We start from the raw sequence: 72089 nt of genomic DNA, 5'->3' as shown, positions 1-72089 counted from the left end.
CTACAGGACTGGATGTAGTGCTCATCATTATTTCCTACACAATGATCCTTCTCACAGTGTTTCAGAGACCTTCTTGGGCAGCCAGAGGCAAGGCCCTTAGTACATGTGGTTCCCACATTTGTGTCATACTTATGTTCTATGCTCCAGCCTTCTTTTCTTTTTTCGTCCATCGCTTTGGGGGTAAAACCATCTCTCACCATATTCACATTCTAGTTGCCAATCTCTATGTGGTGGTGCCCCCTATGCTCAACCCCATTATTTATGGGGTGAAGACCAAACAGATTAAAGATCGAGTGATTTTGCTTTTCTCCTCCATCAGCACATGTTTTTAAAATAAAGAATACATCAAAAATTAAGAATTGAGTTATTACCATGTGACCCAGTAAACCTTATTCTGCATATATATCCCCCCAAATTGAAAATGTTTATTTCATTTATTCACAAAAATATATGCACTCCTATGTTCATCGCAACATTATTCACAGTGGACAAGACATGGAAACAACTGAAATGTCCTTCAATGTATGATTGGATAAAGAAGAGGTGGTACATATATACAATAAAATACTACTCAGTCATAAGAAAAGTTTAAATACTGCCATTTGAGACAACATGGATGGATCTTGAGAATATCATGTTAAGTGGAATAAGAAACAAAAAGTTAAGTACCACATAATTGTATTCATATGTGGGATATAAAGCTGAAAGCAACAAATGAACAAGGAATAAAACCCCAAAACTCATAGACACAGTATAGTTGTTACCAGAGGGAAGAAAGGTTGGGAGTGGTAAAAGGGCATAGGGGGTCAAATACATGGTGACAGAAGATGATTTGACTTTGTGTGGTGGGCGCACGATGCAACATACAGAAGATGTAACATAGAATTATACTATTGAAACCTATATAATCTTGTTAAGCAATGCCACCCTAAAATTAATTAAAAATACAATAAAAATAAATTAACGGTATCTCAGTTCTTCTAGAAATCCTATTATTATGTGTTTTAATTTATTCCTAAAAATACATGAAGATAACTGACAAAAGAAAAGTATTTCAAGGTTTAACCCAGATTAACTTTTCATGTATAAAGCTAGGAAGTGAGAGTGGTGAGTCACTCAGTTTTTTTTAGACAGTTGAAATTCTGCTGAAATAGAAACATTCTTATGCTCTCAGTTGATCATTGAGCCAATAGAATTAGTCCTCCATATTTTAGTTATTTTTTTCAGCATGTATTTCATAAGTTAAAAAGTGAGCTCTAAAATCAAATAATTTCTCCCCATTATGGGGGGCAAAGTGGGAAGGAATTTCAGGAACAACTATAAAGGACACATGGACAAAACCAAGGTAGGGTGGAATCAGGGGAGGGAGGGAGGGAGGGAGGGCTGGGTGGGGGGAGGAGTGATGGGAAAAAATGCAGATACTTGAACAACAATAAAATAAAAAAATTTTAAATCAAATAATTTCTGAATGACTGACATCTTATATACTATAGTGTATGGGATGGACACACAGGGCACCACAAAAGTAAGTTTACGGTTGTAAGTACATGAAACACAGTTCATGCTTATATTATCATTTGTTAATTTTTGTTATATTTTCCATACAAACAACTAAAAGCCTATTTGTCCCACCCTGTACAGTATATATTTATTGAGTAAATGAATAATACTGAATTAAAGTAATATCCAACATTAAATTAACCCACCTGAAACCACACAGATAACTTAAAAACTAATACTTTTGTTCTACATATTGGGGATGGAGGCACAAATCATCAAAGAGCATCCTGATATTAATAAAGACTTCACTAGGGGACTAAAGGATTGAACACTTTCATACCCAGGACACAAAAATAAAAGTCAATGGAACATTAAACAGGATGCTTACACAGAATACAAGAGTCTCTTGTATTAAAGAGACTCTAATCAGACCAAGTATAATTATCTATGAACTTGTCTGTAAACTGTGCCTTAATTCCTTCATATCTAGAAAATATTTTTATAACCTCTTCTCTTCAAGGCCTAGCACAATCCCATGAGAATGTGAAATCTGACCTTATTTACACTTAAAGAAAGGCATATAAAACCTTTGAGGTGTTCTTTTGAATATTTATAAGCTTTTGAGGGTTAGGTTTTTTAAAATCTTTTCTTTATAACACACACACACACACACACACATATGTGTGTGTGTGTGTGTGTGTGTGTGTGTGTATACGTGTGTGCACCAGAAAAGAAGAAAGTTATGAATGGGCTTTCCTATATCACTTTCATTTTTGGGAAGTGGGGGAGAAGACAGAAAATATAAGTAATTTGTGCATAGTGGTACTGGGCTAAATAAACACTATTTTGATTTATCTTCAAAATATTTGGATTTTACCCATATATTTTTAAAAATTCAAAGTACTGGTAGATATTTTTCCTATAATACTTTAGATATCTTTCTGTGAAATTTATACTCAGTGCTATATTTATTTATCATAATACTACTAATTAATGCAGCTAACAGTATCTGCATTTTATAGGTGAAGGACTGGTCTGTAGGACAGGGAGATAAAGTTGTTTTCTCAAGCTCTCAGGGAAAGGGGCAGGCTTGAACAGAAACCCAGGTTCATACAAATAATGGGGAACAATTAACAATTTTAAGGAAGAAAAATATGATTCAGATAACTTTTTAGAATAGCAAAATGAGTATTATGTAAAGGGTCATATATTTACAAAAAGGTAAGTTAAAAATCAATACCAACAGTCAGTGTTCAAAATGAAAATTTTATTCCCTTGAGCTTTGGAGATCTAGATAATTGCCTTGGCTTGAAAAATATGTTCAATTCACCTTAATTTCAGCAAAAAAGATTGTTTTAGGGGTTAAAAAACGTTGATGTTATGAATCCTGGTTTGCCTGTTGCACTCCAACTGTAAGAAATTGGCAGTCTACATTAACTATTGGTTATCAAGTGGTAAAATGAAATTATTTTAGTGTATATGTCATTGCTTTGATAATTAAATGAAATATGTCAGATAATATATTCAACATTTAATAAATATTCATTTTTTGGTTTTCATAATAATGATAATTTTTATAAATAAACACATTAAAGAACCCAGTCCACCAAATAACCTAGCCCTCCTTCAAATAACCCTCAGAAAATGTTTGGAATTGGGTTACTGTCATAGATAGTGAAGTCACATAAAATTTTGCCAAAAGTTGCTGCAAATAAATTTATGACTCAAAGGCAAATTCTTCAAGGAATAAAGGAGAGTAGGAGAGTAAGAGAGTAAATGTATTACAGCATGACAGAATATTTGATTCTGTGGCCTTAAGATATTTTTATGCTCACAATTGGCAATGGGAAACTAGGAAAATGCCAATTTTGTATCCAGAATGTATGAAATAGGAGAAGAACAAAATATGATTGAATCGACAGCCTTAATTTTAAGGACACTTTCAGGTTGAGGGCTCAGAAATGTGCACATGCTGAAAGGGATTAGGAGGTCACTGTCTGCACTTAACTGCCAAAAGCAATATGCTGAGCTGTGGTCCTGGAATTTTTGAAAGAGACTTTTCATGCCCTGGTGTGTCTCCTTGACCACTAAATCTTCAGCTACAGGACAATGACCGAGGGAGACATAACAGCACAAAAAAATGGAAATGTAGAGTTCTGAAGGGGTTTAAGAAAAACTGACATATTCTTTCAGATCACAGACACACACACACACACACTCATGCATGCCCGAGGTCTGTCCAGAAAGTATCCAGCAATGTCATATGAAAAATAGAGACGTTTATTGAAGATACAAGATACACTGTACATAGGAAAATGACACTTTAGTCCCCTTAAAGCAGGCACCTTGGGACCTCACACAGTTCTTCCGATCACCATCACTGCACCATCTTATTTTTCTGAATCTCATCAACAATCTGACATCTCTTCCCTTTCAAAGTTGATTTTAATTTTGGGAAAAGCCAGAAGTCTCAGGGTACGAAGTCTGGTCTGCAGGGGCGCTGAGTCACCTGGGTGAGGTGATATTTCACCAAAAATCCCTGTATGAATACTGTCTGATTCCAATTATATAAAATACCTAGAATAAAAATTTATAGAAACATCCAGTAGATTGAAGATTACCAGGGAAATGAGAATTACTGTTTAATAGGTATGTAATTTCTTTTTTTGGTGATGAAAGTTTTGCAGTTAGATAGTGATCATGGTTGTACAACATTGTGAATGTTATTAATGCTACTGCATTGTGCATTTAAAAATACGTAATGTGTGCCCTGGCTGGTGTAGCTCAGTGGATTGAGCGGGGGCTGCGAACCAAAGCATTGCAGGTTCGATTCCCAGTCAGGGCACATGCCTGGGTTGCAGGCCATGACCCCCAGCAACCGCACATTGATGTTTCTCTCTCTCTCTTTCTTTCTCCTTCCATTCCCTTTCTGAAAATAAATAAATAAAATCTTTAAAAAATACTTAATGTGTAAATATCAAATCACTATTTTGCACACCTGAAACTAATATTATAATACTACATATCATTTATACCTTAATTAAAAATAAGAAAAATGTTAGTTTTAAAGTAAAATTCTTTTAAAATGTTAATATAGCAAATTTAATGGTACATAGCTTTTACCACAATAAAAATTTGAAAAAAAAATTGAACAAAAATCACCAGTAAAACACAATACAATCATATTAATATTCTGAGTGGGATGATATTAAATTAATACATTGTTTTTAATAAAATTATTATTACTACTATGAACAATATTCAGTGAACATTTCTTACATTTATTTTCATCACACATAATTTTTTTACCATTTTGAATGAGGTCATTTTCTATTTCATTTTTTCTTTAATTATTGCTACTATAAAACATTATTGACTTTATTCAGGTATAAGTTCAAAATAAAAAATTGTATGTATTTAATATGTAAAACCTGATGACCCAATTTAGGTATACATTATGAAATATTCACCTAAACTAGGCCAATCAACATATCCACCAATTAATGCCTGTACAATTTTCCTTTTTTTTTCTTCTTTGTTGTAGCAAGAATACACAGGACTTGTCCTCTCAGCAAATTTCAAGTACATAGTACAGTATAAACATTATAGATTTGTACGTTATTCTTATAGAACTCTGTTGACTTTCTTATGCTTTGTAGATTAAAAAATCACATTATCTTAAAAATAAGTAAACAAATAAATAAATAAAAAATAATAAACAAAATTCAGATTTGTCTTTTTCTCTTATTTTCTACACTTCTTTGATTTATATTAAACCTCAATTATACCAGTATTCTGCATTAGTTTTGATACTGGGTATTCTGATCTGGTTTACTCTCATTACACTTTTGGATACTTTTTCTTAACATTTTTTGCTTTATGTCATAAAGTTTTATCATATATGAAGCCACTGAAGACATAGTAAAAACCACAAGGTGGGAGATTTATTCTTCTGACTATTCTGGTCTCTAAATCTGTCTCTGGGGAAAAACTACATACAGTTCATCTACTGAGATGATATAACTTTTGAATTTCCAAGCTTCAGAGTCTGATGAAAAATTATGCAGCCTCTCCCTCTATGAAGGCACTCTTCTCAGTTTATTTAGTGATCTCTTAGTACCTTAATTTAAAATAAAGGTGTCAGATCAGAGGCACAGAAGTGTGGACTAGGCTGACAGCTGTAAGAGAGGAGGGTGTCGCTAGGGATTAGTTGAAAAAAAATGAAGGGATTAGTCAAAGAACATGTATGAATGACCCATGGACATGGACAATGGTGTGAAGACAGACTGTGGGAATGGGGGGAAGGCTCTGGGGGACGGGCAAAGGGGAAAATTTGAGACAACTATATTAGTATAAAGAATTAAAAAGACTAAAAAGGAAAAATAGATCTTTGCAAAGAAATAAACATATTTCAAGTTATACATACATATATGTATGCATATATGTACACACACACGTGTGTGAGGGTGTCTGTCCAGAAAAAGTCCAACCATTGTTATTGTAATGAGAATGGTTTGTGCAACATCAATGTAACCTGGCAGCAAAGGAGAATGGACTGTAATGGGCATGTGTGAACAATAACAACTTCACTGTATTAGTCACTAGTAGACACCAATGAGTGAATATGTGTATTGTTTGGCCATAGCATTCAAAATGATTGAGCAAGTAGAGAAACAAATTTGCATCAAATTTTGTGTTAAGCTTGAATATTCCTCTGCAGAAATTATTCCAATGATTCAGAAGGCTGCAGCTATGGGCAACTGGTGACTGGCAGCTTCACCATGACAATGAGCCCACTCATGCATTGCATTGTATGCAGGGATGGTGGGGGAAATATTAAATCACCCAGATGACTCAACCTCCTTACAGCACAGATCTGGTGCCCTGTGACTTCTGACTTTTCCCAAAACTAAAATCACCTTTGAAAGAAAAGAAATGTCAAACTGTTGAAGAGATTCAGGAAAATACAACGGGGCAGCTGATGGCGATTGGGAGAACTGTGTGAGGTCCCAAGGTGCCTACTTTGAAGGGGACTAAGGTGTCATTGTCTTATGTCCAATGTTTCTTGTACTTGTATCTTCTTCAATAAATCTATTTTCATAAACAATTAAATTAAAATTGAAATAGAATATGTAGTTCCTCAAAATGATTGGGGGAAGGACAGACCAGCAATTAATACATAGTATTAAAAATTGTTTACATATTTGAGAATAATTAAATGAAACCTTTAATCACCCAAGTCCTCAGAATGAACTCCAAATGAAGTAAACATTTTCCTCTCTCTCTCTTTCTCACTCTCCTATTGCTGTCTCTTTTCACTATTACTGTCTAATCATTATCTATATCACTTTCTGTCTATTTCTACTGTTCTATCTCTATCTCCATTGCTGTGTTTTTTTACTTTGTGTATGGAATAGCATTTTATTTTATTTTATTTTATTGTTTTATTGTTCTTCAAGTACAGTTGTCCCCATTTTCCTGGCACCACTTTCCCCCACCCCCTCACCCCCACCTTCCATCCTCAATCCTTCCCCCTTTTGGCTTTGTCCATAGATCCTTTATACCTGTTCCTTGACAACCCTTTCTCTTCTTTCCCCTGTGGAAGAGCTTCTTAAGAATGCAAATAATGTCATAAATATATGTTAAATTGACTACATAAAATTATGTATGTCATGTATGTGACAAAATGAACAAAGTTAAAAAGCAAGAGATGTATTAAAAATATTTAAAGTATAAAAGTGTTCTACATCTAAATTATAATTAATGATTTTAAAAATTAAGTATTTATTTCCCTTATATTTGTATATGCATATGTTTATGTATATTTCCTGACATGCCTTTTAGTGAGAATAACTTCCTCATCTTCTCAAAAATCTAACTGAAGATTCTGAGAATAATTATTCATAGTTAATTGCTCCTTCAGGACCTGTCTCATCTTGCCTCCTCTTCTAGTCAGCTAAGCACATATAAGTAGAAGTAGAAACCATATCTACAGCCCAGTTGGAAGGGAACAGCAAGAAAGGGGATGCATGGATGCTTGTTCTCAGTTCCACCTGGACAAGTAAGTATCTTATACCTAGGATTAACTGGCTGTATTTGTGCTTAATGATATACTGATACTGACTTGTACCATTTTGGCAAAGCTGATTGTAAACATCTCAGTTCTACATTCAGTGGCATCATGGTGGTAGCATTAAATTTCAATAGAAGTATTTCAACAAAAAAATGGTAACTGGCACAGATCACAGCCTTGTCACTCAGAGAGCTGATTGTTAAACATTTATTAGCACTCCAAGGGTTATAATGAACCAAGGGCCTTATCCCAATATAGAGGGAGAACTCACTTTCACTTACCATTGCCATTCCCGAGCCCCATTCTGAATTCCATTTCTGGTCTTTAATCTTAATCCAAGACTGCTACAGATGAGTAGAATTTTAGTGTAATAAACTTGTTCCCAGATACCCTAGTCCTGACCCCTACAGCATGATCACACTTAGATTGTAAAACCCTGATGCTTTTGGTGTTGCTCTCAGCCCTGACCCCATGTTCTTGAAGGAGACATGGACTTTCCTGCAAAACACAGAGAAACTTTCCTCATTGCCCATGGATAGCAGGTAGTGAAAGTGTGAACTGGTAAGTTAAAAAAAATACATTGGAAAATATTAAAAACTAGGGAAAACTATGTTAATTTTCTAATTTGTTAATTTTTCTTTTTTATTTCATGCATTTATTGTGATCAAATATAATGATAAACAATTTACATATTTCATCTTGTATCACTATTATTGTATTTCTATTGAATACTTGAGTTAGAGATATGTGACACCCCCAAGATCATAGGTCTATTAAATATAAGAATGCTCTTTACTACTATCATGTAACTTTACTACTCATTCACTCCTGTATAAACTGCAGAAAGTTACCAGATCTTTCAATCCTTAATTTTCATATAAACTTGTCACCTCTGTGCTTATTATCACTGCCTTTTACAGCCCTAAATGACCCAGTTTAAGATTTCTATTACTGCCTTCTGCATTTTGTTTCAGGTCATATGGGAAAATTCTTCTACATACCTAATCATATTTCTCTTTGATACACTGTGGTTTTCATGTACCCTTGTTTCCGATGTAAGTTTTTCACTTATTCTCTAAGAAAATGTCTTATCTATGACTGTCAGGAGCTCAGAATTTAATGTATAACAACTAACAAGTGATATATATTTTTTAGTCTTCAAGTGCTTCCTAATATCTTCAAATGAAGTCTCACTATGATATTTCCAATGGTTCCATTGAATTCACACAACCATCATTTATTCTTATGGGTATCCCAGGACTAGAAGGAGAGCATATCTGGATATCCATCCCTTTCTGCCTAATGTACATCATTATCTTCATAGGAAATGGCCTCATTCTTCACGTAATCCGGATTGACACCATTTTGCACCAGCCTATGTACTTTTTTCTGGCTATGCTGGCCTTTGTTGAACTCGGGGTCTCCGCTTCCACCATGCCTACAGTGTTAGGCATTTTTCTCTTTGGCATTAATGATATCAGTTTTGGTGGTTGTCTGCTGCAGATGTTTTCCATGCATTCTTTTACCCTCATGGAGTCTGGTGTCCTTCTGGCTATGTCTATAGACCGCTTTGTGGCCATTTACAGCCCACTGAGGTATACAGCTCTCCTGACGATTCCCCGCATCACTGGGATGGGTGCTACCATTGCCTTGCGAAGTGTGATGCTCATGTTACCACTTCTCTTTCTCCTGGAGGGTCTGCCTTTCTGTGGCCACAATACCCTCACACACTCTTACTGCCTTCACTCGGATCTGATCAAATTGCCCTGTGCAGACACCCGCCCCAATAGCATCCTAGGTCTATTTGTCATTACCTCCACATTGGGGCTGGACTCATTGCTCATTGTGGTTTCTTATGGGCTGATCCTTCACACAGTAGTAGGAATAGCATCTGGTGCAGGGCGGTGGAGGGCACTCAACACATGTGTGTCACATATCTGTGCTGTGCTTGTGTACTATGTTCCAATGATCAGTCTCTCTTTGTTGCACCGCTTTGGGCATCATTTACCTTCACTCCTCCAGACTTCCATGGCCAATGTGTACCTCTTCTTCCCACCTGTGGTCAACCCCATTGTCTATAGCATCAAAACCAAGGAAATTCGCAACAGCATTGTTCGTACACTGTCTAGACAGAGGGGTGTAGTCTAATCAAACAGATGATACCCTGAATAGCCTGAGAACACAAGGACTTGGATTAGACCTATTGCCTGCATATTAGCCTTGCAAATGGAAGAATTCCATAGTTTAGTATTCCTCATGAATGAGCTACAAACTTTAGTATATGGCAACCCCCCACCCCAATAATCTGTCCCCACTTCTCCCTGAGAAAAGAGAATGTCATTACTTTGAAGTATATTGAAAGAGACAGAGGACCTGGTCTTTTTTTTTCTGGCAAAGACATCATTTGTTTATTGAACCCTTGAATATTCAATTCATTTTTCCCCTTGGGAATAGGTAGAATGTGCCCTGGGAAGTTTCTTTTTATAGGTATGTACAGTTTAGTGAAAAATATGTGTGAGTGAAAATAATAAGGACACAAAAGAGTATGTATTGTATTAAACCTTTATATAAAGTTGAAAAATGAGTACAACCACTTAGTGTAAAAAATAACAGAACAGCAGTTGCTTATGATGGATGTAGAGGTGAGAGAATGGGAAAATGCATGAGGAAGTTTTGGGGATGATAGAAATGCTCTATGATGTGTTAGGGATGTAAGTTACAGAACTGTATCTATTTGTCAGAATAGTACTGCTAAAATTTGTACATTTCAATATATATCGATTTTAGCTCTAAAACTCATAATAATATTTAAAAGACTACAATAACAATAACAATAATCATTGGGTTACATGGTGAATGGAGGTATAGAAGATACAAGAAAGGCATAATGTTGATAAATGTTAAAGCTGGACAATGGGTAGGTGAAGGTTCATTATAATAGTCTGTTTGCTTTGTACATGTTTGAATACTTTTAATAAAAAATTTAAAAGAAATACTAGTGGTAATCTTATTACATTGTTATTGAATGTAGGCCATGAGATAACTTTTAGTTGGTCAGAATGATTTGGTCAGGAAATGATTTGACTTTAGAAAAGTGTTTCATTTTTAATGAGTTAAGTTAGAAAAAACAGCAATGTAAAAATAATGGTTTTAAGAGGAAACAACTTAAAAAAATAAGCCCTTACTTTGCTAATATTCTTGGTTGACACAAATCATTCAGTAGCAGACACTTTCTGATCACAGGAAGGTAAGAAGGGAAGAAACAAAGTGGAGTAACATCGCCTACACAGGACCTGCTGTGCTCAATTATCTTTCCATATAATTTTGACTTTCCACAACTACAGTGAGTATCATCATACACCATAGAGTCTTGAATAACCTTTCACTTAACCAAGTAATTAAGAGAGGTCCCTCTCTTAAAATAAATGATTAGTATATAAGGTGATGGGTGGCATCATTCATATCTTTTTTCTGTTTTTATCTAATTCATTCAAATATTGGATTTTCTTCTATTTTTAATTCATTCAAATATTGGATTTTCTTCTATTTTTATATATCTATCTTTGAGAGTGCTCAGTGAGTGGAATTATGAACATGAGCTAAGGTATTTTAATAGTCTAATCTTTAATTTTTCAAGGTAGTGCAGAAACCATTGGATAACAATCATTATTGGTAATCTCCATGACAAATATGTAAATTAGATAGCATCATTAATCTCATATATAAATGAAGAAAATAAAAAGTTACATAAATTTATCCAAGTCATGCAAAAAATGGTCTAAAAATTAAATACAATGGGGTGGGAATAAAAGGCAGAAAACTGTACTCGAACAACAATTAAAAAATATATACAGATAGCAAATAAGCCATAAAAAATTAAGTAGAATGATGCATGTAAAACAATTAGCACAGTTCCTGGTAGAATTTCCTTAATAAGCTATGAGATTTTATTATAGTCACACTTTTCCAGCAATCTGATGACTGTGTGAATCCCACAGCCAAATTTCACCATGCCTGATAGTAACAGTTCTACATCCTAATTTAAAATTCAACAACATCATAATGAAAGTCATAAATTTATTTGATGAAAGCTTTATATAATATATCATATTAAGTGATTTATATATGAGATATTGAGATAATTTATTCAAAGAAATGACACATGAAGCAATTATCAGTAATCTCTACATGTTACAGTTATGGAAATGGAAACAGATGTGTCATGCCCCAAATCACAGAATTAGTAAGTTGTAGAATCCAGAATCAAAACTGGACAATCTAATTTAAAAGCTCATTCTCTAACCAGCCATAATCTGAGTTCTATAAGTAAAAATTCAAATCCATTCTTAAATTGGAATCTGAAGAATATCAGGCAATTAGAGAATAGTAACAAAAGGTAAATTTGACATAATGCTTAAATTTCATGGTTTTCTTGCCTCTGTAGCCTTATATATACATTGAAGAGAGAGAAGGGAGAAAGGAGAAAGGGAGATGAAAAAGAACTCATAGTGATAGTCATGAAATATGAGGTTGACAAAAAGAATAAAGCATTGAAATTGAACTGAAAGCAGCAGTCAGGAGAGTTATATTTGTTTTGTGTTATGTTTTAATTAAGAAGTCTGATTTTTGAGGAAGGATGAATGCATAGACAAGCAAATAAGGACACTCCAAACCAAGCAGACCATAAAGGAGATTTAAGAAAATGTGGTTTTAAGGTAACTGCAAAGTTATTGTTGTTGTTGTTTTTGTTGTTTTAAATGTAAGTACAAGGTGTCAGCAATAGATACCTAAACACAATTAATGGTTAAAAAAGATGTGGTACATTTATATAATGGAATATTACACAGCTGTAAAAAATAATGAAATCTCGCCACTTGTGACTACATGGATAGACCTAGATGGCATTATACTAAGTGAAATAAGTGAAAGAGAGAAAAACAAATACCATCTGGTTTCACTTACACATGGAATCTAAAAAAAAAAAAATCAAACAAGAAAAAAAGCAGATTCAAATAGAAACAAAGACCAAAGGATGGCTGTCAGAGAGGGGAAGGAGAAGGAGATAGGAGTGAAAGAAGAGAAGGGGAATATAGTCAATAGTATTGTGACAAGTTTTCCCAGTGACAAGTGGTTACTAGAATTAGTGGAGTGACTACATTGTAAGGTGTAAAAAATGTCAAATCATTATATTGAACACTTGAAACTAATGTAACTACTTGAAGACTGTATACCAACTACACTTAAAAAAGTTTAATATAGCAAAAATGAAGAATAGTCATGTACACTGTGCAAGTTTGTTAACTTTATTCTGAAAACTACAATGTGTCACTGGAACATTTTTGTCCATAAGAAAGACATGTGTGTGTTGTGTGTATCTAATGAAGGCAACATATCTTCTCAGTGGTAGTATAGGTTTTCTGTAATTCATTTATATTAATTAGAAGAATGGAATTCATTTTTTGTCCTTAGGAGAGCATTCTGCTTATGTGGACTTAAAGTTAAATTTTCTCTATCATCAAATTGATTGCTAAAGTTCCTCTGTAAAAGAATATGCTTAGCTAGTAGATTATACAGATACAGACAGCAGACAGCTTTGAGTGTTCCACTCTAATTCTAAGCTAATTTGGAGTTTGAAATATGCTTAACAACTCCTGGTTATGGCAGTAGTCCTGAAACTATGTAGGAATATAAAACTGAAACAGAAACAGAATGTGAAACTAGAAAGTATTAGTACCATATTAAATAGCAAATATCCCATAAAATACCTAGTGAAAATCCAGTTTAGTTAGTCATTATGATCTTCAAATTATGAGAAGTATTTCTAAACTGAGACCTGCAAATGGAGAAAAGAAAACATGGGAAATTTCAAGGACAAGAGGATGCCTAAGACTTTCTATCACCCCCACAAAATTGGACCAGGACAATTATAGTATAAATACTTAAACATAAAATGGCTTGAAAAATATATTTTGTAACTTCAATAAAAGTATAATTTTGAGAAAATTAATAAGCAATACATAAACCATGATATGGCATAATACATGTATATATATATGTATATTCTGACTAAAGATATGAATCTAAGTTAACATATAAAAACTGTGTAACTATCACTAATATCTAATTCCAGAACATTTCATCATCCCAATATAAATATTCCATCCCATTAGCAGTCACTCCCCACTCTGTTCTGTCCCCAGTCTGTGGTAACCACTAATCACCTCTGGCTCAATGGATCTGACTATTCTGGACATTTCATATAAGTGGAATCATATAATACATGGCCTGTTAAATCTAGTTTCTTTCAAAGAGCATCAAGTTTTTAAAGTTCATCTGTGTTGTAGCATAAATCAGAACCTTCTTTTTTAATGTTTGAATGAAATACCATTGCATGGAAATACTGGAGTCTCCTCTTCCATGTGGCAGGCAGGATTCTGACCAAACAAGGCTTTTCTTAATCCCTCTATATGGGAAATGTTCCCATCTTAATTAGGACAATTGCACGATTAATATAGGAATGGCCAGGCACTTCTCTTTCACATTTTACCTATTTCATTTAAACTTATTTCTACTCACTTAGTGAATTTTATCACCCATTCATAGTAAAAGCTATTAAACATCCATTTCTAACTTGGTTACTTTTTAAAAATGAAATGATTTGTTTCTCATTTTCTCTAAATAATGTGCAGAAATAAGAGTCTCTTCTAAAAATTTACTCTCTGTATTTCCTGCATTTTACAGATCAATACATTATTTCTATTTAATACTAGGAGTACTAAGGAACCATCAAGATAAGGAGTCACATCTTTTCTAAAATACCTTATTCTTCCATTGTTCTAATAGGTGAATGTTCTAATATCCAATAACATTTTGGTGCGTTGAGGTTCAAATATTTTTCACATATTTCAAAAGTATTCTGAGAATTGTTAAGCATGTCTAATAATTCAGTTATTAGACATAGTTAGTTGCACTCTATCTACATAAGCACAAATTTCAGAACCTCAGAAACTCACCACAGTCTACTTCATATTCATCCTGAAAAGTATCCATCCTATTTTTCCTGAAAAGATTTGATTTTATTTGGAGTCCATTTGGTGGGTGATATCAATTTGATGAATATTGTTTATTCATTTTCTTGGTGTAAGTACTATGGCTGATTTTAATCAACCAACATGAAATCACTGAATGCAGAACTGGGAAGAGATGAATACAGCCAGCTCTCCTTGCCTGGTTTGAGCTGGCTCCAGCATGTAACTGTCCTTAAGTTTATATCAATAGTTTCTCTAGAATGAATGTAATTTTACAACAGTTGAATGACAAGATGGAGTCAGATAGGTTTTTTTTTTTTCCAATGCCAAAAGAACAGGTCTACTAAGCAGAGCTAGACCCAATGACACAGGGCAAAAACAGTGTGACTACAGATAAGGTCACCATAACTCAAGAGGATGCAAGCAATCCTTCCTGTAAGACTTAATTTTATTCTGTGAAGAGAATGACTTTTCTTCACTCTTCTTGATACGAAAGCTTAAAATCCTGTTTCTAAGGCATAACACCCCCTTTTTCTCCAACTAAGTAAATGCCTGCCATGAATAATAGTTCCCATCTGAGAAGCTGACATAGATATTGTGACTGGTAGAAAAAATTCTGATCATTATTTCACCAAAAATATGAATTTGACCAGGAAATTTTGAGTACAGAAAAAATTATCATCAAATTTCATATAAGAGAAGCTTAGAAAGTGAATGGATTGATGCTCTGAGATGACTTTCCAGTCCACTTCCTTTAGGGACCTAAATAAGAAAGTGCTTTTTCAACTGGAATTAGAACACAGAAAGATTCCTTTTGTTGCCTTACCATAATGGCTCAAGATGTTTTTATTTTCTTGTATTGGCTCATTATTTTTGAAAATGTGTCATCGACCTGTTTTGTGTTGCCTTGGGGCACTTTCATCTCTAAGGAATATTTAAAAGTAAGTTTATATTGGTTCCCAGCCCCAAAGAGATAAGAGAGTTTGAGAATTTTTTAATATACAGAACCATTATTAGACAACAAATCTATGTTCTGAACTGTGTTGTGCCTTTTTTCACCTTTGTCCAAGATGAACCTAAAAGCTCACTAGGGATTGGTGAGAACTATGCCCCCAGGTGTATTTTATAATACAAAACAGTCATCCTTTACTATCTGAAACATCAAAATGATTTCCACTCTATGGCTTCTACATGTATTATCACAGATAACCCATGGTAAGTCTTTGGGGTTGCGATTCTACACCAGATTTGGGAAACTGGAGGACTGGTTTCAAAGAGAACATGTCCTATCTGATACAATATGATGCCGGGATGTTAAAAAAAAAGCAATAGAATCTCATGGTGGTTGAATGATTAAGCACCAGAAAGATTTGTTCCATGCTCTTCAGAATATTTCTAAGTCAGTTAATGACACACTAGGTGAAACATGTTCAAGTGCATTGACAAATAAGATGACTTCCAGATAATAATATCTGGGCTGATAAATGAATAAAAAGCTTATTTGTTAAAAGGTCAGAAAATTTTAACTGTTTAGGCTGGAAAACATTCGGGGGAAATAACGCTCTTCAAGTCATTCAGGTGGAATGCTCATCAAATATGTGAGATAATTTATGAAAAAGAGAAGATAAATGTCTGTGGACTAGTATCTGCATTAATTGTTATTTCAATACATTCTAAGTATCTTTCTAAATATTTTAGAGAAATTATGTATTTAATCCTCTCAGCCACCCAGTGTTATATTTCTATCCATTAACTCTATTTTAGCACTGAGGATAATTGAGACACATAGACTGACTGAAGACCATGCAAAGCTAAAGAGGGGCATCCAGAATTTAAAATCCTGTGACTCACTAAGACCTATGCATTAATGGCTATGACCTATGACTGATGTCTATCACTGGAACATGGAATGTGCATTCAGGAACTTACAGAGAAATTAAGAAAGAGGTTATTAGAGGCTCAATAGAAAGAAGACCTATCAGACAGGGGGCTGTTCTGCAATGTGGCAAACTCTCAGAAAACAGAGTTCTCTGTCACTGGAGGCTTCCAGAACAGATTGAAGGGTGTCAGAGATTTTATAGAGAGATGAGATCTCCTAAGATTTTAGGGAGAGTGGGCTTATGCCCTAAATTTCTTAAATCTTTTAGATTCTGGGACTCATCCTGAGTCAGAATTAAAGTTGTAAGTTGTACTAATGGTTCTGGATTTATTAGATCCATGATTGTTTTCCAGGTTTATGAATTTCAAGGGTTTAAGATAGGTTTCCTCCCTCTTCTAAAGAGAGGATAGATAGATAGATAATACATACATATAGATAGATAGATGTTAGACAATAGATACATAGATATAGATAGACGATAGATAGATAAATAGATTTTAGATAGATACATAGATACATAGATGTAGATGGATAGATAGATAGATAGATAGATAGATAGATAGATGATAGAGATATATAGATATCTGTATACAGAGAATTGCTTTCACCATGTCCTTCAGCACCCAGTGCTGTTACTCCCATCCTGAGAATATAACATTTTTTAGCTTCATCTTTCTCAGTTTTCCTACATCAAGTCAGTGAGTCTCATAGATACTGCTTCCTTGATATCCTTCTGATTTTGCCACATCACTTCAAAACATCTCATCTGAATTATCACCAATATCTTTGTAACTTGATCTCCTCATGCTTAGTTTCATACCTTTCAACCCATTCACCAAGGTGCTTGCAGACTGGATTTTCAAAAGGCAAAATGCTACCTGGCACCTAATGTGTAATAAATAGGAATTTTGTTAAGCCTCCTAGAATATAGAGGATAACCCCCACATCAAGATAGTTATCTGATCTATCATGCTGAGATTAAGAAACTACCTTAGAAGAATATCAATGAGGCCTCATGAAGATGGAAATGTTAATATATCAAGGGAGGGAAATAACTACTTTGTTCATAGGATGTTTGGTCTTTTAGACTGAATACATGCCTTTGTATTTCATCTTCCTGCAATTTTTCTTACTCTCACTTTGCTCAATATTCCCTGATCACTCACTATATATATTTCTGTAAAGCTTTAGCTTCCTCGTTATTCTCCAAGGATTCTCTAGGTCTAATATTACTCATGTGCCCATGTTTAATTTCTAAAATTAATATTCTTCATAAAAGCAGTAGCATATATTTTTGAACCAAATCACAGAGATTGTTTGTTTGTTGGTGTATAGATGATATGATTAGGCAAATGTGGTCATTAATCAGGCATGTAGCATTTAATAAACACAGTATAATGTATTTATTTATACTTATTTGATAAATTAAGAAGGTGATGCAGAGGTTGTTCCCTTCAGACTCTGAAAAAGCACAGATTGATTAAAATCTTTAGTAGTATATATTTTTATAACCCAGCCTGATTTACTTGCACACTGATATATATTTCATAATCCTTACTGAATTACAATTCTAAAATCTCAGAGGATAGAGTTCTTTTCTTATTTGTTTTTTTTCTGGACTAATGTACCATAGAATTTGTATCCAAGTAGATTTACCTATAACAACAAGTCTTAGTTTTTTATTAATATAATAGGGTAATGATGTCAATATCATAAGGTAAGAAAAATAAAATCATTCAGCACAATGTAGATACCTTATAACTATAAAATAAATAAACTTACCTTTGTTCCCCAATTGCTTCTTGGAAGCTGGTGAATAATTTATGTGTATTTTAAAAATCATTAGGAAATAAACTTTTAACTTGTGTGTAGTAATATTATCTTCTCATGTGGGAAAGATATAGGCTGACCTATTGTGTGTTTACTTGAAGGAAGAGTTCTTGAATAAGGAATCTCAAAAAAGAAAGCCTTGCACAGAGATGACTAAGTTTTAGGAGGAGAAACAATAAATTCTCTTGCAATTGGCCTGAGGTGGGTTGTGGGTATTCTTTCATGTGCCAAACACAGACATAATCTGAATTCATCAGAAGAAAAAACTTGAAAGAGATGGAGAAGACGTGATTATATGATTTTTCTTGTTCCCAATTTGTTGCTTTATGTCTTCTTTACTATCTTTGTCTGTTTTATAATTTCTTTAAATGGTTTCATAAAGTGAGCTTTGCAAAGAATAAAATAAAATAATTATAATTTCTATATTAATATTTTTATATACTGGGGTGAAAATATTTTCCCAAAGAAAATTAAATACAGTTTATAGAAAATCAGCAGTTAGAAAAAGCCTCTAGGACTTCAGGAACTCTTAAAGAAAGCCTCTCATAGGAGGCCCTGGAGACATACAAGATATAGTGTTATATACTACAGTAACCAGCAAAAGGCAGACACATAAAGATGGTGGGCCTAGTCCTATGAAAAACAACTTATAATAAAAAAAATCACCTCTACAGAAATTGTAGTTTCAGTGGATACAAGATGCATAAGTATCTAAATAAAGAAAACATTACATTCATAAAGATTTTGTGTTATCACAAATAGTTGAGAAAAAACTATTCAAGCTTAGGGATGTAATAATGGTTATTGATGAGGAGAGAGAAGAACAGAAGGTATAGATTGGCACTTGAAATTAAATATAAAGGATGCACAAATAATAGAACACATTGAGAACAAGCTCTATAATGAACTGCTACAGAAAAAGCTGTATAATAAAAAAGGATTTATTTTCCCAGAGAATAAGTAGAAAAAGATGCAAAACATATGATTGAAGTTTGGGAAAACACAGCAAGTTTGAAAAATTAGGTCAAAAGTATTTTGGTAGAATTTATTGGAGAGGGAACTCACTCTGAAGATAGTTACCTGAGAAAACAAGTTAGTGAGCTACAAAATTGAAAAATATTCTGGTAAACAAAGTTCATGAGTTTAATCAAGTAGAACAATTTACCACCAATGTAAACCCTTAGTAACTTGTATGTCTAACCTAGGTGGAATCTAGTTTTTGAAATATTTTTACTCTGGGTTAACTATTTTTCCACAATTCCTATTGGCAGGTCACAAAAAGCACATACGTTCAGCAAACAAAAATTAAAGGGAATTGGTTTGGTCCAGCAGTCATGGACCAAAATGAAGCCATCGAATCTATTTAGTTTTGCTTATTGGAAATAATTAAAGCACAAAGAAACACAGAACCTGATAGTGAGCTGTTAAAGATTGAGAGAAAAGAAAATTAGAGAGTATTTGGATAGAAAAGATAAGACGGTATATTTCTAAAATAATTGAAGTATATTTTGCCAAATAAATTAATTTATTCTTATTTTTAATTCATGAAGTCTTCACAAGAAACAGAAAATAAAACAACCACACTGACATTTGATTCTAATGATTGGATCAGCATGCTCACATTCAACGGCTCAGTCTTCATGCCCTCTGTACTGACACTCATCGGGATTCCTGGCCTGGAATCAGTGCAGTGTTGGATTGGGATTCCATTCTGTATCATGTACCTCATTGCTGTGATTGGGAATTCCCTAATTTTACTTATAATCAAATATGAAACCAGCCTCCATAAACCCATGTACATTTTTTTGGCCATGTTGGGGGCCACAGACCTTGCACTCAGCACCTGTATTCTTCCCAAAATGTTAGGCATCTTCTGGTTTCATTTCTCAAAGATATCTTTTGAAGCTTGCCTTTTACAAATGTGGCTAATTCACTCATTCCAAGGAATTGAATCAGGTGTCTTATTGGCAATGGCCCTCGATCGCTATGTGGCCATCTGCCACCCTTTGAGACATGCCATTGTCTTCTCCCAACAACTCTTGACTCATATTGGAGTTGGGGTGATGCTCAGGGCTGTCATTCTTATAGCACCAAGCATAGTGCTTATCAAATGTCGTCTTAAACTCTTCCACACTACAGTCATCTCCCACTCTTACTGTGAGCACTTGGCCATTGTGAAACTGGCTTCTGAAGATATCCGAATCAACAAAATATATGGTCTATTTGTTGCTTTCTCCATCTTAGGGTTTGACATAATTTTTATCACTTTGTCCTATGTTCAAATCTTTATCACTGTCTTTCAACTACCCCAGAAAGAAGCACGATTCAAAGCTTTTAATACATGCGTTACCCACATATGTGTCTTCCTCCAGTTCTATGTCCTTGCCTTCTTTTCTTTCTTCACACATAGGTTTGGCTCTCATATACCACCATATGTTCATATTCTTCTATCAAATCTTTACCTTTTAGTCCCACCTTTTCTTAATCCTATTGTCTATGGAGTGAAGACCAAACAAATCCGTGACCATGTCCTGAAAATAATTCTCTTCAAAAAACATTTTCATCAGTAGTGCCTCTTTGTATAGGGATTTTAGGTTGGTTCAAAGTAGCAACATGGATATGGTGAAAAGTTGTATCTTTTACAAATATCTACACCCAAAAATAATCTTTAAATTTTAGATGCTCATCATTAATGGAAATACTTAAGAAATCATAAAATACTTAACTTTGTCTGGCACTCATATATGATGAAAACTCTTATGTTGAGTTTTCAAATTGTTTCTATTTATAATTATTCTTCTGTATTTGGCCAGTCTGTTTGAAGTTAGAAGTTCCTCTCTGTCAACCTTTAGCTCTGCATTAAAACAAAATTGCAGAAAGCAAGACAATACGAGGTAATTTTTCAAGGACCATTTCACACATCAATATTTTCAAGCTGCTAACCCAACCCATAGCTGTAATTGTGGACATATCTCATTTTCTAACATCTGCTTGTGAATCTATAATGTGACATATTTTGAATAACTTATCTATTTTACCTATTTTCTCTTAAAAACTGATAAATATAAAAACAATGCAATACTGATATCAGCAACACAAAACATATATGATGAATCACATAGGCAACAAGTAGTGGTGAATTTATATAGGAAATAATGTAGTAAAAATACTAATAAAATTAGGGTATTTAAAATACTTTTTGTTTTGAAAAACAAAAATGTGATCAGTGCTTAAATAGAAAAATATCCTTAAAATGGTATGTTTTTTAATGACATTACCCAATGAAGTTTATCCAAATTTGGAGGTTGAAATTTCAGAATGAAATAAATATAAAAATTAATCCCATTGCATTCAGTAATTGCCTACTGCAATTATCTTAAGTATGAAACCTTGTCTTATTTACATTTTTATCGATAACATGTAAAACAATGCCCGAGACTTCTTAGAAGTCTATAAAATTACATTAAATAATAAACAATGTCAACACCTTCATAGTATTGGTTAATGGTATTCAAAAGCAAGGAATCTGGAGGTTTTAAGGTCAAATTTAATATTGTCATACAGAAATTACACATACTAGAAAGTTTATTTAAATATTAGAAAGGTAAACAAAGATGGTGACTTGAATAAATCATTATGTAATTTTGAAATAGAGTATAAGCCAAACACAAAGCTGGAATATGAGGAACTGATTCCTAAAACAGGAATTTCAGATCTTTCTTCTGCCCATATACCTCCATCTTCTTTCTACATGTTGCATCAAGAGATCAGGTTTAAATTTTTTTTTGGTTAAACCTTTAAAACTGAGAACCAATAAGATCATTTTTTAAAATAACCAGGGAGACAGAGAAAGACACTTGGTTTTCTAATTTTAGACAGAGTCCCTGATGAGGAAGAACTAATCCAAGAAAATATCCCAGTGGAGAAAAAGGAAGGGACACTACCATTCAACATACAGAGGTAGAGAATAATTTTGGGTAAAAGTTCTTGTTGAATGAAGCAGAAATAAATTTGAATCATATGCTCTTGGTTTTTCACAAAAACTATATAAACATGCAGTATGTGAAGTAAAATTTATCAGAAAGAACAAAGTAATTTTATTAATGGGTATGACGGAAAAGGTATATAATGAGACAATAAGCACTTAATTTATTTTAATTATGTATTAGAGCATGAAATATTTCAGATATTTCATGCTCATGTTGTGGCATCTATAGTGCATACTGAATAATTGATGAGGACATCATTCCATCAAAAGAAAAAATGTCAAATATATGAATTCTTTCTGAGAGGTTATTATGTGTAAATGATAAAGAATGGAAATTATAAGTATGTGATATTCCTAAATGAGACCAAAACAAACAAAGTATGATAAAAACAAATTAATATTGTATGAAAGGAAGAACAATATTTCACAGTATAAAATACAAAATATACCAAAATACATAAATAAAATAAGAAAAACACCTATACTTTAAAAATCTACCTTTTAAATCTATACTTTTAAATTAAGAAATAAAAAAAGAAACACATTTTATATGCTTCAGAGTACATGGTTTCATTTATCTTCTGGCATAAGAGGAAAGACAAATAAAAAAGACATTAAAATGTGCACTAGAAAATGAAAAAAAATATTTTTATAAGAGGAATCTAGGGTCTAAGATTATTATGGGTTAGTAGTCTGGTTATTTAAGCCTCCTGTTAATTAAAGACACCTTGACATTGATATCAAAGGTATAATAATTGAGCAACTATTTTTTTTGTATCTGAAACAGAGGATGAGACATAGGGTAATTGCTAAGAGGAAGCACTTCACTTCCACTTCTGGGGAATGTAAACACATCTGGAGGAAATGAAAACACTAATTCAAAATGATATGTACCCCTAAGTTTTCATTGATAGATGAATAAAGATGATCTCATATATATATGTATATATACATACACACACACACAATGGAATACTACTAAGTCATAATAAAGGATGAAATATTTTCATTTGTAGTAATGGACCTTGAGGGTACAATGCTAAGTGAAATAAATAACATAAAGACAAATACCATATAATCTCACCTGTAAGTGGGACCTAATCAACAAAACAGACAAATGAACAAAATAGAACTAGACATGGAAATAAAGAACACACTGACAGTGATTAGAGGGGAGGGAGAAGGGGGATAAAGCGGGGGTGAAGAAGGGGGAAGGGGCAAGTGAAGGAACATGAAGAGAGGACTCATGGACACCCACAGTGGAGTAGGGATTGACTGTGGGGTGGGGAGGAGCAGAGGAGAGTAAGGGGAAAAGGTGGGAAAACTGTAACTGACAATAAAAAAACAAAAAAATTAAAAGACAAAGACCATATGATTTCATTTATATGTGGAAGCTACTAAAAGACAAAGCAAATGAATGAACAAAATAAAACCAATATCCTTAAAATAGAGCGGTTGCCTGAGAAAAGGGGGGATGCATGGGCAAAATGGGTGAAGGGAATTGAAAGCTATAACTTTCAGTTATAAAATAAATAAGACATGGGGATATAATGTATATCATAGTGAGCAGAGTCAACAATATTGTACTGTAAATTTGATAGTTGCTAAGAAAGTAAGTCTTCAAATTTCTAATCACTAGAAAAAATTTTTGAGACTTTTTATGGGGGTAGAAGGTAAATAGACTTATTGTGATGGCCATTCAGCAGTGTATACAAATGTCAAATCATCATGTTGTATACCTGAAATTAACAGAATGTTTGTTCTGTCAGTTATACTTCGATTTTAAAAAAATACAAGAAGGTAGTTAGAATTTAAAGTTTGATTTAGTTGATTAGAAGCAAATAAGCAAAAGAGTCAGTAGTGTAGCATAGTTTCTTTTCTTTGAAACATAACTCCCAGAAATGTTAATATAAAGGAAACAACTACGAAACTGCCTTCGAGGTGAAGAAATAAATTATAGTGCATTCCCTGGAAGCCAAGGTTGTGTCTCACTGTGGTCACAATCTTTCACTCTTGCCAAAGTTAATCTCTGTACTATCATCTAATATAAATCTTTCCTTGTTTTTTATATTCTTTTAAAACAACAAAACAAAGAAACAAGCAAAATATAACCAAAGACACTGAAATAAAGAACAGACTGACAGAGTTCAGAGGGGAGAGGAGAGGGAATTTCAGGGGAATTTCAGGGGAAAAGGGGAAGGGTTTACAGGAACGAGTATAAAGGACACATGGATAAAAACTAGGGGTGGGTGGAAATGGGAAGGAGGAGAGGAGAGCTGGGTGGGTGGGTTGGGATGGGAGTAAAAGATAGAAAATTGTACTGCAACAACAACTAAAATAAAAGAAAAAAAGAAAAAAAAAGAAAACCCAGTTTAGTTTTGCTTGTTTTTGAATTTTACACAAATTAAATGATATAATGCATATTTTTTGTGTCTTCTTATGACTTTTACCCAGGATATTATTTGTACATTTATTATGCTCATTTTCTTCCAGCATGATGTTTCATGGTAGAAATATACTATAATATCTTTCCTCATCCTGTGAGTACTGAGAAGGGTCAATTATGAATAATATCTTTATAAACAATTTTGTATATGTATCTTGGTACACTTAGAATGGTGATTTGTATACTTAAAAGTAAAATTGCTAATCCTTGCATCAATTAAACCCACTAGCAGAATATAAGAATCTACATTGCTGGACATCTTTACTAATATTTGACACAGCTCTTTGTAATTTAGCCACATAGTTTATATATAAAATTAACTCTTTGTGATATTAGTTGACATTTTCTTGACAACCAAATTGAGTAAACTTTGTTTATATTCAGGGCACATTTGGATATTACTTTCCACAAATTAAAAGCCTTTTTACATTTTCTACTTTATCACCTGTATTATTTTTATTAGCATTTCTGAGATCTTTATATATTTACTCCCATTCTATTTATAAATATTAAAAATATTTCCTGCTTCTTTGCAGGATTCTCTTGATGTAATTTTGAAAACTAGATATTTTCATTCTAATGTAATAAAACTTATTAAGCATTTAAATAAGAGGTAGTGCTTTCCATGCCAGTTTAAAAAATCTTTGCCTATTATGTGTTTATGAATATCATCACCATAAATATTGTTTTTCTCTAATATTTAGATTTAAAGTCCATTTAAAATTGCTATTTAGCTATAGTGAAATAGAGACTATTGTCCTTGTTTTAAACTTCATTATAAAAATGTCATACAATTAACTTTAGTTAATTAACATGTACTATCTGATGAGTCTTGCCTTGGGGGTATGTCCAAGAAATCATTACCACGATCAACTCATCACTCCCCACAATTCCTTACAAATCCTTATGTGCATTTGTAATACATACCGCCATTTACTCCAGTATCTAGGCAGCCATTTATCTATTTCTCACTAGAGATCAGTTTGCATTTTCTAGACTTTGATGTAAGTGCAATATGTAATTGCATTTTTCATCTTGTTTATTTCACTTGCCATACTTATTTGATGTTAGAAACTGCCAAATTGTTTAAAAAAACTGTAACATTTTATACTCCTACCAACATTTTACAAGAATTCTAGAACTGGCTTGTATTTGATGTCATTTTTTATTATAGCAATTTTGATGGATGTGTAGTATATTTTTGTGGTTTTTCATTTGCATTCCCCTCATCACTAATGGTGTTGAACACTTTTCTTTTGTTTAGTGGTAATGTTGTAGCCTATAGTTGTTCATATTTGTTGCCCATTTTCTTACCAGGTTGTTCATTTAGTTAAAAACCTCTGTGTGTGTGTGTGTGTGTGTGTGTGTGTGTGTGTGTGTATTAGGTTTGAGTCCTTTTTCTGATATATGAGGTCTGTCTGGAAAAAGTTCAACCATTGTTATTATAATGAGAATGGTTTGCATGATGACATTGTAAACTGACAGTCAAGGAGAGTGGACTGGAAAGTGCTTGTGTGAACAATGATAACTTCACTATACTAGTCCATGGGGGTGGTGGACACCTTTGAGTGAGCATGTGTACTGCACAGCCATCACATTCAAAATGATTGAGCAAGTAGGCCAGCAAATCTGCATCAAATTTTGCATTAAACTTGAATATTGCTTCATGTTAACTATTCAGATGATTCAGAAGGCTGCATGCAGCTATGGGCAACTGGAGATTGGCAGCTTGATCATGACAGCCACTCATGCATCACGTCTCATGTAGAGTTTTTTGGTAAAACATCAAATCAGCCAGATGACTCAGTCCCCCTATAGCCCAGATTTGGTGCCCTATAGCTTCTGGCTTTTCCCAAAACTCAAATCACCTTTGAAAGGGAAGAGGTTTCAGACAATTGATGAAATTCAGGAAAATACGATGGGGCAGCTGATGGTGATTGGGAGAACTGTGTGAGGTCCCAACATGCGTACTTTGAGGGGGACTGAGGTGTCATTGTCTTATGTCCAGAGTTTCTTGTATCTGGTATCTTCTTCAATAAATGTCTCTATTTAGCATATTGTGTGGCTGGATATTTTCTGGACAGACCTCTCAATGTGGTAAATCTTTCCTCTCTTTAACTTCTCTTTTTATTTTCTTAATGCTATCTTTCAGAGTTTAAGTTACTTTTTCATGCAGTTCAATTTCATCAATTGTTTTCCATTATGGTTTTTATTTTGTTTTGCTTTATCTGAGTCATCTTTGCCTACTCCCCTCTCACAAAAGATTTCTTCTATTTTTACCACAAAGTTTTATGGTATATGGTGTTTTCAATTTAGGTCAGTAAGAGATTTTGAGTATATTTTTGTGTAATGCTAGCTTAATAGCTATTTTCATTTTTTATACAGATGTACAGTTGATAATTTGTTGAATGAATATTCCTGTATCTATGGTATTCCTTGGCACTTTTATTGAAAATCCTTTGACTGTATATATGTGTGGATCAACATCAAATTACCATAATCATTGTAGATCTGTGGTAAGTCTTAAAATTGGGTGAGGTCAAGACTCCCACTTTGTTATCTTATTTTTAAAGTATTTTCTTAAGTCTTTTGTATTCCTACAGACACTTTAAAAGTAGTTTGTCAATATTTCCAAAATACATTCTAGAATTTTGATTGAGATTGTATTTAATTTATAGAGCAATTAAGGAAATATTGTCAATTTAATAATATTGTGTATTTCAATCATAGAAATAGTGTGTCTTCCTAGGTCATCCTTAATTTTGTCTTTAAAGTTTGTTACCTTTTTATTTTAGAAATCTTGGAAGTATTTTTTAATCCTAATTATGTTTTGTTATTAATATATAGTTTTAAATTTAATGTTTAATTGTTGCTAGTCTATAATAATTTAATTTATTTCCATATTTACTTTTTTATTGTTGTTCAAGTACAACTGTCTCCACTTTCCCCCCACCACTCCCCTCCTACCCCAACCATTCCCATTTCCCACCTTTAATCCTACCTCCCTTTGGTTTTTATCATAAATCAGTGATAATGCTATTACAGTTGTCCCATTTTTTCTCCTCTTTATCCCATTCCACCCTGCACCCTCCCTCCCAGCAGCATCCCCACCCCCTACCTTAGTTCATTTCCATGAGTCGCACATGTAAGTTCTTTGGCTTCTCCATTTCCTATACTATTCTTAACCTGTCCCTTTCTATTTTGTATTTACCATTTCTGCTTCTTATTCTCTGTACCTTTCCCCCCATTTTCCCCTCTCCCCACTGATAATCCTCTGTGTGATCTCCATTTCTATGATCCTGTTCCTGTTCTAACTATTTGCTTAGTTTGTTTTTGTTTTAGGTTCAGTTGTTGATAGTTGTGATTTTGTTGTTATTTTACTGTTTATAGTTTTGATTTTTTTCTTTTTTTAGATAAGTCCCTTTAACATTTCATATAATAAGGGCTCAGTGATGATGAATTTCTTTAACTTGACTTTATCCAGGAAGCACTTTATTTGCCCTTCCATTATAAATGATAGCTTTGCTGGATAGAGTAATCTTGGATGTAGATCCTTGTCTTTCATGATTTTGAATACATCTTTCCAACTCCTTCTTTCCTGTAAGGTTTCTTTTGAGAAATCAGATGATACTCTTTTTTTTCCATTTTTTTTTATTTTTAAACTTCTTTTATTTGAGTAATTATAGACTTGTAAGTAATTGTAAAGATAGCACAAAATAGTGGACCCACTTTTTCCTAAGGGTTACATCTTACATATTATAACAGAGTATCAAATCCAGGAAAGTGACATTGGTACAATATGTGCATTAAGTTATATCTCATTTTATCACTTATATATTGCTGTAACTACCAAATCAATCAAGATACAAAATTAATCACTATTCTACAAAAATCCCTTAAGCTACTACTTTAAAATACTGACCCCTTTCTCATCATTCTTAAAGAGAGAGAAATCAGCTGATAGTATTATGGGAACTACTTTGTAGCTAACTGTCTCCTTTTCTCTTGAGTTTTCCTATATAAACAATCATATCATATGCAAATTGGATAGTATTAGTTCTCTTCTTTTTTTCTACCTTTTAAAAATATTATTTTTCTATATCTTTTATTTATTTTACTTTTTATCCTACTATATTTGGGCTTCTTTACCATGATGCAGCCACCGGCCTGCAGTGACCACGGAATGCTGAGGATGGCTCGTCAAAACACGAGAAAAACATACACAGAGACACCAAGTCCTGTGGGGAAATAGGGACAAAATGGCCAATCTCTCTAGTGTAGAGCACCCCAAGTCCCGCCTGAGCAGTGCTTTTATTAAGAATACAGACACAAGCCCTGGCTGGCGTAGCTCAGTGGATTGAGCGCGGGCTGGGAACCAAAGTGTCCCAGGTTCGATTCCCAGCCAGGGTACATTCCTGGGTTGCAGGCCATAACCCCCAGCAACCGCACATTGATCTCTCTCTCTCTCTCTCCCACTCCCTCCCTTCCCTCCCTAAAAATAAATAAATAAAATATTTAAAAAAAAAAAGAATACAGACACAGTTTGTGGATTCCAGTCTGGCAGGGAAGATCAAAAGGAATAGGTAATTTTCAAAGGGTCTGACAGAACTCCCGCTGAAATTCTGGGCAAAGTTTGGGGTTTTGTCACTATAGGAACTAAAAGGCTAGTCTCATTTCCTGCCTGTGCCTTCAAATTCTAATTCAATAGCATCCTCCAGCAAGCAGATCTCACAGGTTTTTGCATATTCTATGTCCCAGGCCTGATTACCCCAGGGGTCTGCTGTTTCTGGTCTGGGCTGCACCGCCCTTGTTATTTCCACAGGCCTGAGCCAACAGATGAGACAAAGGCAGCCAGGAGACTTGGATTTCTTACAACCAAAAACAAGGACTCAGGCTTTGACAAAGCTGAGTGGGCAGGGGTTGATATCCATCACCCCTTCATTTCCATAGCCCCAAATCTCTTCCCTGAGGCCTTCTTGTGATCATGCCTGTCTTAGGCAATTCCCCCCATGGGAAATCTTACCCATCATTGGCTAACTGATCAAGCATAGGAGGCCAGGCACAGAACAGGCAGCGTTCATGCCAGGGAAATAAGTTTTATTTCCTTAGTGGCTCCTGGTTCGGAGGTCTCTCACTCAGCCTTCGCCATGGGTGGTTACAGCTTCCTGAGACCAGGCAGGGCGGGCCCCAACAGTACCATGCTGAATAACATTGACAATGGGCATCCCTGCATCACTCTCAATCTGATGGAGAAGTTTTTGTTTTGTACTCAAGTATGATATTGACTTAGGTTGTTCATAGACATACTTCACCAACTTAAGTTCTCTAGCATTCCTAGTTTTCTGATGGCTTTTATTTTAACTGAATGTTGAATATTTTCATATGTTTTTCTGCAATCATTGAAAAGATTCTGTCCTTTATTTTGTTCATATAGTTAGTTATATTGATTTACTTTCTGTTGTTTACTGAATGTTTAACTAACATATATGATTATAATAACAAACATATCATGTGTATATTTAGATTTAGAGGCAAATAGCTCAAAATTCAAGTAGCGAGGAAAGAAGAGAGGTGTCTGTCAGCTCCATAGGTCAGTCCAGACCTCTGTTAAGACCATCTGTTGCCTTCTCATTATTTTACAGACAATGGAATTGAGGCTCAGAAGAGTTAAGTAATTATTCAGGGGCACAAACAGTCCAAGTTTGAGTCCTGGCTAGGCAGGGACCTAGCTGTTATATTCCAAAAGTTGTCTCTGTATCACCATATGCTGCTTCAAGCATTACATGCCGTATGTATAACCTCTGGTCTTTGTTTTCTCTCTATGTGGAGTTTCTGCCGACATAGTACATGACTCAGACTCCAGGAGAAATCCAGTTACTATTGGCATTTATCTGACCTTCCCAGGACTTGGGAGTCTCAGGTTCTTTGTTATATACAAATCTATCCATAGAGATGGATTTTTAGAACACACAGTCATCCCTTCTTGTTCTCTCTGTTGAAAAAACCTCAGCTGGTCTATTGAAAGAACTTTCAAATGGAGTATAAGAACCTGGCCCAGTTACTTTCAGGTTGGCTTCCAGTAGGCAGACAGATCTATTTTCCAGGTCAAATTTGTTCCATGCTGTGGATCCAGGAGCATGTAAAAAAGATTTGGCCCCAAACAGACATTGCATCCATAATGCCTGGGGTTCTCCTCCACTCACAGGTTTGAGATCCCCTTCAACTAAGGGCTCTGGCGAATCAGAGGCAGACTCCAGGGTAACAGGCAGTTACCTGCAGCAATTACAGGTTTGAGATATGTGTCAGATTGACTTATACCCTATCAATGAAGTAATGGATATTTAAACTAAGGAACTTAACTTCTAGAGGCTTGAAATGGGAGCTTGAAGGGATTACCTTAAGTTAAAAATGCTCAGACATCACAGCCAGAAATTAGATAGACCAGAGCTTTTCTACTGCCCTTCTCTCAACTGCCTACATATTTATGGGGACATTATTTCCTTTTCTCTAAAATGGGGTTCATGATTCCAGCCTCAGAGACCTGTTATGAGAAATGTGATAATACTCATCAAAGATGTAGCATAGATCCTGACTCCCAAATGCAACTAAAATATTCAGGGCCAGGTGTGAACACCCTAGAGTTAAGATCCAGAGAAAAATCACTACCATTTCAAAAGCAGAGAGGCAGAAATGAATGGAGCAGAGGTTTGAAAGTGCTATTTATTGGATCCTCTAGCCAGAGTCAGGTCAACATCTTTGGGCATGCCATACACTGGGAAGCACGCTAGGCAGAACAACAGAATCACTTGGTGTTCTTTCATTTACACCATCATTTATTCTTATTGAATCATAAGTCAGATTTTTAAAAATATTCAGTTCAATGGTTTCTAATGTATTAAAAAATCATGCAACCATTATTACTATTCAATTCCAGAATATTTTTCTCATCCTAAAAGAAACCCATATTCATGGATAATCACTTTCCTTTTCCTCCATCACTCCCACCTCCAGCATCCCTACCCCCAGTCCTGACAACCACTAATCTGGCTTTTGTCTTCATGGATTTGTCTTTCTGGGTGTTTTATCTAAACGAAGCATAAAATATGAGAACCTCATCCATGTATTGTATCAGTACTGCATTCATTTTTATGGCTTAGCAATAGTCCATTGTATGGATATAGCATATTTTGTTTAGCTATTTATAGAATGATAAACTGTTTCTACTTTTGGTTATTATTAGCCATCATTAAAAAAGCATCACTAGAAGGAGACTTCACTTGGGGGTAGTGAACACACAGTACAATATACAGATGTTGTAATATAAAATGGTATACCTTAAACCTATACAATTTTATTAACCAATATCACCTCAATAAATTCAGTAAAAAAAGACAAAACAAATCCAAAAAAGTATCATTAAAGGTTCCACTTGAGGTTATTTATAATCAATTTAAAATAAGTCCAGTAGCATTTTTATGTATTTTTTTACTTATTTCATTTGCATAGGAGAGGGAATACACAAAGTAGGTATGGGCATATTTTCCTTTTTATTACATAAATCAATTTTATACAATAAGAAAGAAAAGGCCAAAAAGATATGTATTTTAAATTACATTACATATTAAAAATATTAAAAAGTGTAGACATTCCTGTGATCAAGTGTTTGTTGAAAAAGCCTATGATCTCCTTCTCTAGAATAACTGCCTTCATCCCCGTCATTGTAGATAAGGTATATATTATCTGTGTATTGCTGATTTTTTGCTCCTATTCTTAGCAAACCTCACTACATACAAAGCTCACAATGAACCCCGTGCTCCCTATGACTGCCAACACATTCCTCCCTGGAATACCTGAAGTGATTCTGGAATGTTTGAATCTTCATGGGATTGCCAAGAGTAAATAAGAAGAGACAATGATTTGTTTTGTTTCCAATTCTTTTTCCTTAAATAGCATGAAATAAAGCTGACAGTTTTCTCAGTCAAGGAATGAATTCCCATGCTATGCACTTCCTTACTTTGTGTTCCATTTTTCCCTCTCTTTTCTGTTTTAGTTTTTTATTTTATTTTATTGTTCTTCAAGTACAGTTGTCTACATTTACCCCTCACCACTGCCCCCCACCCCAGCCATCCCCACCTCCCTCCCCTGATCCCAACCCCCCCACCTTGGTTTTGTCCAGGTGTCCTTGTTGTTCCTAAAAACACTTCCCCCACTTTTCCCCCATTACCCCCTCCCACTTCCCCTCTGACTACTGTCAGATTGTTCTTAATTTCAATGTCTCTAGTTATATTTTGCTTGCTTGTTTGTTTTGCTGAATTGGTTCTATTTATGTGTTCCATTTTTATCACAAAGAAGAGAGCAAGATGAATCCCACCCAACCACTGGCTCTGTGAGACACAATTGTGCTAGATGTTTCAACACTTCCATCTTCTGGTCAGACGTGATATGTCAGGCCCACTGGGAACTGAATGGTATTGCCCTAAAAAATGATGTCAGTTCTTCTGGCCCTAAACCTCCTTTTTGCCCTAAGGAGTAAAAAATATGTTAGAATTTTTAAGAGTCTGATGAAGTTTGACAATCAAGAAAAATTATATTAGAAAACAAATCTGCCATACCTAGAACCAGCAAAGAATAGCCTTCTCCTATGCCAGTCACTTCCCACTGTTGTTCCTAGATAATGAGTAAATAGTCAGAAATGTGTACTAGGTCAAGTGGAGATAAAAATATATCTTGAAGTGAAAACACAAGTAAAGTCATAAATGTAAACTCCAGAAACAAAATTCCAAATCATAAAAGTAAAGAATATATATTGATTTCTGATAGAGTCTGAATTTGAACTTGTAGGAAATATAATTCGAGAGCAGTCAGATAAATTGAAGAATATGCTTTAGAAGATTGAGAGGTTAAAGGCAATTTGTAACATTATTGGACAAGTTCAGTCAACCTGAACATGTTCTATCTGAAAAAGAGAGGATCGTGAATGATGTGAATCTTTGTATTTTATATCTGAAGCTGTATAACTCAAGAAGGGAGGTGGTAGTTACAAGCTACATGTTAGCTCAGTATAAGGAGGTCTTTCTAAGAGAGTTGTACAATAATTAGACACAAGGCAGGGAAAGGCATTAACATACATAGAGTCAGCAGCCAAGAAACTATGCTAAAGAATTGTTTTGAGAGAGTGATTTGGTACAATAATCTCCAAAACATTCCAAATTTAAAATTTATGAGGGCCAGTGAATAACTCAGAATAGTATTTGGAGATGAGGACTTCATTTATAGAGAAATGTTTCAAAGTGCTTAGGGTAACAACACAAAAAATGGTTAGAAAAATTTGATTTAGATTTACACAGCTAATCACTTAGGCAGCATCTCTGCTCTCATTTTTAAAAATACATTTTTAGATGCATACTCTTGTCAATGCTAAAACTGAACTACAGTTTGCTGTTTGTATTCAGTTACTGGAAAGTGTGATGTGTTTACAAACCGAACTTTGTATTGCAATGGGTTTTCTGGAATCTTTTCTTTCTGTCTCTCCTGCCTTCCAAATCACTTACACTTGTGTCTGTCAATTATTCACCATTCAACATCTTGGACAATTCTCAAAAAATCCACTCCCTTATATTTTTTTGTTTGTTCAGATTTTGCAGAAGATAAAAAATTAGAACTTTCTGCTTCCAACTTCATTAACTTAACCTTACTTCCAAACTCTTCAACATCTTCCTCATTTCTTTCCTGGTGAAACAACCAAGGTCTCTCTTTACCTACACCAGGTACTATTTATCTCTTTTAATTTTATTAACTAATATTTTCAAACTGTCTTCACTTTGTTGTGTGCAAAAGAGACTGAGCAAGGAGCTGTGGATGCTTATCTAAGTGAGAAATTTATATATAAGACTTGTTTCCTGAATCAGAATCACCTTGGTAATATACAAAATTATGCAGCTGCCAATGTGTATCTTGATGGAGTCTGGGTCCTGCATCATGTCATATTTCAAAATTTCTTGGTGGGAAGGAAATTCAAGATGAGGAGAGGTAGTTTTATTGGGGGGGGTCACAATCCTAGAAAGAGTCTTCAATCAGTAGTTTATTAAAGAAGCATTAGTGTGTTCTGTAGAAATACCCCCCAGCCCTGCTAGTCTAAAGTGAGTGGATGGTGAAAAGAAAAGAGGAAGTGGGAAGGAGAGAAAAATGGGCCTCAACGCATTACAGATTTTGGTGTTTCGCTGTCTAAAGCATTGTTCCACTTTTTTCTTCTGATTTCCATGAACAGGTTAGAAGAAGAAAGGGAAGATGGACTGGGGTCAGGTAGGGGGTGAGAAGAACACCAGTAAGCAGCCAGGTCATGGAGGTTCCATCATCGGCATCAAATACTCCATTTTCAAACTGTGGATATCACTGAGTGTGGGTTGATGGTTTTGTTAACATGTACATATCCTGATGAAACTCTCTGTGGGGCCAACATCCATTATCTCATTCATTTTAAAGAAAATGCTATATAAGCTGATGAAGTTGATTTTCATAATTCTGTTATTCAATATTTGTGTGACTGGCTGAGCTGAGTACAGAGAATCACAGTTTACCAAACTTGGCTCCCTTGCTAGGAATGACGCTGATCTGCCATGCCTGTTACAAACGGCACCGTGTTCATGCCTTCTGTGATCACCCTTATTGGGATCCCTGGCCTTGGAACTATACAGAGTTGGATTGGGATTCCATTCTGTGTTGCTTTGGTGGGAAATTCTCTACTTTTGCTCATTATCAAATTGGAACACAATCTCCATGAGTCTATGTATACCTTCCTGGCCACGTTGGGAGACACATAAATTGCACTTGGCACCAGCATTGTCCCCAGGATGCTTGGAAATTTTGGGTTACACTTTGCCAGAGATCTATTTTGATGCTTGTCTTTTCCCAATGTAGCTCATCCACACATTTCAAGGTATTGAAGCAGGAGTCCTGCTGGCTATAGCTCTGGAACATTATAAAGCAATCTGTTATCCTCTGAAGTATGCTATCATATTCATACAACAAATAGTCACTCATATTGGAGTTGGGGTGGCATTGCAGCCTGCCATTCTGGTAATGTCATGCCTATTGCTCATAAAGTGGCATCTAAAACTTTGTCAGTCAAAGTTAATACCTCACACTTACTGTGAACACATGGCCCTTGTGAAGCTTGCCACTGAAGATGTTTACATCCATAAACTCTATGGTCTCTTTGAAGCTTTTATTGTTGGCAGTCTTGACTTCATTTTGATCACCTTTTCCTGTATACAAATATTTACTACTGTCTTTCACTTGCCACAGAAAGAGGCATGTCTTAAGGCATTTAATACATGTATTCCCCACATATGTGTCTTCTTCCAATTCTACTTCCTTGCTTTTTTTCTCCTTATTTACTCACAGTTCTGGATCTTATATCCTATCATGTATACATATCATGTTGTCCAACCTTTTATTGTCCAGTGTCAGTCTTGCACCTAAGGCTTTATTTTTAGGGCTTTTAACTGTGGGTTAAGTATATAATCCATGCCCTAGTCTATAATCATTGTGTGTTGAGCAAGGAAAGACTGCTAAAAACTCCCTATTTATTTTCCAGATGTCATCTGCTTACTTTTTTGACCTCCCATTACATGACGTTTCAGAGTTCAGCAATTGTCTTATATGAAAACTAGCACATTATCATGTTAATTCTCCATTTCTCCTTTCTCACCAGGATTTAAATCTTTCTGTTGCCTCCTTTTTTCTTTGATGCTTTGCCAAAATTTGAAAATATCTGTTTTTCTGATCTTCAGAATGGACCTTCTGCCAGGAAAATTCTCTTTCTCAAATTCCTGCTTTATCCTCAGAAATAGCAGATGGCTCTTGGTAACCATGGCTTCAGAAAGTCAGCTATCTCTGTCCTCTGAACTCCTGCTCTCTGAATTTTTATTGCTTTAGCATGTCTCTAATATATTTTAAACTTTTAAAATGTACATTATTTACTTATTCATTGGGTAAACTTTTGCCTCTATTCTCTCTTTCTTACTCTTATTGACAGAATTATAATTTGGGTTTCATACACAAAAATTTATTATTTACCTTATTTTTTATAATAAAATGTGTTATGTCTAGAAAACATTGCCAGTCACAAAATTTACATATAATCTTTGATATATATGAAATTGTGATGCTCATGTGTATGAAAAATCAATTAACAAGTTAAAATTATACCATATAAAATGAAAAATTCATAGACCACTTTCCTTTGAATAGTTGTATATGTACTTAAATTAAAACAATATCTTTTATTGTATAAAACTCAAACAATATAATATCTTCTTCTGTCCTCTATTTCTACTCTTTCATTAGAGTTGAGTGTGATATTCAGGATTTATTATACCTGAATATACATAGAATTACTTAAATAAAGATCAAATCATGTCATCAATATTGTTTTGCAACATTTTTTTCATCTATAGATATGATGCAAACAACTCTAAATTACAACTTTTGGACTCCTTTCTTTTTTGAAATGCCAAACATTAAATATTATAGAAACATCATAAGGCAATTGGTTGTTTCTCTAAATAAACTTTAAACATATCAATAACATCCCATATACATATGTGGGTGCTAATTTCCACTTCACAACAGTGTTGTACATTGTACTTCATTTAATTGCCCATAATCTCATGAACCCACATATTTGCCCACTTTTTCATTTTTTCCATAGTTTCATCACACAATATATGTATTACTTTAGTACTTATCATAGTAGCCTCATACATAGATGAGTAAAAATCCTCTTCCTTTTTCTGGTGGTTACACAGTATTTTAGATTCATTAACATTGAACTTACATACACTAAGCCTATAACTCATGCCTAAAGGAAACTTTTCTAACACATGTACATTCTCCATAGGTTATAATCAGACTCGTGTTTAGAAACACTAGACAGCCTTTTAGCACTATGCATGGGGCCATTTGTTTGAAATCATCAACATACAGCATGAAATGAGAAAAACATAACATTGAATAGATCACAAAAAGTATACATTTGTACAGTATAAGAACCAATACAAGGAGGTGGAGCATCACCTTGTCCAAGGTCATCTGGGAACATGTGCACTGGGCAACCCCAGTGTTTTGCTTTTCTGCACATGTTCAGTAATGATGGTAAAAATGCTGTGGGTACTAATTTTGTGGTTTTGAATATGAATTCACAAACACAGAACCTGCAAATAATAAGGATCAATAATATACACAATATATTAATACAAATATTCATATAAACATATACCCATATATACATACAATGAATTGATTTGTTAATTTCTAATTATATGTTATCAGCTTAGTTATAACATAAATAAAATAAAATGTGAATGTGTAAGCACAGTATTTTGACACTAACATATACAAATCACTTTCATAAAAACTCCTTCCTTTTTACTGTTATTAACTTGGGCTCATTTCAGTCTACTGTGTGTTCCATTCAGTTTGTAAAGAAATCAAGGAGACACTTATGAGATCTTATAAAAGCTTGATTATTGGAAAACTTATTTTCTTAGGAATACTTATGGAGAAAAGAAAAAATTTACCTGAAATTTAAAATCCCCAAACCTATTACATTGTTGTATAAAATGAAGAAAATACTACTACCTTGAACTAATTCAGAGAGCTATTCTTACTTACAAATCTGATGTACATAAAACATTTTGTTTAATGTGTATGTTATAAGGATCATTTGTGTTATCATTTATTAATGTCATAATTTAATATAGAGGTTTCTGTGGCCTGCCTTCCCTAAGAAAGGGGAGGAATACATTGCAAAATTCTCCACTGTAACTAGAGCAGGTACCAATGATTTGCAAGCAGGGTCTCTAGGAAATGGGCTATAGGGAAAGAGAACTGATGAAGGAAGAAGCCATTCTAAAATAAAGAAGTACCATCATAGGAAGCTCAAAAGAAAGAAACTAATCCAGGGAAAGTAAACCAGCAAAGGCAGAGCTGTTAAAGAAGCCTGAGCTGCAGGGATGTGCATGGGGGATGAATGACAAGTTTGGAAAGATAAGGGTCACAAATATAAACTTGGGGTCTTTTAATTAAAAATAAAAACTATTAGTTTCTATTAACAAAACACTAAAAGACAAACTAAAAGGTAACAAACCAAATATTAATTTTCAAAATCGAATACTTTTATATTTTTAAGAAAATTATTGGTGGAAATGTGTGATAATTTGCTTCTTCTGATCTACATAGCTTAACTGCAGTTAGGCTCTGCTGATAACTCTGCTACCCCATTCATAGCTAGTACATAGTGTGCATTAGTGACAATATTCAACTGAGAAAAAAGTATCTTGAAACTGATATCTTTTTTTAAAATTTTGGAGGAGATCAATATTAAAAAAAAAAAAAACAAGGACCAAGGAAATGCACACTTGCATTTAGTGACTGAATTGAATTCCTTGTTGTTCCCAGTGAAGAAGATGAGACTTAGAAATAAGAAATATGTTCAAAAGAATCTCAAAGCCACATTTCTATCCTCAGTTCAGGTATTAATGTTTTACTTTATATCTCTGTGCTTCAGCAACCTCTCCTAAAAATGAAGAAGTTTCTCAAACTGTCTTTAAAATTCCCTGTATTATGATACTAAGGTTAGAATCTATTGAAAACTCTTCTGTATTCACTACAATGCAGACGTATGGGGTAAGATATGTAGAGATGTAATAGCTGACTCAGTGTCGTGTTCACCAATCCTTCTGTATTAAGCTGTGATATCTAATCTACCTATATAATGCATTCTATTATATGAGACAGAATAAACTTTCTGGATACTTTTGCTTAATTAAAGGTAGAGAGGTATGAATGACTCAACAGAGTCAGTCTGTGACACAGCATAATAGCATGTAACAGTTGTTTATGACATATTGTAAATGTAGACATATAACAGTTACATGTAGCAACAAAATCACACTCTAAACTAAAATTCAAAAAGCGTGGGTGGTAATAAAAATTTAATCATTTCTTGGTAAGTGCTCACTGGCACATTATGGAATATAATTCACTTTAGTAAACACTATACTTAACTTTAAAATAAGAAAATAAGATCAGTAACATTTTCTCTGGCTATTTATCTGGCTTTGAAAAACTAAATTAGAAAATGACTATAAATATGCCTTTAACCTTTTAAGAATTTCATATAAATTTATTATTTCTGTTACAAATCATTATTAGTCACTCCTCTTCCAAATACCATCATCCCTTCCCTAAAACACATTAACCTCTAGTACTCTGTTTAGTGAACCATCTCTGGATTCTGCTACGAATCTGTTGGGTCTTGACACTGTAGATAATGGGGTTCATCAAGGGTGGAAAAAGGATATAGATGTTGCCCATGAGGACATGGACCACAGGTGAGAGGTGCTTCCCAAAACGGTGCACCATGGTCAGACCAATAATCGGAATATAGAAAACCAGGACAGCACAGGTGTGGGAGACACAGGTCTGCAAGGACTTGAGCCGTTCTTCCTGGGATGCAATAGCCAAGACAGAATGCAGAATCAAGATGTAGGAGATGAGAATGAGCACTGAATCCAAAAACAAAGTGCAGATGACCAGGGCTAAAGCATAGAAGCTGTTGAAGCGGATGTCAGAGCAGGCCAGACGGAGTAGGTCCTGGTGCAGGCAGAAAGAGTGGGAGAGGATGTGGGGGCGGCAGTAATGGAAGAACTTTAGGCGGACAATGGGAGCAGTAATGAACAGGAAACTCCTACCTAGAATAGCCACACCAATGTTGATGATTCTGGTATTGGTGAGGATGGATGTATATCTCAGAGGATTGCAGATTGCTGTAAAGCGATCAAAAGCCATTGCAAGAAGAACTCCAGATTCCATGCATGATAAACCATGAACAAAGAAGGTCTGTGCAATGCAAGCATCCAAATCAATCTCCTGACCGAGCCCCCATAGGATACCCAGTACTGTGTGCACTGTGGACAGTCCCATGCATAGGTCAGTGAGGGCCAGCATGGCCAGGAAGTAGAACATGGGCTGGTGCAGGCTTGGCTCAGTCCAGATCACATGCAATACCAGGCAGTTCCCTGAAATTATCATAGCATAGATACAGGAGAAGGGGATGGAGAGCCAGGGATAGTCCCTTTCCAGTCCAGGAAAACCAGTAAGAAGAAAGGTAGAGTTACTAACTTTGAAATCAGGTCGAACAGACATTGGTGTGTAAAGAGAGAAACCTCTCAAGACAAAATATATGTACTCACAGTATAAGATTTATATATGTTTTCCACTGCCTTAATATAAAGTCTGAAGTAATAGCTATAATTAAAATGATTGGATTAGCCCATTTGCTTGTGTTTTATTTCAAAAGCTAAATTTGTTCCAAAACACTGATGAAATTAGTTTATGCCTACATATGAAACTGCTTGTTTATCAGAACTTTGGTCCCATTAGAGGAATCTGTGTCCCTGATCACAACATCATCATCACATTCTGCCTCAATGCTTCCTATTACTGGCAGCAGAAAAAAATAAATATTAGACTTGTGAAGTTGTAATAATGAGACTTAAGCATACAAAGTAGAAAAAAAATCACATTCAGGTTATTCACACTTAAAGCCTAGTGAAATAAATTAGCCACTGTTGTGGGGTGTAAGATTAGCTAGCCCTTGCTTATTATATAAAAGACTAAGTAATTTATAAAAATCAATTACTAACCATATTCTCCTTTCTGACATGTACGCTTGAGGGCTTAATAAAGCACAACTGTCATTCATGGAAGAGATGCTCTTGCCAATTTTGAAAATGGAGATTACTCTCTTATTTTGGGCACCGTGGCATTGAGATCCTCAGAAAAGCAGATTTAAGCAGGTGCAAGAGTGCAGTAGTCAGTGGAGTAAATGCTGGAACCTGGGGGATGCTGTGTTGAATGATGCAATGACCTGTGCTCCATTGGAAAAATGAAGGAAAACCCATGGGCAGTGCCTGCAAAGCAGACTTTCCACTCCAACAAGTTTTCAATGTTCTTACAAGCACGAGTTTATAAAAATAATTCCTTCATCCCAGGGGATTTGAAAATGAGCATTGGACAGATTGTTTCAGAAACCTCTGGTAGCTTGGTTTCTCCCAGACTGGTCTTTAATTTTTATTTGAAGGGCAGCAGCTGTGTCCTATATAAAATAGATTACTGTTATTAACATAAAATTTCATTTTATTTGTCTTCATTTCTGTCTCATTTTACCCCTCTATTTGAATCCCCTGCTTAAATATTCAAAGAGTTCATGTGCTGGCAGATATAAAACACTGTGTATAAGTCATATAGTTTTGTATAAGGTTGATAATCTTCACAAACTGCTTGAAATTAGAATTTCTGTTTTCATAACAATACTATTGAGGTTTTTTACATTTACTGTGTGCTAGGAATTTTAGTATTATTTAATTCTCAGAGTTAGAGTATTGTTGTTATTTAATTTAATTGCTAGAATTATTTTAAGACCATATCTTTATTTTCAGAGGCAGTACAGCATAGTGATAAAGAATGTGCTTACAGAGTCAACTTCCTGACATGGAAACCATTCTTCAAAGCCTTTGAGAATTGGGAAAGACACTTAAGCACATATCAGTTTTCTCATCTAAAATGGGGGTAATATGTTACCAATTTCATAGGGTTGTCCTGCAAATTAAATTAGATGACTATATAATAAAGCATTTAGAATAATGAAGATGCAGGGAAACACTTTAATAAAAACAAATTGCTATTATTTCCATTTCAGAGATGAAAGACTGAGGTCAGAATTTCAATACTTAAAAAGGTAGCCATAAGCCACAAATAGCTATTGAGTACATGAAATATGATAAATGCAAATTGAGAATTCACACAACTCCACTCCGGGAAAACAAAATATCCAATTAAAACATGGGCAAAGAACCTGAACAGAAACTTCTCCAAGTAGGACGTACAGAGGGCCCAGAGGCATATGAATTGATGCTCAGCATCACTAGCCATCAGAGATGCAAATTAAATACACAATGAGATACTACTTTACACCAGTCAGAATGGCCATCATAGACAAATCAACAATCAGTGCTGGTGAGGTTGTGAAGAAAAGGGAATCCTAGTACACTGTTGGTGGAAATGCAGACTGGTGCAACTTCTGTGGAAAACAGTATGGGATTTCCTCAAAAAACCTAAAAATGGAACTGTCTTTTGACCTGGCAATTCCACTGCTAGGATTTTATCCTAAGCATCCTCAAACACCAATTCAAAAGAACATATGTGCCCCAATATTCATAGCAACACAATTTACAATAGCCAAGTGCTAAATGTCCTCCAGTAATTGAGTGGATGGAAAAACTATGATACATTACACAATGAAATACTATGCAAAAGAAAGAAAGAAGGAGCTCCTACCCTTCACAACAGCACAGATGGAACTGGAGAGCATTATGCTAAGTGAAATAAGCCAGGCAGTTAAGGACAAATACCATACGATCTCACTTATAAGTGAAATCTAATCAACAAAACAAACAATCAAGCAAAATATAACCAAATACATTAAAATAAAGAACAAACTGACACTAACCAGGGGGGAAGGGAATAACGGAGGAAAGAAGAGGAAGGGTGGTCAAGGAACATGTATAAAGGACCCATAAACAAAGCCAAAGTGGGAAAGGATGGAGGGTTGGGGGTGGGAAAAAGTGGTCTTGGGAAAATGGAGACAATTCTATTTGAACAACAATAAAAATATATATTTTGTATATTTTTATATATATTTATAGAGATAGGTGGATAGATAGATAGATAGATGATAGAATTTGCTTTCCAGCAATTGTTGTCAGTTTGGATCAAATAAACTCATAAGAATTCTTTAAAATACAAAAGAAAAGAAAATGCAAATTGAATCAAGAACATAGTGTGAAAAAATGATTTAAAATGTTTCTTCAAATAATGTTTATATTGACTAGTTGCTGACAAAAACTATATGAGGTTAATAAAATATTACACTAGTCACCAGTTTCTTTTTATTCAGAACATTTAGACCTATAGAAGTGACTGACATTGTATTTCTATGGAATAAACTGACCTAGAGATATATACTTGGAAACTTTTCCTTATTACATAGCTATAATGGCATTAATATTGTTCTAACTATTTTTATGAGTCTTTTCATTGTAATTAAATAAGGTTAGTTGTTTCTATACTAAAAATTACCATTACCATACTACTATAAGTCTTTCATAAAGCAAAGTGGCATAATGTAAATTTTTGGAAAGCAGGGAAAAAACATAGGTTCTGTTACGCAGAATTAGACACTTAGGAATTTAACAATAATTCTCTATAGAAACTGAATACATAACATGTTTATAGAATTATTTTATAGTTATTATTTTTTAAATTTAATCTTCATTTTATTTTTTCCATTACCATTTAGTCCCCTTATACTTCCTTCTCCCCAGCAATCACCACACTGTTGTCCATGTCCATGAGTCCTTTTTCCTTTTTGTTGCATCCCTCCATCACCTGATCTCCCTTCACCAGCTGTTGTCCTGCTCTCCATCTATGAGTCTGTCCCCATTTTCCTCATTAGTTCAGTTTTATTTATTAGATTCCACTAGATATTCCATTAGATATGACTGAAATCATATGGTATTTGTCTTTTCTGACTGGCTTATTTCACTTGGTGTAACATTCTCCAGGTCCATCTATACTGTTGCAAAGGGTAACATTTTCTTCTTCCTTATGGCTGAGTAGTATTCCATCATGTAAATGTCTCATAGTTGTTGTTTTTTGCTTTCTAACTTATTTTTAATGGTTTTATTGTTGTTCAACTACAGTTGCCTTCATTTACTCCCACATCACTCCCCCCCAGCCATCCCCACCTCTCTCCCTTGATTCCACCCCCCTTAGTTTTGTCCACAAATCCTTTATAGTTGTTCCTTAAAACCCTTCTCCTCTTTCCCCACTTTATCCTCTTCCACCTCCCTTCTGGTATAGCACATATGGCTCAGCCTTGATGTGAAGCTTAAATTACCTATAACTTAAAAATGCCTAGAAGAGTGCTTAAAGAGTCCAGAATGTCAAATGGACTTACATGTTTGCTAAATAAAATAAATTCACTGACCTTGGATAATTCTAGATTGCAGTCAGGCATAGATGTTTTTATCATTCTGTTTAAAATATAAATAGAATGTCCCAGGGGACCTGAGGTCAATTTAGTCTCCTTCCTAATAGTATAAATCACAGCCCTCTGGCTCTTTCTTGTGCAAAGACTTAAAAAGACACTATCTATTCTCTTGGGAGCAGAGAAGCAACTATATCTTTGAGGTTTTGCAAGGACCAGGGATTGCTGGAGAGAAGAGACAGACTGAATTACAGGATGAATGAAAATGTCCTGTGGAGGTGAAGGTAGTGACTTTTCACAATGACACTGAAGGATTAATATCCATTTTGGAAATCAAATCCTTCCAGAGTTTAAAATTGCTTCAGAAAAGGCAACAATTTAGATATATTTTTTTCTTTTTTTCTACCCTCAATGTTCTACCAGGTAGAAATAGCATGAGATTCTTAAGTGTTGCAATGCTCTTGGATTATGGATGTGAACAACAGCAACTGTAACTTTTTAATGTGATCTAAAGAATTCTGTGCTACATGAATTCTGTGCTTTTACTCACCTTGCTCCTGTATGAGAAAATAAGTTGTTTGAATGTTACCTATCAAATGGATGTAATTTCAGACTCACTGAAAATGCACCTCAAGTTATCCATGCCTCCTTTTTCTGCTCATGGCACCAATTCCTCCATCTTTCTTCTAACAGGCTTTCCAGGTCTGGAACAGAAATATCCCTGGCTCTCCATCCCCTTCTTCTCCATCTACACTATGGTTCTCTCAGGAAACTGCCTGGTGCTGCATGTGATCCGGACTGAGCCAAGCCTGCACCAGCCCATGTTCTACTTCCTGGCCATGCTGGCCCTCACTGACCTGTGCATGGGACTGTCCACAGTGCACACTGTGCTGGGGATCCTATGGGGGCTCAGCCAGGAAGTCAGCCTGGATGCCTGCATCGCACAGATTTACTTTATTCATGGATTATCTTTCACAGAGTCTGGAGTCCTTCTCACCATGGCTTTTGATCGTTTTACAGCAATCTATAATCCTCTGAGGTACACATCCATATTAACCAATGCCAGGGTCATCAAAATTGGACTGGGAATTTTAGTTAGGAGTTTTATACTCATCATTGCTCCCACTGTCCGCCTAAAGTTTTTCCACTACTGCCATCTGCATGTACTCTCTCACTCTTTCTGTCTTCACCAAGACCTGCTGAGACTAGCATGTTCTGACATCCGTTTCAACAGTTTCTATGCCTTGGCTCTGGTGATTTGTACCCTTTTGCTTGATTCCATATTAATTCTTGTATCCTATATTCTGATCCTGCACTCTGTCTTGGCTATTGCTTCTCAAGAGGAGCGGCTGAAGCCCTTGCAGACCTGTGTCTCCCACATCTCTGCTGTCCTGGTTTTCTATATTCCAGTTATTGGCTTGACTATGGTACACCGTTTTGGTAAGCATCTCTCTCCTGTGATTCACGTTCTCATGGGAAACATCTACATTATCTTCCCACCTCTGGTGAACCCCATCATCTACAGTGTGAAGACCCCACAGATCCGTGGCAGGATTAAGAAATGGTTCTCCATGTAGAAGGAGTAAAACACTTTGAATTAAAAAGGAGTGAGTTGTTTAGATGCAGAAAACTTTGGGCAGGGAGAGGAAAGGGATATTTATTTAAATTATGTATAAGGTAATTGAACATTAAGACTTTATATGATATGCCATTAATTAAAAGATTTATAGATATCGTGAATGGAAATAAAACCCATTGTATCTAAATTCAAGTATAGTGTTAGAAGTTTTGAAAGCAAAGTCATTCATCACATGTCTCTCATTTCTGTCTAGAAACAATCATTTTGCAAGAAATAGCTGCAAGAAAATTATCCAAGCACAGTTAATATTCATCAACAGAGGAACAATTTTATCACCATTTGAATAGTTGCCTTGATAATCACAGAAGTTACAAATGGTCTCTATCCTTAAATGATATTTTCAGAATGGCTAATAGTTCACTTAAGAGCCATTCCAAATTATCATCACCCTTCTGTTCTCACTAATTCATCAACAGACATCTATTTCTTGCTTCAGAGGAAATTTTATCACTATATTTTACATATGTATAAATGGCTACAACCCTCACAAACTTAATTCCTGTCTTAGAATTATTGATGTATTTTACTATTCAGAATAAATGCTTCATATATGTGCTTCATTGAATCTTCTCTTAGCTTTTCTAGATTTGACAAGTATTGACAAGTCAAAAAAATTTTGGTAGGGGCATTTTATTCTGTTGAAGAATATATGTATTATTTAATAATTAAGGTGAGGTCAGATGACTAACCATTTGGGAAACTAATAAAGCTGAAAACCTTGTGGAATTTCCATTCATCAGGATCTTCAGAGGGAGAAGATGCCATCTTTTTATCTCTAGCAACATATCATCTTCATAACTCTTATCACCAGATTAGGAAAAATAATTCCATATATGCTACTATATTAGGCCAATCTTGATTACTTTATAGAACTACGCCCCTGAATTTCTGAGACCAAACTTGGTAAACATTTCATTTTCTTAAAGGATTTCTCCAAATATTCTAATTTCCATTTACGGCCACTTCTCTTCTATACTAAGAACTGTGAATTATTAGTCTCATGATTCAAATTGTATAGCATGTATTCTAAAGAAGCAGTACTGTTTTGACATAAATATAAAATATATTCAGGCACATAGATATGAGACAAGCATACTGGTATAAATACATAAATATACAAGTTAATAACTCTTAAATTCTAACCTTTATCAGAAAATGTATAACTAGAGATAGAAGACTAGATAAAGAACTTTACTTAGGAAAAATGTGGATTTGTTACTAACTAACTTTGGAGTCCTTGCTTCTATTTACAAATTCAAAATTTGTGCAAATCAGAAAAGGTGTAGTGGACTTATAATAAAAATAACTTTCAATCTTTAAGGGTAATATGGTATCCAGTTCATAAACATCATATTGATATTTTTCTAAATTCCCAGTAAAATACATACACACAAAAATAATTAACAAAATATTAAAATATTTGCAGTTCAACACACAACAACAATTAGTTTACTTAAGCAAAGTGTTTTTCAAACCAATATGGCAAGATATAAAATAAGTCAATAGAAAGAAGAAATAAAATTTAAATTCCAGTACTTAGAAAAAATTAAAATGGTTAATAAAAATTAAAAGATGTTAAATATCATTTAAAATTAAATAACCATAAAATTTAAAAAATAGGTCACATAAATTTTATATTTATACTCAACTGAAAAAATAAAATATGATTATGAGGATCCATTATTTCCAAGAGTATATGATACTACAGAGACTTTCATGTGCTTTTAATATGGATATAAATTAACAGAAGATTTTTGGAGCTAAATATGTCAATGTTGTACAAATATTAAATCATGATACATGTTAACACTAACACCCTTATTCAAGTAAGAGAAAATAATTACTTTTAAAGATATTATTTATTTATTATTAGAAAGATGGGAAGGGAGGAAGAGAGAGAGGAACAGAAACATCCATCCTTCGGTTACCTCATGCACAAACCCTGACTGCAACCCAGGAGTCAAACTGACAACCTTTCACTTTGAGGGAGGACGTCCAACCAAATGAAGCACATTGGTCAGGGGTAGATAAAAGAATTTTTTAAATGTATACAACCTTATAGCTTGTATACTTTTGGTGGTTGTTAGCCTTTATTTGTTAATTGTATAACAATAATAAAATGTTAATTTTGTAAAAATTTTTTATGGTTCCTCATGGCTACAAATAATGAGAGATCTTCTAATACCTGCAAAACACTTTATTTCTAACCTCAAGTATTAGCATTTCCAAGAGACATTTTGGGTAGTAGGTTTGACAGTAAATATTTTAGTCCGTGTACCATCTCTGTCATGTATTTTCTTTGTGATTTGTGTTTATAACATTTTATAAATGCAAAAAGCTTTCTTAACTTACAAAACTTGCAAAAAACAACTACAGGCAGCATATGGTCTGCAGTTCCGTAGTTTGCCAAAATGTAACCTACACAAAAAATAAAAAGCACTACAATGGAAATATAAAAGGTACATATTTTGTTATTTAATTTTTTAAAAACATCTCACTTTTCTAAATTTAAAAATATAACAGTGTCCAAAGATTAATGTAACACACTGTGGCCCATATCTTTCACTGCAGTGAACATTCAGAGTTATTCCAAAACTACCTGTAACTATAAAATTATATACAATGATATGAAGAAAATATTTTCAGGCAATGGACAACATATGTATTTATATTTTTGAAATATTGGTCTTTCACAAAGAGAAACACAAGGTGAAATATACATTATTACCCAATTTCTCCTTGAATAAATTTTCCCATATATTGCATAAAGAAGTAGAATACAAATTGACAGCTTCAGCTGTGCTAGATACAAGGAGGAAAGATTGGTATATGAAATAACAGTGGTAGCTATAATTCTCAGGAGAGGGAAATGGAGAAGAAGAAAGTTCCCAGGTAAAGCGCTATAGAAATTTACATTAGAGTTCCCTTAATCTGTGAGCTACACCTATGCAGAACAAGACTCTGAGGGTCTGACAAAGTAAAGCAATGAACACAAAGTGAAATGATTAGGAAATCTGGAATCACATATTGCTGACACATGTTAGAATACTAAACAACTAGATGGAGAAGCCTTTCTGAACACCCCGTGAAGTCTGTTTAAACGTCCAAATAGCTATGCCTTACAAATAGAGCTACATTAGCAGCAGATTAATAACAACTCTGGAATCATGCTATGTATATCAAAAAGAAAAAAAAAAGCTTTGAGAAGGTCAAAGCAGTCTCCTAGTATAATCAATTTCCTGACAGAACAAAAGACACAAATCTTACAAGAAAAACAACATAATCTAAAATTTCATTATTTTAGTATTCTTTATTTATTTTTATTTATTTACTTATTTTTATTGTTGTTCAAGTATATTTGTCTCTATATTCACCACACCACACCCCCCACCCTAGCCATCACCTCCCCCCACTCTCAAACCCAACCCCTTTGGCTGTGTCCATGTGTCCACATGTTCCATGTGTCCACATGTTCCTTGATGCCCCCACCCATTATCCCCTATTATCTCTCTCCCTCCTCCTCTCTAATTACTGTCAGATTATTTTTTTATTTCAGTTTCTCTGGTTTTATTTTGCTTGCTTGTTTGTTTTGTTGATTAGGTTCCACTTATAGGTGAGATCATGTGGTATTTCTCTTTCACTGCTTGACTTATTTCACTTAACATAATGCTCTCCAGGTTCATCCATGCTGTTGCAAAGGGTAGGAGCTCCTTCTTTCTTTCTGCTGAGTAGTATTCCATTGTATAAATGTACCATAGTTTTTCTTTGATGGCCATTCTGACTGGAGTGAAGTGGTATCACACTGTGGATCTCATTTGTATCTCTCTGATGGCTAGTGATGCTGAGAACCCTTCCATATGCCTCTGGGCCCTCTGTAAGTCCTGTTTGGAGAAGTTTCTGTTCTGGTCCTTTGCCCATTTTTAAATTGGATTGTTTGTATTCTTGGAGTGGAGCCATATGAGTCCTTTAAGTATTTTGGGGATAAAACCCTTATCCAGTATGTCATTAGCAAATATATTTTCTCATATGGTTGGTTCCCTACTCATTTTTCTGATGTTTTCTTTAACCATGCAGAAACTTCTTAATTTAGTGAAGTCCCATTTGTTTATTCTTTACTTTATGTCCCTTGGCCTGGGGGACATATTGGTGAAAATATTGCTGCATGGAATTAAAATTAATACAATTAAAGCAATAATTTTAAAAAATCCAAACAAACAAAAGTCATAGACTTGATAGCTTTACAGATGAATTTCATTAATTATTCAAAGAACTAACACCTATCTTTCTCAAACTATTCAAAAAAAGTTGAGAGCTAGGAAGACTCTCAAACTCATTTTATGAAACAAGCATTATCTTAGTTCCAAAACCAGGTAAAGACACTATAAAGAAAAAGAATTACAGTCCAATATCCCTGATGAACATAGATAATAAAATCCTTTAAAAAAATGTTTGCAAACAGAATCCAGCAGTATATTAAAAAGAACATACACCATGATAAATTAGGTTTATTCAGGGATGCAAGGATGATACAATACTCACAAATCAATAAATGTGATACAACACATAAATCAAATGAAGGATAAAAATCACATGGTCATATTGATAGATGCAGAAGAGACATTTGATAAAACATAGCATGCATTTATGATAAAAACTCTCAGAAAAGTGGGAATAGATGCAACATATCTCAATGTAATAAGGGTCCTATATGACAAATCCATAGATAACAATCACACTCAAAGGAAAAAAACTGTAAGTGTTTCCCTTTAGCTTGGGAATAAGACAGGGATGTCTGATTTCACCACTCTTATTCTACGTAGTACTGGAAATTCTAGCTACATGAATCAGACAAGAAGAAGAAATAAAAGGCATCCAAATTGAAAAGGAAGAAGTAAAACTTTCACTATCTTCAGATGACTTGATACTGTACATAGAAAATCCTGAAGATTCCACTGAAAAACTTCCAGAACTGATAAATTAATTCAGTAAGAAACAGGATACAAAATGAATATCCAGAAATTGGCTATATCTTTATATATCAATAATGAACTATCAGAAAGGGAAACTAAAAAAAATCTCATTATAATTGCATCAAAAAAGAAAATACTTCAGAAGAAATTTAACCAAGGGGGTAAAAGACCTCTACTCAGACAATTATAAAACATTAAAGATGGAAATTGAAGAAGATACAAATAATGGAAAGCATATACCATAGTTAAAGATAGGAAGAATTAATATTATTAAAATATTCATACTACCCAAGGCAATCTACAAATTCATTGCAATTCCTATCAAATAACAATGGTGTATTTCACAGAACTAGAACAAATATTCCAAAAATTTACATGAAACCCAAGAGACCCTCAGTAGTGAGAGCAATTTTGAGAAAGAAGAACAAAGTTGGAAGAATCACCCTTCCTGATATCAGACTATATTACAAAGCCATAGTAATAAAAACAGCATAGTACAAGCATAAAAACCGACATATAAATCAATAGAACATAATAGAGAGTTCAGAAATAAGCCAACAGCTTTATGAACAGTCAATATTTGACAAAGGAGACAAGGAAATACAGCAGGTTAAGATTGTCTATTCAATAAATGATGTTGGGAAAATTGGATAGATACATACAAAAAAAATGAAACTAGACCGTCTTCTTACACCATACACAAGTATAAACTCAAAAGGACTAAAGACTTTAATGTAACATTTAAAACACAGGCAGTAAAATTTGGAAATTTCTTGCACCAATATTTTCTCTGCTATATCTTCTTGGCAAGGAAAACAAAAGATAAAATAACAAATGAGAGTACATGAGACTAAAGAGTTTTGATACCAAAGGTAACCATTAACAAAATGAAATGACAAACCACTGAGTGGGAGAACATATTTGCCAATGATACAACTGTAAGGGGTTAATATACAACATTTATAAAGAACTTCTAAAACTCAACACCTTTAAAAAAGAAAGCAAAGAATCCAATTAAAAATGGACAAAGAACCTGCATATACACTTCTCCAAAGGGGGTACACAGATGACAATTGACATATGAAAAGACACTCAAGGTCACTAATCATCAGAGACAGCATAAAAAAGATCCAATCAGAAATAAAGGATACACTAACTGAAATAAAGAACAATTTACAGGGAAACAGCAGTAGAGTGGATGAAGCCAAGAATCAAATCAATGACTTGGAACATAAGAAAACAAAAAGCAATCGGTGAAAACAATAAGAAGAAAAAAAATACAAAAACAATGAAGATAGTGTAAACAGCCTCTGGGGCAACTTTAAGAGGTGCAACATTCACATCATATGGGTGCCAGATAGAGAAGAGAAAGAGCAAGAAATTGGAAACCTATTTGAAAAAATAATGAAAGAAAACTTTCCTAATTTGATGAAGGAGATAGACTTGCAGGTCCAGGAAGCACAGAGAGTCCCAAACAAGATGCATGCAAAAAGGTCCACTCCAAGACATATCAGAATTAAAATGATAAAGGTTAAAGATAAAGAGAGAACCTTAAAAGGAGCAAGAGAAAAAAAGTTAGTTACCCAAGGGGAGTTCCCAGAAGACTGTCAGCTGATATCCGAAAAAAAACTTTGCAGGCTGGAAGGGATTGGCAAGAAATACTCAAAATCATGAAAAGCAGGGACCTACAGTCAAGATTGCCCTACCCAGCAAAGATATCATTTAGAATTGGAGTGCAGATAAAGAGCTTCCCAGACAAGGAAAGACTAAAGGAGTTCATCATTACCAAGCCATTATTAAAAAGAAATAGTAAAGGGATTTATCTAAGAAAAAGAAAAGAATCAAAACTATGAACAATAAAATGGCAATAAATACAAATCTAACAACAATTGAATCTAAAAAACAAACTAAGCAAACAAGAACAGAGACAGAACCATGAATAAGAGAGCATTTTGATGGTTGCCAAATGGGAGGGGGTGTGGGGGAATGGGTAAAGAGGTGAGGGGATTAAGAAGTACAGATAAGTAGTTACAGAATAACCATGGGGATGTAAAGTACAGTGTAGGAAATGGAGTAGCCAAAGAACTTGTATGCATAACCCATGAACATGAAAAATGGTGGGAGAATTGACCAAGGGAACTGGGTAGAGGGCGGCAAAGGGGGAAAATCAGGACAACTGTAGTAGCATAATCAGTGAAATATAACTAAAAATTTAATAATAAATATCAGTTATATCAATTAGATAAAGATAACTGATAGCATTGTTCAGGTGAACTATGTCTTTTCTGATATTCTGGCAACTTAAGGGACAGAAAATAATAACTGGAAGGAGAGAAACCTTTTTATAATCTTACAACAAATCTCTGTTTTTTAGTGAGTTTTGGGTTGTGACATTCAGTTGTGTTTATTTGCTTCCTCCTCCCTATTAAAGTGACACAGGAAGGCTAGAGGGGCTGAAGTTGAGTAAATCCCCTTCAGTCTTCTAACTAAGTGAGATTCTGGGAAAGTCTTTGTCACTGGAGAGGAAGCTTTATTATGGACAGCACACTGGAAATACTGATGTATTTCAAAATAGTTATCTTTAGCCCCACCTACTAGATACAGAAGATTATTTTTTTTTCTTGGCTTTTCACCATTAGAATTATTTTCTTGGGGGGGGGGTGAGTCTTTGGAGATAGAGTTTATAAAAGTAATGTGGACAAAAAAAAATGCTACATACTAACCCTGACAAGCTCAGACAGGTCTGCGTGAAGGCCTTACAAACTCAGAGATCCAAAGCAACCACACAGGATGGTCTGAAATTAAAAGTTCTCAACTAAAAGCAAGTCATGGCAAGTTGTCATGCCCTAGGCTAGTATATTCCTGGACAAAGGTCAATCTTAACCTTACCTGAGCCTGTCTATTGTCTTTTTATATCTACCTTTATGTGTACCTTTGGAATGTCATAATCCCCTGTCCAGATCCCTCAAGGCACAATCTCCCACCACTGCACTAGATCACAGGTTACCTTGTTCTAGAGCACACCATCTCTGTGTTCTATAAATGTTCATTGTTGACTATCCTATACCCATTGATATAAAGCAACAGGTGTCTCTCCATTCTACTCTTTATCCAATCTCAGAGATTTCACTGTTTTACTTTCTCCCACCTAACTCATCTACTACCAATAAATTTTAATGAAACTATCGCTTATGCCTCCTTTTCAATCAAAATATATAAAGTGAACTGCAAAACTGCCATTCTCCAGAGCATTTTCTCAATCTGTTGAGATTATGCTTCCTAGCAACTGTTGTCAGTTTGACTTAGATGAAAGTTCTATACATGTTTGGATTTTTCTTATGTTTACAGCATCCCACCACAATATTACAGTTTCCAAAATCTTCTTGCTTTCATCTTATTCCATACTGAATACCCAGGAATTTATAAAAAATTCTGGTTAAGCATTTCTCCCAATTTATGGCTCCCTTGGCCTCTATTCTAGACAACTAGTGTAGGCTATCGTTCTCTTTATCTAATTTTCTCTCTGTAATTCTGTGTGGTGATTTACCCTATAACTTTAATTCTCTGATGATTTCAAGTGAAGTCATAAGTTTTCATTTGTTTAGTTTTTATTTTTGTTGTAAAAATGGGAGAGAGAACTTCTAAAGTCTTTACATGTGAGAACTAAAAGCAGAAATCTAACAATTTGATTTTGAAATTTAAATAATACCATTATAATTGCATCAAAAGTCAACTATTTAGAATTAAATATGAAAAAAATGTTCAAAATCTGGACAAGGAAAACTCCATAATTCCAATGGAAAAATCAAAGGACACACAAATAAATTAGGAAATATTTTATTTTCATGGGTTGGAAATCATGTCAATTCTTATCAATTTGATTTTTAGATTCAACTATATCTTAATGAATACCTCAGCAACCTTTATGCACATATTGATGAGTATTCTAATATTTATATGTAAAGGCAAATGAACTAGAATAGCCAAAACAAACGTGGAAAAAAGGAACAATTTTGAAGGACTCAATCTGCTCGATCCAAGACTTGTAAAGACACAGAAACAAAGCAGTATTTGTGAAAGTAAAAACACGTAGTTTAATAGAACAGAACAGAGAGCTCAGATAGACCACATCAATATATGCAACTAATTTTGGGCAAAAGTTTAAAGATAATTCTACTGAGAAAGGTTAGCCTTTTAAAAAATAATCTTGGTACCTTACAAGGGGGGAACCCCAAAATGCAACTTATTTATAAACATTTGTGAATGTATTCTTACATGTTTAAACTTCATTCAACTTCAAAGTGCTCTACATTTGATACATTAAACCTATTGAGACATTTTTTCCACTGCTCAAAACAGTTTTTGAACTCATCAATTTTGATCTACTTTTAGTGCTTCTGCAATTATTTTTTCTTTCACCTCTTCTACATTTGCAAAGTGATTCCCTTTGAGGACTTTTTTCATACAGGGAAACAATAGCAACAAAAAGTTGCTCAGGGCAGGATCAAGTGAGTAGAAAGGGTGAGGCTTAGGGGCCATGCTGTTTTTGATCAAAAACTGCTAAACAGCGAGGTGTGGGCAGGTCCACTCATAAATCACCCATAATGAAAGGGGCCAACTCATTGAAAAAATCTTTTAAAAAATATTCACTGAAGCCAAGCGCAGTCTCTCACAATAATGCCAGCTAGTACACTGATACAGATGGGTTCCTAGAACACTCATCTAGCAGGGGAAGCCTGTACTACAAGGTGCCCACCCTTCAAAAGATAATTCCATTTTTGGGGGGTCCCCTCTCTTATATAAAAATTAACTCAAAATGGGTAATTGACCTAAAGGGAAAATGTAAAACTTCTAGAAGGAAACACATCAGAAAATCTTGTGATCTTGGGTTTGACAATGCTCATAGATATAACAAAAATAGCACAATACTTAAAAAATATGAATTGGATTCTATCACATTATTTTAGAAAATTAATCTTTTGCTTTTTTTGGGTCACAGTTAAGAGAAAGAAAGGATAACTTACAAGCTGAAAATCACAACTTACAAATCATATACCTACTAAGGGTTTTTTAAGTAAAATATCTAAGGAACTCTCCAACCCCACTGAAGGAAACAACCTCACCAGAAAAAAGAAAATTATTATAGCAGGCACTTCACCAAGAAGATGGATATATGACAAATAAGCATATGAAAAATGCATTAAAGTATTTGTTATAAGGGAAATACAACTTTAAAACAATGATATATCACTACTTGCCTGTTAATATAGCAAAACAAAATAAACATAAAAAATCTGACCATACCAAATATGACCCAAATAAGGAGGAAATGTAATTCTCATATACTATTGGTCAGAGTGTTAAATGGTACAGTTATTTTAAAACACAGGTTGACACTATATTAAAAAGTTTATCATATTTATCATATGATCTGGTCATTCCACTTCTAGCTGTTACCTAAGATCAAATATTGGTGTAATATTTTCCAATTTAAACTGTATGTCATTTATGTAATATAAAAATAATGAGGTTAAGTTGTGAGGATCAAAAAAAGTAGAAGTCTGTATAAGATATAAAAACATGGATGAAAATGGAGAAGAAAAGCATGGAATATAAAGAAAAAGTATAAGTAAAACAATTGTACAAGGGTAAATCATTTAGAGAGGGGCAATGTGAGATGTCCAAAAAAAGTTCTGATTCTACTTTGTTAAGTTCCTCTTACCTAAATTTTAGGTCAGCAAAGTTAGATTGAATTAACCAGTCCATTTCATTTGGGATCTGATAACCCTTTGGGGATAGTGAAAAGGAGAACTATGGTACCCAAGAGAAAAATTACCCAGTTCATACTTTCTTTAGGATCCTACCAGTGAAAGCAGTGAACACCTGTGATCACACATTCTCTTCCTCTGGAAATAAACAGACACTCCCAGAAGTCCAGCCCCAAATCTAAATCCCACATGCATATTGAGATTATTGTTTCTGCATAAAACTCCCTATTCTCCAGGCATTGCTTGTCACTAGCAGTGGAAAAATGTATGTTTAAAGAAAGGATTTTTACCCTAAAGGATAAAGAATCAGGTTTCTATCTTTCCGAGTTTATAAAACTAAAGGGAACTTCACTTTATTTTGTATTATTTATTTTATTTTCAAAATCAGACAAACCTTACTAGAAATTAGAGGATCATAAAGTGATCTAATTTGCCACATCTCAAAATATTTCAATTCTCTCTTAATGTCTGCTGTCTTCATCTCAAAATACAATAGTTCTAGATTTATTCTCAGTGGTTTCCCTGGCCTAGAAGTCAACTATCTCTGGTTCTCCATCCCTTTTTCCATCATCTATACTATGGTTCTCTCAGGGAACTGCCTGGTGCTGCATGTGATCCGGACTGAGCCAAGCCTGCACCAGCCCATGTTCTACCTCCTGGCCATGCTGGCCCTCACTGACCTGGGCATGGGGCTGTCCACAGTGCACACGGTGCTGGGGAGCTTGTGGGGGTTTGTTCAAGAGATCAGCCTGGATGCTTGCATTGCCCAGTCCTATTTTATCCATGGTTTGTCCTTTATGGAGTCCTCTGTCCTCCTCGCTATGGCTTTTGATCGCTACATTGCCATTTGCCACCCATTGCGCTACTCCTCCATCCTAACTAATGACAAAATCATGAAAATTGGGGTGGCAATCTTATGCAGAAGTACTTTACTCATACCTCCGGTCATCATTCGCCTAAAGTTCTTAAATTATTGCCGTCCTCATATCCTTTCTCACTCTTTCTGCCTGCACCAAGACTTAATTCGGATGGTCTGTTCAGATATTCGCTTCAATAGCATTTACGGTTTGGCCCTGGTGATCAGCAACCTGCTGTTGGATGCAGTGCTCATACTTGTGTCCTATGTCATGATCTTGCTTGCAGTCCTAGCTATTGCATCTCAGGAGGAGAGAACCAAGTCCTTGCAGACCTGTGTATCACACATCTGTGCTGTTTCAGTTTTCTACATCCCAATCATTGGTCTGACCATGGTGCATCGCTTTGGGAAGCACCTCTCACCATTGGTTCATGTGTTCATGGGCAACATCTATATCCTTTTCCCTCCTTTGATGAATCCCATTATTTACAGCATCAAGACTCAGCAAATACGAAGGAGAATCCAGAGACTGTTTTACTTGAAAGAAATGTGTTGAGATCAAATGTGCATGTATTTAAAAGTCAACAAGTGAAGATCAAAAGGGTAAGAATCAGTATATAATTAAAAATAAATTTAATGGCTTCTATTTGGATAATGTTTTATATGTTGCAAAAACTTTCACTTTTTTCCACAGCTGTCATAATTCAGTGACACTGACATGGGTTATATTATAATCAATTGTATAAATCATTATATACATATATGTATATATATAATGAGCTGAGAATCATATTAATGTATCAGGCATGTTAGCTATTAAAATTTATATTGTGCTATGGCCACTTGAGTGAGGATAGTTTTGGATTCATCCAACATGGAAAATGTTAATTTTACAAGTTAATGTTCTTCAGGTAATTACTAAGGTATCAATAATTGTCTTAGTCCACTTTTACTACTCTAGGCAACATTCTTGTTTATTGTTTAGCCATCATCCATGATATGCAGTTTTGCCACATGATAATGTAATGGAGTAAGTAAACATCCCAAGGAGACTGGACTCTTTGGATGATTTAAAAAGTAGTGGAACAAACTAACAACAAAAAACTAATGTGATCTTATTTTCCCACCAGTAAAACACTCTTTCCTCACTGGTATTATATGAATAGTAATTGAACTGGAGCTATAGATAGCCAGTAATTACCACAGTAGAAAAAAACATACTTTTGTGATCAGTTTGTTTAGCTAAATAATAATACCAATAGCAGCTACCATTTGAAAACCATTTGAAAATATTTATTATGAGTCCATATCTCATTTAAAGTATAGTCTCAAATGAAATAGTTATATTTCTAGTCACAGAAATACAAGTACCAAAGGATTTCACTCATGTGTAGAATCTAATGAACAAACCGAACTAACAAGCAAAATAAAGACAGACTCATAGACAGAGAGCAGACAGATAGCTCTGGGCGTATGTGGGCTGAGGTGTGGAATGATTGAGAAAAAAAAAAAAACTCATGGACACAGACCACAGTGTGATTTCTGTCATACAGTTTGCCTTTAAGACTAAATCATATAGCCCTGGCTGGGGAGGCTCAGTGGATTGAACATGGGCTGAGAACCAAGGGGTCACCTGTTTGGTTCCCAGTTGAGGCACATGCCTGGATTTCGGGCCAGGTCCCCAGTACTGGGCTTGCAAGAGGCAACCACACATTGATGTTTCTCTCCCTCTCTTTCTCCTTCTCTTACCCTGTCTCTAAAAATGAATAAATAAAATATTTTTTAAAAAGTAAATAATATAAATTAAATCATAATGTAATCTTTTATATCTGGGGTCTTTCACTTGCAATAATGCTTTTGAATTCATTTTTGTTGTTTGTATTCACAGTTTATTGTTAAATCCTATTTTGTATCACATACTGCAAATTTATTTATTCATCAATTGATAGGCATTTTAGTGATTAATAATTTTGATTTTGAATAAAGCTGTTATAAGCATATACAGCTTATGAATATCAAAGTACTTCCTCAAAATTGGTATGGTTTATTTTTAATGTTTATATCTTTACAATTAATAATACAAATATCACAATCATCATAAATAATGCTTAGTTTACATTTATCAGATGCCTATTATATGTCAGTTACCATGGAAGCACTTGCTAGTGATTCTTGCTATTAATGCTCAGAGCAAATTTATGAGGTAAATCATACTCATATAATTGTGCAGATAAGGAAATTGAGGGAATGGATTTTAAATTAGGAGAAAACAGTGGTGGAACGATTGGGCTTCAAAGATTTTTATTATTGCTACTGCTGTTTTATTTTGTGTTGCAGTTATTTCCCCATCATCCTGTGTGTTTCTGTTGGTGCTGGTGGTCATGGTGGGAGTGAAAGGTTTTAAATCACAGATTGATGTAAACATATTTTTCAAATGAATTACTGGTTGAAACAATTATTTAATAGGCTGTTCTTCTCTCAGCCAGTATTATGATATACCAAAATCTTATGTAATAGGTTTTGTACTTCATACTTTAAAAGTCAGATATGATGCGTTTTGTTTTGATTTTATTTTTTAGCATGATCTTGTTCCAAGAGACCCTATCTTTGTCAATGGTGGCCTGAATTTCCAACCTTCCACTTAAAAGATCAATTAAAGTTTTTTAGTTTAAAAAGTATCTTTACTGTAGTGTAACCCAATTTATTTCAACAACTTTTCTATTAATTGGAAACTGACTTCCTCTGATAGACTTTCTTTTTTCCTTGAGTCCCTGCCACTCACTCCCACATCATCTAAGTTTCTTACCACCTGCATTAAAAGGGAAGCCACTTGTCCCTGAGGAATTGGATGAGTGAATTGGATGAGATTCTGGTCTAAATCTGTAACACTTGGCTGATTATATTGAATGAAACTTACCTTACCTCCACTGAGTCTGCACCCTCTACTGGATATGGACTCATTATTTTCTCTAGAATCCACTTAGTGACCCATCCTTAACATTGGTGCTCCCTCCTTAAGAGCCAAAACCTGACTCATTTTCTCTTTCATTTTTATGGCCCTTGACTATGGGATCATTTTTTCCTAGCCAAAGCAATTCTCTTGTCAACTACACTACTCAGCATCAGCCATGATATTTGTGTTCCTTACAGTGCTATCAAGAACTCCAAAACCCATTTTTGCCTTGTGGAGGAAAAGGAAAACAATTTTCTGACTGAACAAGCCACATGATAATTTCTACTCTTCAAGTCGACATGAAATACTGTATAAGGGGATTTTCCTCAGATATTTATGCAGAAAATAGGTTATTAATCTCCCTCTTCTTTTAGCTTCCCAATACAACACATTGGGTTTCTATCTTTTCAGGCCCTGACACTTTGAATGAGGACCTGAGAGTGTGCAGCTGAAACTGGGACCTTTGAAGATCCTAACTTCCTTATTCTTCCCTTCCACCTGTGTCTCTTCTCCCTATCTCATGCTGAAAGGGGGTCCACTACCCCTCTTTTGTGTATAAAAGGAACATTCTCTGTATCCCAACCTCCTTCCTCCCTACACTTGTTCTGGCATGGAATGATATAATGACATTGGGACTCTACTGAGAGACAAAAAAATCAATAATTTTTAGAAGACAAAGTATCTTGGCATATATGTAATATATACATGTATATATACTATTTAAATATATAGAATATATGGAATTTGTATGTTTTCTATATTTATATAGAGAAAAAAATATATATATACACATTCTGATGGGTTTTAACTAACTTTTTCCTTACAGCAATGTGTCCCAATTTTGACAATTTTTCGCTAATAGAGTAATGCTAACACACTTTTGGCATAAGTTAATCTTTTTTCTACTTTACCACATTTAAATAAAGTTTCAACCTAACATGACCCTGAAAATTTGAAAACTAAATTTTACTACTATATTTATAAGTGATTACTAGCATTTATTGCACACATTATATTTCAGATATCATATAGTTTCTCACTTTAAAAAGGTTGACAGAATAACTTTGCTAAGATAATAACTTTAACTAAGTATAATAACTTTATACTTAGAATGGGAGCAGAGATTTTTATTTTTGGCACTCTGACCTAGAGATTGTCACCTTAGTCACAAGCCTACGATGTATCCTTTTTTATTTGGAAGGGTGGACAATGAGCCTACAATGTATTCTAATGCATAAAACCAGTATTTCCTGATTACATGAAAATAATTGCATTAAATCAATTATACTTTAATCCATTGTAATGAAACTCAATGTTAAACAGAATCTAAGGTGTTCTTGGTCTGATATTGTCCTGAAGAAAATCACAAAAAGAATAAGATTTTATTCATGATCTCATTTACTTAATTTTATTTATTTATTTCTGGAGAGATAGGAAAGGAGGGAGAAAGAGAGGGAGAGAAACATTGATGTGTAAGAGATACATCAACTGGTTGCCTCTCACATACCCCCACCAGGCACCTGGCCTGCAACCCAGGTATGTGCCCTTACTGGGAATTGAACAGGCGACCCTTTAGTACTCAGAACAGCGTTCAATCCTGAGCCACATTAACCAGCGCTCATTTACTTAAATTTTTACTGTTATTATTCTCCCCTAATGCTGGTATGATTTAAGATGTTTAATATAATTGTAGATACCCTTCAATTAGTGGAGCTAAACACACAAAAAGAATGAATACTGAGCTGTTCAGTCTACATCATCAAAAACTCTTGCTCAAAGAAAAGACTTAGAGAAACTTCTTCTAAGAGAAACTTAGAGAAACTCTGAATATTCTTGGTCCTAAAACCATAAATTATGAGGTTGAAGGTGAGTGGTACCACCACATAAAGACTGCAAGAAGAATAAGTACATGAAGTAGTATGTTGTGGTTCCCAAATTGGTGAGCAAAGAATGAAAATAAGGCTGGGGTTTAGAATAGCAGGATAACACAGACAGGGGAGCCACAAGAACTCAGACCCTTGAGTCAAATTTCTTGGGAAGGAATCCTAAGCACAGTATGAAGTATAAGGGCATAGGATATGATGATAAGCACCACATCCAGGCATGTGGAAAACAGGGGCAAAATCACTCTGTAGTAGATGTTGACTTTGATGCTATTACAGCATAACCTGGCAATGCCCATAAGTTCATAATATGAGTGACAAATAATGCTTCCCACAATAAGTAAGCTGATAAACCAGAAAAACCAAGGGGGATCAGATGAAGAAATTCCTAACCACAGATGCAATACCCATTTTTCTTAAGACTGACAGGGTTAGAATGGTAGTATTATATATCTTAGTGAGTAACAGATGGCTACATAGGGGTTGAATGCCATAGTCAGCAATGTGGAGACTCTGCCACAAAGTGGAGAAAAAACATCTGGGACACACAGCTACCAAAGAAATACCCCCATCTTGGAAACAGAAGACTGTTAGCATTTTGGTATGGTAACTGTGGAAAGAAAGATACCCACCAGGGCCAACACAGAGAGGAAAAGGTATATGGGTCCATGAAGACTATGCTTAATGATCAGGAATAATAAAAGGATGTTACCTACGAGAGCAACTATATACATGGAACGCATAGGGATAGAGATCCATGTATGTACATCTTCCAGTCCTAGGATTTCAGTCATGGTGTGCCAGATGTCTCTAAGGTTGGTATGGTTTGAAGTGGTCATTTTGTACTCTGTCCTCTGATATTGAACCCTGGATGAGAGATTAAGAGAGAAGAATTGAAGTTATTTTCATCAGGTTGAATGTAAATTTGGGCATTGCAGTCAAGTTAATTTTCTTTTTTTTTTAATTTTTTAATTTTATTGTTGTTCAACTAGTTGTCTGCCTTTTCCCCCTCACAAATCTCCCCACACCCCAGCCATCCCCATCTCTCTCCCCTGATTCAACTCCCCTTGGTTTTGTCCATGTGTCCTTCATAGTTGCTCCTGAAAGTTAACTTTCTTAAGAAAAGATTGGTAATCAGTAGTGATTCAAGGATAATAAGTCAGGTTTCACTGATATGAAAGTTACCAACATTATAGGGCCAGCATTACTAATACTACTAGTAATGATAATGGTAATAACTATAGTAATAATCAACATTTAATGGGTTTGTATTTGTTGTAGGCACTACAGTCAATACATTATACTCACCGACTTACCGACTTTCATCATACATGAAAGTCCACTGTAAGTTCTTGCATATCACAGTTTCCCCCCTTGTCTGACTGGTCATTTCTAGTGAGTCATACTTTATTCCTTGGAATACCAAAAACAATGTGTTGAGATTACTGGTGTTGTTTGAGGATCTCAAGACTTCTAAATCAGTAACAGTTATTATTCCTTTAATTTAATATGAAGTCTTTCATCATCAAATAAAAATAACTTGGAAAGAAAGAGAAATAAAAGTGTAGATAGTCCTGGCTGACACAGTGTTGTATTCAGTTATGGTGCATATTAGAACCACATTCTCTCTGTGCATGGTTCCATTACACATGTGCTTCAGTTAAACCACTGCTGTACAAAGCAAACACCATGTAATATCATTCTAATTCAGCATTCACTGCACCCTCCCTCCAGTCTCTCTTGCCTATACTGCTTTTCCCTCTTGTATATTTCTTCCTACTTGTGTTCAAATTCTCATATTTCCCTTGCCTTTTTTATCCTTTTTCTGCTCAAACTTGAATATTATAACTGGAGAAAAGGAAAAGGAAACTCACAATATAACAAAATAACAGAAATGGTTGCAAACACATGCAAAAATTAAATACCTTAAAGAACATTTCTTTAAGCCCATTCTGTGTATGATACTATGCTAAAGGAGAAATCAAGTATAAACCAAATGTTCTCTATTTCAAGAATATTCTGCCATTGCAAGGATCATGAAACATGAACACATGATAGCACACCTTAGATCAAATCAGGATAAGAATGGTAGGAGATATTCAATTACATGTGTATAGTACAGAAGACATTGCCTTTAACTAGGGAGATGTTGCAAAGGTTCATGAAGGTGTTGTCATTAGATATGTTGAAAGACTATAAAAAAATTAGGCATCTGAAGAGCTAACTCTGGAAAGAGCAATCCAGATAGTTAAAAAGTTAAATTAAGAAATGTAAGTCACTGTAAAAATCAAGTCATCCAGCATACTGATATCTTAGAAACATGAGGAATATGACCAGAAAGTAGATTGTACTTTGAAAATTCAGTTTTAAAAGTGAAGCTAAAAGTTTTAGGTTTACTTTAGTTCTATATTAAGAATTGATTTGTTATTCCACAACTTTTATAGAGTCTCTAATATTTACCAAAGTTTTAAGGAGGACATAATACGATCAAAATTTAATATTTATCTTTTCAGAGAAATCTTGTTAATGGGCAATATGCTTGTTTTTCATTCTCTGTTTCCCAATAACACATCTATAAATTTTCTAACTACATATTTTGTATTATTCTTCACCAGAAAGTCTTAAGTTCCATGATGGCTATGAGTTTATCTTAAGTATAATACATTTTTATGAAGTAAATATAGTTTAAAAGACAGCAAGATGGATTGACGGGAAGGAAGGCAGCCACCAGGAGTTCCTCTGGGAAGCGTTTGCTCAGACCAAAGCAGAAACAGAAACATGGCCTTAACAGTGAAAACAGATGAGGTAAGGCATGTTCAGTGTGGGAGAGAAGGTTCGATACCTGTTCTTCTCAAACTCTTCCAAAAAAAATTGAAGAAGAGTCAATAATTCCTAACACTTTTCAAACACATTTTATGATATCAACATAATCCTGATGCCAATAATGACCACATACATACAAACTATAGACCAAACAAAAAAGTTCTAAAAATTCAAGCTGCTTATTTCAAATCTGTTATAAATCTATGTATTAGATTCAAAAGAGAATGAAGAAAAGAAGAGTTATGGGTATTAAATCTCTTCCTTAGCTACATCTCAAACACATAGTATATTTTATCATAGTGACAATCCTCACTCATCTGGGCTTTTTAATCTAAATAACATATTTTAGTCCACATATAGTTTATATTTTAAACTAATTTTTGAGCATTTATTATGAGCTATATCCTGTGTTAACCACTTTATATAATTTAATCTTCACAAAATCCCACTTATTTATCATAATAACTAAGCAAAATGGCTGCTACTGTGATCTCCATTTAACACATTCAGCAACTATGGCATGAGTAGGTTGAGTAATCTGTGTAAGTTCACACAGCTAGTATTTAATCAAGCACAAATTCAAATTCAAGTTATCACCCTGGCTGGCATAGCTCAGTGGATTGAACATGGCCTACAAACCAAAGGGTAGCTGGTTGGATTCCCAGTCAGGGCACATGTCTGGGTTGTGGGCCAGGGCCCCAGTAGGAGGCATTCAAGAGGCAACCACACCTTGATATTTCTCTCCCTTTCTTTTCACTCCCTTCCCCTCTCTCTAAAAATAAATAAAGAATATCTAAATAAATTAACTCAGGTCATCTTGCTCTAAACCTCATGACTTTAACACAGATTCATCTGCTGCCAGTGAGCAACCCCTTCTTCAAACTTTCTTTTCCTTTAGTTTTTTTGATCCCATTACAGTATTGTCTTTCTGTTACATTTTCATAGTTCTGTGCCTTTTTTTCCAGCACTGTTCTTCTTCTTATTATTATTTCCAGTGTTGTTGTTGTTGTTCTTTAGTTCCACTTCCTAATTATTGTATTGAAAGCAGAATTTGAAGGACAAGTATTAGACTTTAATTTCTAGTGAAAGATATTAGACCTTCACTAATGTGATGAGTGTTACTTACCAAGAAGGAAGTTTCACTAAATGTTCTCCTTTGATTTTTTTCCCTCCTTTTTCCCAACCATTTATATCTATCTTTCTCATATCCTTGGCTTTCAATTTATGTCATAGCTTATCCTTTCCATTTCTTTACCACCATAACTCTACTCTGACCCAAATTGATAAATAAGAATCTTGCTCTAACAAAATCAAGAAGTAGAAGCTTCCCAGAGAGCTTCCTGACATTCTAGTTCTTGCTGTGCTGTGAAACAGACTTCTACACCCACACACTTAGCCTTGTGTCTTAACCTCTTTTCCATTTTAAATGCAATGAAGCAAACTCAGGTGTTCCAAAGACAGATTTAGTCAGCATGCAGAAAGTCAATAAAGAAAATCACACAGAATCCTGTGAGGTAGAACCTAAAAAATAATAAAAAGAAATAAAAACAAAAATTCAGGGATCTCTCTTCACTTACAGGAAATCTTACTATAGTTAAGGCAACAAAACTCCAGGCCCTTTTCTTCTATTGATCTTCATTTTAAAAACACCCCAACTTTCATATTCTGAAATAATTCTTCTTCATAGAGATCAGCTATTTCAAGAGTCATAAATCACCCCTCAACACTTTATTGATCCAAAAGAACATGGTCTGGCCAGGTAGCCAGACATTTCAATTAATAAGATAATAAATGTCATTTCACAAGCACAAGATGTGCCTCCATATTCACCCTTGGATCTGTTTAAGCCACGGCCTTGGGCACATGCCACAACAAGGATATACATGGCAGAAAAAAAGTCACAAGTCCTTAGTTCTGTACCAGGAGTGTGTCTAATCTAAAACCTGAGAAACATAGGACACCTTCTAAACTCAGCAGTAATCTACTGTCCAATATGGAATACCGGGTGCTTATTAACTCCTCTATTCTGCAGCTGCAGACTCACTGAGGCCCCATGAGATAGGCTGCATCTCCTCATTGCTGCCTCAGTGGCTGGTTCTATAGCTTTCTATATACCAAGGGATATATCCCTGAAGAATTTTTCCTGCCACTTCTGGGTATGGGACAAGCCCATTCCTTGTCTCTGCTCCTTCTCCCAATCTCAGTGTGGCTTCTTCTTTATATTCTTAGATGTAAGACTTCTGTTCAGCTAGATTGCAGGAAGCTTCTGAGAGATGGTTGTTCCACAGTATAGTTACAATTTTGATGTGGTTGTGGGAGCATTTGAGTACTGCATTTACCTGCTGCCATCTTGACTGAAACCTGTTGCAAAGATTCTTAAATTTTGTTCCAATAACACATTTAAATTACCTGAAAACTTTGATCTTCCAGGTCTTCTGTTTAATAGTTGTCAGGCATGACCAGACAACATTTAACCTAAAACCAATTACTAATACTACCAACTACTGGGACTTTTATCTTTCTAAGTTTTCTGCCTAATACCCTGTGAACTATGAGTTATTGCATTCTGGCTGGAAACATGCACTTATTCAGGCTATGTGTAAATGTTAGGTCTGATTTCTCTTACTTTTGTGGTCATTTCTTTGGCTTTAGTCAGGTTTTTGTTTTGTTTTGTTTTTGTTTTTGTTTTTGTTTTTAACTTACATGCGCTATCAGTAGACTGGCAAACATTTGAGAGAAGTTGCAATTTTTTTAACATTTTATTTATTTATTTATTTATTTTAGAGAGGGAAGGGAGGGGGAGAGAGAGAGAGAAACATCAATGTGCGGTTGCGGGGGGCCATGGCCTGCAACCCAGGCATGTGCCCTGACTGGGAATCGAACCTGCGACACTTTGGTTGGTAGCCCACGCTCAATCCACTGAGCTACGCCAGCCAGGGCAGAAGTTGCAATTTTTATATATATATATAAAATTTGGTTTTTCTGATGACCAAATGTATTTTTCATTTATTTTATTTCCACTCATGGTTTCTGCTTTGCAGCTTCCCAAACCCTTAAATATTCCTGAGTATAAAAATAATGGGAACAACTGTTATATTTGCTCTCTTGTCCCCAGCTCCTGAAATCACTTCAGAGTCATAAACATAAAATGAGTGCTGCTTGTTATTTATAACAAGCCTATTTTTCCACTAAAACTGTGTTTATGTTAGTGAGGTGACATTCTGAAAGCATCTAAAGATGGGGGCTGTTTGCCAAGGAAACCAACAATGTATTCAAAGGGTGGGACTTGAAGTTCTATCCCTGATTTCTGGGGAGAGGGGCTAGAGATTGAATCAATTACCAATGTCTCTTACCAATGTCTTAATCTGTCATGCCTACGTAATGAAGCCTCCATAAAAACCCATATAGGAGGGGTTTGGAGAACTTCCAGGTTAGAGAACCAGAACACTCCCATATGCCACTGTGTGGCGCCCCAAACTCCACAAGGACAGAAGCTCCTTTGTTTGGAGACTTGACATGTCTCTATTCATCCGACTGTTGATTCATGTTCTTTTCTTCTAGAATAAATTGGTAATCTAATGAGTAAGCAGGTTTCCTGAGTTCTGTGAGCTGTTCAAGCAAATTAATTGAATTCAAGGAGGGGGTAATGGAAACTTCTACTCTATAACCAGTCAGTCAGAAACATAAGCATTGACCTGGATTTGCAATTGGTGCCTGCATTAAATCTGGGGGTGGGGGGAGACGGGTAATGACTGTGGGAACCTCTGATCTGTGCTCAGTTGGTCAGAAGCACAGATAATACCTGGGCTTGCAACTGAAACCTTAAGTGCAAGAATGTCTTATGGGACTGGACTCTTAGTCTATGAAATCTAATTTTATTTCCAGGTAAGAAGTGTCAGAATTTGTTGAGGACAACTATGTGTGGTTTTGGAGACTGCAACCTCATGAGAGCAAGCTCTGAAAGGGGCTAGTAAGTCTCCCTGGAAAACTAGGTAACGCAGGTGGCAGGTATGAGCCAACTCTAACACCCAGGGTTCCCGTGGGAATCAGGCATGAAATGTACATTTTATCCTTTGAAGCTTGCTCTGCCTAGCATAGCCTTGTTGATATAAACAGGATGTTTAAGTTCAAGGCATAAGGGGTAAACTCCTTACCTCATGAAACATGTCTTAAAGACCATCTGGTGTCAGCATGTCTCACAGACCCTGACCTATGACAAATCTCTGTGTTCCTTCAATTGTTATCTATAGATAATACCTATTTTTGTATGGCTATAGCCTTTTTGACATTGATTGATGAACTATGCATGTATGCTGGGTACACTTACACATACCACTCCCAATAAAAGTCGTGTTGGAGAAGGGCTTGAGGCATTCCCCAGTAGAAGGAATTACCATCCCCTTTCCTGCCAGAACAACAAGACTGTGTTTGGGACGACTTATTCTCATCCATGGCAGCTGGGAGAGCTCTGCGGGATGGAATTCTCCCACAAGAATTGAGTTGAATTGTTGGATAATTGCTCCACAGTGGTATGGAAACCTCCCTGTCACCCACATTGTAATTGGTGTCTGAACCTTTGTAGGGAACCTCTGTAAACTTTCAAAACTCTTTCTTTGTGCACTTGGTTCTCTATTCTCCAGTACTCTGTTTAATGAATTTTAGAATCTTTGGTCTCCTTTGGTTCTCTGCCATGGTTTTTCAACTCAGGGAGCTCATGGGCTCTGTCTGGGTATCTGCTACCATGCCCTGGAAACTCTCTCAAAGCAGTAAGCTGAGGCAATTGCAGGATTTATGTTTTGTATTTATTTTGTATGTCTTGCTCTCTCTTTCTCAGGGATTATAGTTCTTTGTTTTCAGATGTACATTGTCTTGAAAACTATGGCTTTACACATTTTATCTAATTATTTTGGTTGTTTTTGATTGGAAGGTAAATTCAATCTCTCTTACTCCATTTTGACCAAAAGCAAAAGTCCCCAGCACCATTTATTCTTCATTGATCTTGTAGTATATGCTGAACGCCTTCTATGTACTCAGTTCGATTCTAGGCTTCTTAATAAAGTAAGAAATAAAGATTAAAACTTTGAGAGGAGAGAAAAAAGTTATAAACACAGCAAAAATTTAATAAAGTATTTAAAATAGAGAAAAATAGCTTACAACTAACAGCTTTACAGAAAGAAAAGGGGGAGAAAAACAAGATGAGGCCATGCTAACTCAATCTGACATTAATTATTCTGTATCTCTCAAAAAATTACAGCATCACAATATTGTGAGAAAATATAATAATGGACATGCACAATGGTAATGAGAAAAATAGTTCCCAGCATTAAGCTTCTGAAAAAGAATGTAGAGAATTACATTTTTAAATGATTTACCTCTAAAATGATCAAAACTAAATCTGAATAGTTAAAGGTCACTTAGGAAAAATCACTTCTAAAGAAGAGCTCATCACATACTTATGGTGAACAGTAGCAATACAACTGGTTTCATGTTTGAATGTGTGATTCTAAGGGCCCTGGAGTGTTGAGAAAAGCAAATTTGGATTGCCCTTACCTCCAAATAATTTGTTTTTGTGACATCCCATGTGTAGTTCATTAAAACCTCTGTGTCGTGGGAATACTTGATAACCTCCCTCTGGCACTTTCATCAAAGATCCTCTATTGCAATAAATAACTCTGGTGCTGGACAGATGTTTCTAACATCTTAAAAGAAACCACCCATTCTTTGTCTATGACAAGGAGGGTGAAACTAAAGGAGAATCATGCTGCTGAACTCACTTGAAGATCCATACTGAGGATACTGGTTTTGTGGAGGGATTGCACAACGCATAAAAATAACTGTTGGAACTGTTTTCTTTAAAATAATAGGTGGCATCAACTTTAAGAGTTGCTTAACAGAAATTTTACCTAGCTTCAGAATGACAGTCATGGAAACTCAGTGTCCTTAGAAAAGAAAAAAAAATGAAGAGTTGAAAAAAGGTGAGATTACAGAAGCTTAATTGAAGAGCCAAGAAAAGTGTTCCAGAGTTGAAGGTTAACTGATGGGAATTCACAGTACATACATGAGAAACCAAAGCTTTGTTTAGGGGCTCTGGGACAAGACTGAAGAAATTATATGTCTTAAAAAGATTTTTCAGGAGGTTGAAAGTAAAATACTTAATTAGAATAGTTAAATTTCTTTTGGCTCTTCATAAATAGTCTGTAAAATATCTTTCCGGCTAGGATGAGTAATCCAGCATAGATAAGTGGAAACCCAACACAAGAACAACTGGAAATTGAACAGACTGATAAACACTAGAATTTATATTCTCTATCTGATTATACATCTTTCTTGCTCTCTTTTC

General features: G+C 34.8%; 6 protein-coding genes and 2 pseudogenes across 6 annotated transcripts in view; 6 read left to right on the top strand and 2 right to left on the bottom strand.

The window, feature by feature from the left end:
* LOC123819289 (olfactory receptor 52Z1-like) overlaps positions 1 to 320 on the top strand; it is a gene marked incomplete at its 3' end in the record, with an annotated part of 963 nt that extends 643 nt beyond the window's left edge. The window contains exon 1 of the mRNA XM_045839591.1: positions 1 to 320. This exon is cut by the window's left edge and continues 643 nt beyond it. Coding sequence (XP_045695547.1) covers positions 1 to 320 — 320 coding nt within the window.
* Positions 321 to 8755: 8435 nt separating this feature from the next.
* LOC123819234 (olfactory receptor 51G2-like) lies at positions 8756 to 9721 on the top strand. The gene has a single exon (XM_045839548.1). It carries the CDS (start codon positions 8756 to 8758, stop codon positions 9719 to 9721), a length of 966 nt encoding a protein of 321 aa, XP_045695504.1.
* A 10202-nt stretch (positions 9722 to 19923) lies between these two features.
* Positions 19924 to 20880, top strand: LOC123819233 (olfactory receptor 52A5). The gene has a single exon (XM_045839547.1). The coding sequence runs from the start codon at positions 19924 to 19926 to the stop codon at positions 20878 to 20880; it is 957 nt and encodes a 318-aa protein (XP_045695503.1).
* A 14480-nt stretch (positions 20881 to 35360) lies between these two features.
* LOC123819232 lies at positions 35361 to 36259 on the top strand (annotated as a pseudogene).
* Positions 36260 to 40002: 3743 nt separating this feature from the next.
* Positions 40003 to 40953, bottom strand: LOC123819231 (olfactory receptor 51V1-like). Its single transcript, XM_045839546.1, has one exon. It carries the CDS (start codon positions 40951 to 40953, stop codon positions 40003 to 40005), a length of 951 nt encoding a protein of 316 aa, XP_045695502.1.
* Positions 40954 to 45480: 4527 nt separating this feature from the next.
* Positions 45481 to 46434, top strand: LOC123819230 (olfactory receptor 51V1-like). Its single transcript, XM_045839545.1, has one exon. The coding sequence runs from the start codon at positions 45481 to 45483 to the stop codon at positions 46432 to 46434; it is 954 nt and encodes a 317-aa protein (XP_045695501.1).
* An 11258-nt stretch (positions 46435 to 57692) lies between these two features.
* Positions 57693 to 58646, top strand: LOC123819229 (olfactory receptor 51V1-like). The gene has a single exon (XM_045839543.1). It carries the CDS (start codon positions 57699 to 57701, stop codon positions 58644 to 58646), a length of 948 nt encoding a protein of 315 aa, XP_045695499.1. The 5' UTR covers positions 57693 to 57698.
* A 4148-nt stretch (positions 58647 to 62794) lies between these two features.
* Positions 62795 to 63765, bottom strand: LOC123819228 (annotated as a pseudogene).
* Positions 63766 to 72089: the final 8324 nt, after the last annotated feature.

The sequence above is a fragment of the Phyllostomus hastatus genome, unplaced genomic scaffold (assembly GCF_019186645.2).
Source record: "Phyllostomus hastatus isolate PE091 unplaced genomic scaffold, TTU_PhHast_1.1 phas_contig_304, whole genome shotgun sequence".
In the NCBI taxonomy this organism is placed as follows: domain Eukaryota; kingdom Metazoa; phylum Chordata; class Mammalia; order Chiroptera; family Phyllostomidae; genus Phyllostomus; species Phyllostomus hastatus.
Note: the sequence above shows the minus strand (reverse complement) of the source record. Positions and strands in the feature narration are given on the sequence as shown.

Coding starts and splice junctions, on each gene's coding strand:
- LOC123819230 (XM_045839545.1), top strand. CDS start 45,481: ATGCACCTCAAGTTATCCATGCCTCCTTTTTCTGCTCATGGCACCAAT.
- LOC123819229 (XM_045839543.1), top strand. CDS start 57,699: ATGTCTGCTGTCTTCATCTCAAAATACAATAGTTCTAGATTTATTCTC.
- LOC123819234 (XM_045839548.1), top strand. CDS start 8,756: ATGAAGTCTCACTATGATATTTCCAATGGTTCCATTGAATTCACACAA.
- LOC123819233 (XM_045839547.1), top strand. CDS start 19,924: ATGCTCACATTCAACGGCTCAGTCTTCATGCCCTCTGTACTGACACTC.
- LOC123819231 (XM_045839546.1), bottom strand. CDS start 40,953: ATGTCTGTTCGACCTGATTTCAAAGTTAGTAACTCTACCTTTCTTCTT.